Source organism: Convolutriloba macropyga, chromosome 9 (assembly GCF_964194025.1).
Source record: "Convolutriloba macropyga chromosome 9, txConMacr16.3, whole genome shotgun sequence".
Lineage (NCBI taxonomy): Eukaryota > Metazoa > Xenacoelomorpha > Acoela > Convolutidae > Convolutriloba > Convolutriloba macropyga.
Window position 1 is genome coordinate 66921929 of NC_134476.1, and position 72089 is coordinate 66994017.

General features: G+C 35.1%; 2 protein-coding genes across 2 annotated transcripts; one reads left to right on the plus strand and one right to left on the minus strand.

Moving 5' to 3' along the window:
• The first annotated feature begins 6876 nt into the window (after positions 1–6876).
• On the plus strand, positions 6877–9896 carry LOC142346292 (uncharacterized). Its single transcript, XM_075398807.1, has 2 exons — positions 6877–6997; positions 9565–9896. The coding sequence occupies exons 1-2, from the start codon at positions 6877–6879 to the stop codon at positions 9795–9797; spliced, it is 354 nt and encodes a 117-aa protein (XP_075254922.1). The 3' UTR covers positions 9798–9896.
• A 957-nt stretch (positions 9897–10853) lies between these two features.
• On the minus strand, positions 10854–41877 carry LOC142345551 (uncharacterized). The gene is made up of 3 exons (XM_075397639.1): positions 41659–41877; positions 12372–12673; positions 10854–11426 (listed from the first exon to the last, which is right to left on the minus strand). The coding sequence occupies exons 1-3, from the start codon at positions 41741–41743 to the stop codon at positions 11019–11021; spliced, it is 795 nt and encodes a 264-aa protein (XP_075253754.1). The 5' UTR covers positions 41744–41877; the 3' UTR covers positions 10854–11018.
• Positions 41878–72089: the final 30212 nt, after the last annotated feature.

Here is a 72089-nt window from a genome sequence, read left to right on the forward strand (position 1 = left end):
TAAACGTTACTCCATGTAAACGTCCTTCAAAAACGAGTATAACTTTAAAATAAGTACATCGTATAAGAATTCTACTGCACTAAATTAAATTGAGTTCACTATGTACAACATTTCCTATTTTTTGACGAACTAATTGCACTATTCAAACTTTTTAATAACAATATTGATAGCATATTATTACTTATTGGCATTTATTTGAAATTTTTATTGTGAGTCTTCCTCATCAGTTAAAAAATTTCCGTCGGGGCTGTGATCCGCAAGTCGGATGCGAGGACCTGTTGGTCACATTTCTCCAATGACTGGCGAGGGGTACAGGTTAAAATTGGTTCAACCTGAGCGAGCTGCATTGTCGGCATTGGATTGAATAAAGATAGCTTTACCGATTCATTTTCACCCACTCTTTGTTTTCTTCTAGCTTGCATCAAGTTTGGGGGGCATGCATTCGTAGATTCACCAGATGAATCATTGTTGTCGAACCCGAAACATTTTGGGCTTTTTCTCGTTAGTTTTGCTGTCTTCGGTAAAATTTGCTGAAGGGCCTCTAACGGGGCTGAAATTGATAGAAGTTGCAATTCTTGAATTGTGTTGGTGGGTAGCGCTGCGTTTAGTGGTTCGGCGACTGTGTTTTGTGTAGTAAGATTGGTCGAAGCGTGAGTGTCTTTAATTTGCGGAGCGAAACTGGCTGTAATTTGCGCTCTTGGTACTGGTGGATCAAGATTTGTCGGAACTTTCGGCATGCCTGCTCGCATTGCGAGAGCAATGTTTGATATTGTTGAGGAAACTCCTCTTGCTGTATCCCGTTTGCGGTGTTTCATATTGCGGTCTCTCTTTTGTATACGAGTAAATTCCTTCGTGTGGCTTGAAATTTTTGCCTTAGTGCACTTTTCAAGTATGCGAGGTCCTTGTCTTTTTATGTATTCGTGTAGTTCTGTACTGCGTTTGTCCCCAGTGCCAAATTTCGTAATAACGCAATTGCGAACTGTCACATCTAATTTTCCGGACTCTCGGACAACAGAAGTGTATGGATATATTTTTAGAACAACAGATCCAGGGGACAAAACCTCGTAGAGGCCATCTAAATTCTTTTTCGGCCGTTTGTTGGGGTGGAGTTTTCGGGCAAAATTGATTCGGACTGCGGTCGCTTAGAAAGAAATTGCTCGATGCGAAATTGAGAATAGGAGGAAGCGAGGCTCGACATCATTGGCGTTGCTTTCGCTTGTCTGTGCCTCTTGTGTCGCCATGAACATATTATGCTCCACCTCCTCGTCACTGCATAAAGTTTCCCAGTATTCTTCAGGGAGAAGTTCATTAGGGGTTACTGTTTCTTCGCCTAAATAGTGATTTACGATTTTATTATAGCTTAAATTAGAATATTTAGATATTGTAGTAATATTGCTAAGCGGAGTGTTAGCACGAAGACCAATGTGGAATTCGAAAAGCGAAACCGAAGTAGTTTTTTGTTTACATATGCCTAGCCGATACAGTATTGTTTTAAGTAGTGCTTTATGCTTTAATGATGAACGAAATTGTTTGTTTTTGTGCTTCTTTTATACATGCAAGGCGCTGTTTAATAGTACTAAAAAGTCTTTCCACTAAACCAACTGCCCGGTGGTCATTCGCTGGGGCTGAAAATAAATTATTATCAATTATTTTATACAAAACGTTTTTACTTGACGAACTCTGGGACAGCGAGCGTGGGCCGTTCTTAAAGAACGAGGGAATCCATGAAATTGTACATGATTGTCTATAGAGCGGACAATCAAGTCGCGATTCATGTATGGCAATCAACAGTGCTGGGCCATACAAACCATTCCCCAGCTGCCAGGATGGCTGGCATAGAGATCTCTAATTAGGGCTTCTTTTAGCGCGTTAGGGATGGCCACTTTCTGATTCATACACACACACACAGCTGCTGTGGACCTATGGGTTGAGTTGTTTCATTCTTTCTTCGTCCGATCTGATGATGCAGTCTCTTACTTCTTTGAGCACTGAATCTTTGCTCGTCAGGGAAGCTATGAGGTTCTTTTTGAACACCTGGCCGAACACGTTGTCAAATGACAAAACTTGAGGTCTGTCTTTTAAGGGAGTACTAATGTTTGAGTTGGAGGGTGTTTTGCAAGGCGTTTTTGGCATCGTGTCCGTTGTAAAAGATACGCGGGGCGAAGTGCGTGATCAGGTTTTGTGGGTGGATTTCCTTTTCATTGCTGAGGTTTGACTCATTTTTGATGAATTGGAAATTGAGTTTACGAAAAAACTGTCCGACTGATTCCTAGAGAGAGAATGGGCAAAAAGCATTTTTTTTATTGTTTGTCAATTGAGCACGTGAAATATTTGGGGTTTATTGTTAATTAGGAAAGGAATGGGTGACTTAAGTTTGATTTACAGATTAGATTGTTTTAATTTATGAGATTATTGTGGAGTTTGATAAGCAAGAGACGGTTGATTGGGGTTTCGCGACGCAAAGCTTGGTATTTGAGACTTATTTTGTAGTGTAGAAGATTTAACATTTTTAGTATGCGCTGCAAGTGGCGGATTGTTTGGTTGTAAATAAGTGTGAGGTGCATATGTGGCATTATTTGTATGGGTTTTTTATTGTAGAATTTGACCAAAATTTTGCTGTGCAAGTGTTAAATGATTTTGTGTAAAGCTTACTCGGGATGCATGATTGCTTTTAAAATTAGAGTGGTTAAATGAGATTCATTTCAAAGTTTTCAACGTAGTATTTCGATGGGCGAGCGGTAAAAGGGTTTGAGTAAAACGTACTTGCTGGGCAAGATCGGCCTGAGTATAAGAATAAAGATCTGTATAAATTCTGAGTAGTGATTTGCGGGTTAATTTAAATTTTGAGTTAAATGTACCGGTGATGCAGGATATATGATGAATAATCGGTTATCTTGATTAGGTTGTTTTGTTATGTATTTATATTGATTGACAGCAGAAGAGTTTTTTCAGCAAAAAATTTATATTATATGGCAGCATAAAAGAATTTATTTAGATTGACAGCAGAAATAGTTTTTTTGTTTTTGTAATGATTCAGCCTCGGATTGTATTCGTGACAAAGTAGCAACTAAAACAACTAAAAATTCTTCATCAAATTTTAAAATATATTTTGCTGGTTGATATGGGGAACGAGATATGTTATCTACTAAGCCCACTTTCGCTCCAGGTAAATGTTCTACTTTAAATTGATAGGATAAAAGACTATCTACTCATTTTGATAAACGACTATTGAAAGATTTGTTAGAACGATGTTCTTTTAAAATTGAAAGAAGAGCTCGATTGTCGGTTTTAACCAAAAATTCTTTTTCATAAAGGTAATTTTTGAAATATTCTATTGATCAGACTACTCCAACTAATTATAGATGACTAATACTGTAGCGTTCTTTGTTACTATTTAAAAATCTATTTGAAAACGATACTAGCATCCAAACATCGACTGTCAATTGTTCTAATGCTGCTCCGAGACTGGAACGAGAATCATCACATTTGATGGGTGTTTTGAGACGGGTTGAAGTGAGTGTTTTCTGTGTGATTTGCGATGCGTGTTTTTATAGCGCTGTAATGAACAGTATGTTTGTCACTCCAAGTATATTTAAATGATTTACGAAGTAAGGGTCTTAAAGGGCGGTACAGTTGAGCTAAATTAGGAACAAATTTACTAATATAAACACGAGAGCCGAAAAAAGAACGCAGTTTTTTAACTGCATTAAGTGGTTGAAGTGTAAGTCTGGCAGAAGTTTTAGATCCAAGAGGAGATATTCCAGATTGAGTAATAATAATCCTAAAACTGAATTTTCTTGCTTGGCAAAATGTCGTTTTTGTAAACTTATGCAAAGATTATCAGACTAATTTAAAAAGATCCTCTTTAGAACCTTAGCTTACAATTAATATGTTGTCCAGAAAACAGAAAGTATTTTTGAGGCCTATGAGCGTATAATCCATGGCTTTTTGAAACTCGGCAGGCATATCTTTGAGTCCATAAAAACCAGTTTTGAATCGATACGTACCAGTCTTATCACCACTTACAATATTCCAATTGCAGTGTTTGGCGGTGTTGAGTTGAAAATTTAACCTACTACAGGCTTATTTGAGATCCATAGCAGAGAAAAAAATTTGATCCGATGGTTTTGTTTTAAAATCTTTAATTATTTGAGTTATATAATCGATCAGTGTTTCAATATTTGGCCTCAGATACTTGTTTTTGTGGATAGATTTATTAAGTACTTTTGAATCAAGGGCGAGTTTTATAGTTTGGCATCTTTTGACTAATAACAACGGTGGAAGTAAATTATTGGTCCAAACAGTTTTTAAGTTTTTCTATATGTCCTTCTTTAAGTAATTTTTTAAATTCGGTGTTAACTCTGTCTTATAGTTTATTAGGTACTCTTCTACCTTTTTTGATGTTTTGGTTGATAATGTCTGTGGAACTTTAATTTTACATTATGTACTTTAGATCTTCCAATGCATGAAATAAGTTGAGGGAATTGATATGCTATTCTGGTTTTTGATGGACACCGAATTGTGATATTTTTAATCATATTACTTTCAACTGAATTTGGAGTTTGGGTAACTGATATGCCAGGCGCATCAAACAGATCTCTATCGATGAGTGGTTTTAGGCCGTCAATAACTACAACAAATTCAGCATCTTCGATTCGCCAACCATTACTTTCTACTGGCATCTGCATCATGCCGATCATAGGTATGGGCTCATTCACAAAAGTTTTGAGATCTTTAGAAGGTGCAGTTGTGAACCATCGTGTGAGGCAGGAGTTGTTGATAAATTCCGTAGCAAGTGGTTTCTTTAAAATATTGCAGACACTTCTAGAATTGATGAGAAGACCCACCTTTGTATTTCCAATTTTTAGAGTCGTGTTTTTTGGTTCAATCTGCAAGGTATCACTCACAATGCTCGCCACCATGTTTTCAGCAGATTCTCTGGGTTATAGTTTGTGTTTAGAACAGCATTAAGAGAACCATCAGTTGTATTTTCATCAATGGAGTTCACATTGGGTCGGGTAGTTTTTGTTGGGGTAGATTTTGCCTTACGACACACACAAGATAAGTGGTTTTGGAGAACACAATTGTTACAGGTTTTGCATTTAGCAATACATTTGTCCCTATGATTTGCTGACCAAGGGAATTTTGGCCGCAATCTTGACACAGTTGAATCGCCTGTCGAGTTTGTGCTTGAAAATTTGGACGTTGATTTGATTTACGAAATTGACGTTGTGGTTTTATAGCATTCATCATTAGCTTGGAGTGACTGTTAGTGTTTTTTAAATGGTTTTGCTCACCAAGTGCCATTTTAACTGCCAAACGTAATGCTTGGGCGGGTTGCACAGTTTCTTTCAATGACTACCTCTGAATTCGGAATCTTGCATGTTGGCAAAAAAGAGGTCTCTGATTAAAGTGTCTCATTGGTTTCCAAAATGACATTTTTCTCTGAAAACTCCTTCAATTTTCAAAAGAAATGTTTAATCGATTCTCATTTTGATTGCTTTCTTGTAAGAAGCATATAACTTTCAAAGGTGATGTTTCTTCGACGAACGAATGCTTCCTCCATGAATCGCCAGAGTTCAACAGTGGTCAATGCATCCATGTTGAGGTGATGGTTACGGCCGCATACAATCCTGTTTCCTTCTGTTCCGAGGCTGAGGTACAATATAGACTGCTTTTCGATCTGCTTGTTCCAAGGTTTGCCACCATACATGACCCCAATTTCTATTTGTTGTTGGCACCGAATTTCCAATTTTATTTTTAACTGCGCGTTCTTAGCCAGTCTTTCGCGTTCTGATTGAGCAGAAGATCCTTGAATTGTGTTTAAGTAGAGCAGTTCTAGTGGGAATTGTACATTCTCGGGTTTAGGATGAAGTAGAATGTCTAAAGTGATGTTTTCTTTGGCTAGGAGAGCCAACTTCGCTTGTATCTACCACTTCTCGATTTTGAGGGGGGGGGGGGGGGGTTCCGCGCTGGGCTTTCCCCAAGATGGCTCTAATGGCGTCCGTTTTTGAGCTGCTTGCTGCGCCATATCGTACACAACCTTTATTGTGTACTTAACTTGCGGTCCAAATCACTAACTGTTTTTCTGCTGTGTTGTTTCGCACGGCGTGATCACATAACACAAATTCTAACTAGAATTCGCTTAGCGATTTATCTATTTTTCACTTATCTACTTTGCTTGATAGGCAAATACAGTTGTTTATAAATTAAATAAAATGAGCAACTGAAAGCGAGATGCAAAATGAAGCGAATCAAAACTAGATGATTCTTGATCAGTAAAAGTCACAACAAATCTGAACAAAAATTTTCCCGATGCGGGTTAGAGGGCATCAGACTGACACTTGAAAATGAATAACTTAGGGTCTTAAAATGAACTGAACACGACTCCTTATAAACGTCATAATCTTTGCATTTATGTTGTTTTCTTATCAGATTGAACTTTTATAAATAAAGAGAGCCCATTTTGAGTGATTTGTAACAAGTCCAGATATTTTAAAGTACTAAAAAAACTATGCCTAATATATAGTCATAGAATGTAATTGACATGCAACGGTAAATATATAGCAAATACAGTTATAGTTACAAAAGCAATTTAAAAAAAGTAACTTCCGGACAGATTTTAACCGCTGAAAAGACATAACGGTTTTAAAGCAAAGTTTTCTGTGTCATAAGTAGAGAGCTCTTAATAAATTTTGCTAGAAAATCTATTATCATTGCATAAGCGTACTTTTGCAAACCAAAAAAGATCAAATGGCAGCAAAGAAATGAATGCCCCCTTTAGATAGTAATGCTTTTTAATCAAACAATTAATTTGTAAATTCAGTTCCTATTAGATTTAGAATTTCTGTACAGTCCAGGTAGTTTGTTTAGAACATGGATGTATATGAAAAGCCATGTCACATTAAACTGCAAACTTGGACAGATCTGGAGGACTTCAAGGGAGAAGAGGATATGTTCATGTGTATGGATGCATACGATACATGTACATTGAAAGGTATACTTTTTCTCATCGCGCAAATCTACAAATTTTAGAAAAAAAGATTTGAGATAGTCTCCGTTTATTTGCTTTAAAAAGTTGAGAAAAAATCTACTGTAAATACAGACTTAAGGACCTCTGGTACCTATTGATGACCTGTCGAGTAGATTTCATATAATGCTGCAATATTTGTAACATGCAAGTTCTCCTTGAGAATATTTCATTATTTTTATTAAGAGATTGAGAAATGATTTCGATGTTGATGATCTAGGCTGAGGTGCGCCAGCTATGATAAAAATAGCGACTCACCTAAGTCACGCTTGGGGTTGCCAGAACACCCAGAAGTTGAACAAGGGTATTGAACAAGGGGTATTGAAGTCAATTATTTGGCGCGATGGCGCAGACTTTTTGGGTGGTACGAGCATCAGTATATGAGGGCGATTGAGAGATATAAACATAGCAGCTGCATTGGCAATTGTCATACTCTATTCCTTTCAGAAAATAAAATAATCTCTTTTCAATTGTAAAAAGTTCAATTCGCAACATACAAAAACATTGAACTCAAAAATCAAAATCACAAAACATTACTGTCGTAAGCGTGGTATTTTCTGCTAATCAATTACAACTCTACGAAAATCGTCCAAACTGAACAAAAAGTTATGCATTACACATTATCCGAGCGTAAACAAAAACGATCAGAAGCCTTCGTACGCGATGAAACGTGTACACAGAAAACCAACGTTTCTGAACTCAAATCTTGAGTGAGTGGAGAGGTGGTCAGCCGATGTGGGGTAGGGTTGGGTGGGGGTGTGACTCAGCAGGTCAAAATTTCCAGACTAAGAATCGCCCTTCACACCATGAAATTGTCGTCTCAAGAGTTTTAGTGAATCCCGTACTTAGACACTAGTGAGGCGTAAGGCTCTACGACAACTTAAAGCCCTTCTGGTGTTACCCGTTTATCCCGTTTCTGAGAAAAAAAGTCAAATGTGACAGACAAAAAACCGTTCACGCAAAAAATCTCATTAAAAATAACACAGGACTAATGTAATTGCTATAAACTTCGTTTGAGAGTAACAATTTGAATAACGGAAAAATGTTGTTTTCAGCGTTTATTGGGGAACAATTTTTCGCCGCAAGTTTTCGACTCACTTTTCTATCGATTGTTTTGTTGAAGAATACAAATGTTTTTGTGTTGATAGTCTTCCAATTCTGTAATTTTGAAAACAAAATGTAAGTTCAGAGTGTTTTCTTCAACACGGCTCCGTTCGAAGATGGTTAAATGGTCTTCTTGTGAGATAATGTAGAAAAATCCAGTGGTCGACTTTCTGATGATTCGAAGATTACAAGTTTTGCCGTTTACGGCTATTTCCATGAGTTGCAATTCTTTTTTGCAGAAGTAATCGTTCAACATCTCTGTCGCCATATGATAACTCTCTTCTCCTAGGTGTGGTGCTTGTTGCTTTATTATGTGAAGACTGAGTTATTGGTGCAATTTCCTTTCTAATAAAGTCTTTCAATTGCGAGTTTCTGCAAAGTGCTGTTCCGAGTGCGGGACCGGATAAACCTCAACTTTTCTGCAACAAGGTTTCATTCAAGTATACGAGCAACCAACTGAGCTGAGTGAGCAGAATCTACTAGGTAACTTTCAAAATAATAAATGTTTGCTATATATATTTACATGAGTCTTTTTCAATCAATCAAAACTTAGCATTGTAATATTTTGGTTCTATCGGTTCTGAGTTGGCTGAGTAAAGCGCTAAGATTCAATTGAGATTGCGCTTTTCTTGAAAAGATTTTTTAGATCCTAGTAGGCTCTGCTGTTGTCAGTCTACCCAGACCGTAGGTAACGTTCTGACAGGACCGTACAGATTCTGGGCTGTATACAAACCGTAGAGTAATTTCAGATCATTTCGCAACTTTTTGCCCTTGTGAGCAACCCAGGTCAGTGTAAACTGAGTCGGCTCGGGTGGCTCATCTCTCCCTGCATCACCAACGATCGTCTCCATCTTCAAATTGCAGCCGATCACGTTAACCTTGTTTTTGAGTTTAAATGACCGAAGAAAATTGCCTATACATGTGTAAATATACAGAAAAATTTGCAAATGCTTGTGTAAGTCCTCAATGTCTACTAACAGAAAAATTCGGGTGTTTTCCATTGCACCCCCCCCCAGCTTAGTGGTCAGATAACCTATAGCCCTCCAATCATGGTAATTATACCATAATAGGGGGCTATAATGGGAAAGACCCGAAAAATTCCAGAAGAATTCGTATATCCTCATTGTTTAGTATGTTCAGAGTTTTATCGAAAAAAAAATACAATCTTGAATTGCACAGCGATTGCTGATAAGTTCGTATTTTCCGAGGAAACCTTGTGTAAACCTTCTCGATCTGCTCTGCCCAAAAAATTGAGTCTTATTCAATTCCCAGGCACTTAAATTGAGTTTTTTTTAATTTGTACGAATCTGTTTGACCATATATACAAATAATTTACGTCTGACCACAATAACAGCAACAATGAGTTGTTTTTATTTCACTCTTCTTTGCTCTCGATCAAAAACAATCTTGGTGTGACTTTTTAATTTCAGGTGACGAAGGAAACCCAATTGTGTTGGTCAAAGACGAGACAGATGTGTGTCTGGCTGGTATCAATCTATTCACAAACGACAAGTGTTACGAATCGAAAGGGAGACATGTCGCAATTAAAGGTCAATACTTGGAGGGAATAATTGTGGACGTGAAGGACACGATGGGAAATAAAAAGACAGAAGAATATCAACTTGTAGAAAACAATCTTCGTAAAATGAAAAAAGAGGAGTGAAAAACTGGCAGTGTTAAAAAACTGATTCAACTCCTCAAAAAAAAATACTTGCTATTCGAAATTATGTCAAGAGCTTATGTATTATTGATTTAAAAGAGTGTTAACAAGTAAACCTGCGATACATCTTGCATACTCTGCAGCTTTTATCGACTGCCCAGATAGCTGAAACCATTTGGTTAGGACTCTACAGTAGTTTTGCTATACACAATTTTCGTTCAGTTGTACGCAGAAAATGCTTGTCTCCACCATCTATTACCCTATGAGTGAGTTTTAATGTTAAAATATCAGTTTTTCTATGCTAAGCACTGAATAACTTCTGTCAAAACTTTTGAACTAGAATTCGGAGGTCGATTAAGGAAGGGTAAACTCTAATTCAAAGGACAAATGACTAGCACTTCAACGCGCTTTTTCCACATTTCAGTTCTACTGCAGCAGACGAATATCTATTCCGTCAGTTACCACGGCCAATCAGAGTTTATAATTACCTATTTATTAATCTAACTAATACTATTAGTCAATATTAGTCTTTCAGTCTCTTGCTTATATTGGTTTACATGCTTCTGACTCCAGCATTCCACTATAGTGTCGTAATATAGTTGATGTTATACTCCATTGAGTATATTAGTAACAATACAAAGCTAGTAAGACAATCTCGCGCGCAGAATTAAGTACCCCCCTTATTTACCCTTAACGATGTAAAAGGAGCCCTCGTGTCTGCCTCACAACTCATAAAAAGCAATATGAGACAAAATCGTCATGCGAAACTACCATTTTGTGGAAAAAATGAGCGATTAGAAGTTCTAGTGTAATGAGTTGAAAAATTAGAACAGTAAAAGATAGAGCAAAAAGCAAATAGACACATCCAAATCAATATTAACAGTCAACTGTTGCAGGTCAAGCAATAGACACAAATAACAAATTACAAGTTGATCAAATTGATATATTCTAGCTTTGCTACTAAAAAAAAATCAAAGCTTGAAAATCAGTATATATGTCTTTAAGTTAAACTTGTTCGCATCTCACTCGTCTGCAAATCTTAAAGCTTCAAACCTGTGAGCTGAAAACATGACTGCTATGAAAATCAGTCACTGTATAATCGGGTCAATTCTTACACAAGATTTCGTTTTTCTTTTAAAAAATTTGGAGTGTTATAACAACTCAGAACATTGTAGCCAGACAATTAACGAGAAACAATTTTGACTAGCTTGACCAGCATTCACTTCAAGATATGAGCAATTCATAATTTGGCATAGTTTCTTCAAGAATCTTGTTCAACTTGTCAGTTTGTTCCAGAGTTAAATCAGGCAAAACTGGCTTATCAACAGTAGACATGAATTTTGTAGTTTTCAATGCCTGGCCATGGAAATCAAAATTCATGATTGAATTGTCTTTAATCATGTGCGCGGTTGGTGCTTTCCACCAATGGTCTGGCAAATGTTCCGACGTTTGCATATTTTCCAACATCATCTCTTTGTCAAATGGCAGTTGTCCAAATTCGCACAAATCTCGCATAAATTGTTCACAGCTTGAGTCGGTGCTGGAACCCAAATTGGTAGAATCGAACACTTTGTACTCGTAGCCCTTCGATCGGAGAAAGTCGCGCAACGTGACCATGTCTTGAAACAGTTCCTAAAACAAAGTTGAATTTTCAGAAAGTTAAAGGACGTGACGTCATTGTTTCAAAGGTCTGACTTTTCACATGTCGCGTGATTGAGTTTCAGGGGCTGTGAATGTATAATTTTCCGTAAAATTCACTGCTCTTTTGAGACTTCGTTAAGTGCAAAAATGGTTAAGTGCACATATACCAAAAATGGTCGGACAAATTTTGCTCTACTTGAAATCACGTTATCTTTTATTAATGTGATCAACCATGGCAACTTTGCGGCTATTGATAAATTATATTTGACGTTTTAAAACAGTCGGCAAATTGCCTGAAAACAGCCACCATTGCTCGCCAGACTTGCGTTATAAAAAAACTAATTAAGATGAGCAAAAACTGTTTAGAGATAGTGGACAAAGAGGCTAGGAAAGGAAGACAAAATCATGGTCTGGCGATTGTCAGTAATTTTCCAATTCAATCTCAATTCTATAAATGTTAGCACTTCGTTGACCACCAAGATCTAAAGTCTACTATTTAAAAAATTGCTTAAGAACCACAAACGCTACGTTTGCTTAACCAAAAAACGACTGCGTCTAATGTCAGATAGGTTGCTATCTAGCGGTAACTGGCATTAAAAGTAGCTATCTGAGGATTAAGGAAATTGGCTCTACTAAGTAGGGGAATAAAAGTATCAGGAGGGGGCAAAGGGCAATTGAAACACTCAAAATTGCCCCCTTTTCACCATAAATTAATTCATTAAAATGAACCCTATCAATGTGCCAGACCCCTAAAGAGATTCTAACGTGTGCGCCAACAGGTCCCATAGGTATGCACTGCTTTTTCTTATATCAAATCATTCTGAAAATTCCAATCAAGCTCAAAAATTGAACTAAGATGGCGGTTGCCGAAGGAGACACCGGATACCAATTACCGGCGCGACAGGAAAAGATCAAATAACTGTTCGAAAAAATTACCTTCATTTTAGGATGACCGGTTGTGATATCCAAGAAGTCTATGAATCGTGTGGGTTTCCCATTAATGCTAATCTGAGACATACAGACTTCCTTTGGATGACGAACAAGTAGAGCATGTCGATAACTGTTGTCTGGAAAAAACTTCTCAAAGTCCAAATTCTCAACACAACTCGGCACGTCTTTCCAGACTATATTGTCAGACGTGAACGGCTCACTCTTCATAGCTTCGATCAAGTCAGAAAAAACGAACTTGTTCTCGTAGAAATGGGCGAAGAACGCAAAGGCAAACGGTTCAAAGATTCCTAAATACAGAAAACGGTGTTTATATTTTCAACAGGTAAATATTATAGTTACATTTTTACTCTTTTCACTTAAACGTTTCAAGCAACAGTTCCTTTTTTTTAATTAAAAGCTTCCTCATCTTCAAAAAGCCAATAGTGTAAATTTATTCCAGAAACCGGGATATACCAATATGATGATGTTCCTCACATTTGGAGGATCTATTGTGCACCCTCCCATGACTTCAACACCTGCTGATGCAAACTCATAGAATGCTAACAGATTGCCAAAAAATAGCCCCAATAGCTTCGTAGATCTACAGTCTCAGAAAAACAGTAAAAAATACAGACCAAGAAAAATCGTCTTTTCATTAAAGGCTGATATGTTATATTTTGGTTAAAAATCTGTATAAGTTTTTGCTGCCTCTGTTAGCTGCTCTCTAATAACCTTCATTTAGAGTGACACACACCCATTTGACCTTATCTCTTTGAATTAAAGTAAATAAAAGTCAATTTCAAAGTGAGGAAGTCATTTTTGAGAGTGAGGTAAGTCAAGTGTGACCAAAAATTTAATCACGCGCATGAACAAAAAAACTCGCTCCACTAAGAGCGAAAAATGACGTCACACATGCAATTCAGTTGAAATTGCATGAACGAATGAACAAAAAGCAGATTTGAAGTGGTTGTGACGTCATACTTACCTTGATTCTATACGAGGTTTTATATGAATTGAACAATTTTTGGTATTTATATCAGAGTCATACAAAACATTAGGCTGAAAATTATCTTGTAAAAGTAACAAGTGGGAACGGAGACGGAACAAATAGTTGAAATGCGTCTCATGCAACTGTCATGTGTAAAAACTCAGGTTTAAATTTCATAGGAAATCGAGTATCGACAGTATGAAATCATAGTATTGTCATGGTATGAAATTAAAGAACATTCACCCCGTTTACTCAATAGTAACCTAATACAATTTAAACTTATGATAGGACTAGGTTATCCCTTCGGACTAAAATCTCATAATTAATCAACGTCATCAGAAGTCACAACTTAGAAATGTGAGGTACGATTACAAAACTGAAATCAATCCATTGCAACCTTCAATTCATTAAAAATGCAACCTGAAAGCAGAAAATCAATACGCTACCACAAAAAAGACAAATATTTGTAGCAAAGTTTTTAACAGATCAGAGGGCAATTATTTTCTCGTGGTTCACTAGAATAGAAGTCAATTTCGGCAACTGATTGGAATGAAACAAATAAATGCCAATCATCCGGGAAAAATTAAACTGGGAGAAAAACAAAACAGAGAACCGTTAGAATTTTAGTTGCTTATTTTTATACTGAGAATCAAAAGTAAGTTAACAATCCCCTAGGTTTACTTATAAATTAAATTTTCATATAAAATTACTCCAACTCGAAACTTTGAAAACAATGTTAGTAGTGAGAAATGGGGTGGTCTACCGCACAGAAAAAGGATCCCTCCACTTATTAGTCTCGAACCCAATCTTTTAGTGCTTTCATATGTTTCTCATAGTTTTTTAGCCTAAACCACCGTACTACAGGAGCATCATTTTGAAACGTTTTTGGCAATCATATACCGAACTTCATCAAGGTTAGTTCATACAAAGTTCATTTTATGGCCCATTAATTACTGCTTTATCTTTGTGTTTGACATATCGCAAATTGACTAATTTGCTTTTGGTCCTTTTTGCTTCTGTCTTGTGTGCTCAATTTACCAAACCGCTTCTGGGTAAATTTGATTTTGAATCAAAAACTGTTGTTTTAGATAAACGCTAAAACTCATTTATTGCTGCACGTTTTGGTATCTCTATCTTTGCCGCCTTTTATCTAGTGTAGACTCAAAGACTAAGAAATGCTACAATTTAAATGCGAAAATCTTAACCGTTCTCTTTCGCTCATACAATAGTACAGCTTTCAAACAAGATTTCTAATTAAGAAGTAATTTGTAGCAAGAAGACAGCTATGATTATTAAATACAAGGAACAATACAACAATGCTTTTAATAATCAAATTTGATGTTATTGTTTTGCGAATGATAATTTCAAAATTATTCTCTTGAGTCTCTAAAGTTTATCAGAGGCATATCATCCTCTGAGGCTAAATCAACAACCTCGGGGGGGGGGTTATTTTCGCTTTCAGTCTCCCGCATTCTTTTCATTGGTTTGACTTCGGCAATCGGAATCAAACGCTTATTGATTTTCTTTCGCTTAGCCCTCATAGTTTTTATGGTGAAGCATCAGGGCTGTAAATTCACGTAGATGAATGGCTGTGTATTGCAATGCCCACATATCACCTTTGAGGCTGAACTTCTTAAGGTAGAAGAACACACTCAGTATGATGTCCTGCGGGTCGAAGTATTTGACCGCAAATCTGTAGTACGTGTTTAAATAGAAACATTTATGTATCAGAACCCCTCTACCCATCCGCATACAGTTTTAATACGCACAGTTTTGATATTCTAGAATAAACCCTAATTAGTTGGAACATATATAAAATATTACCTTAAATAGAAACAAAATTATCTAGACTTTCATATCAGAACACCTCTACCAATCCGCACAGTTTTAATAAGCAGATTGCTATTCTACAATAAACCCTAATTAGTTGGAACATATATAAAATATTACCCTTTATGTCTCGTATCACTTCGCAGTTTTTGCTGTCCATTCTCATGCGTTCACAGACATTGAAATTAATCACGATTCGGCCTTCTGTGTTGAATTTACCCTTGGAGATTAGTCTCAGTATATCAGACTCGAGAGTACAAGAGTCCATTATTTCTGAGAAGTGGTGTTCAGGTATCACTACTGACTGGTTCAGATATTGTTCGTCGTTTGCGAACTTAAACAGCGTTATCTCAATATTGCTCCCGTTCTCCGATTCATCTCTCGCAACTCGAAGAAGGCGGGTTGATGTTTTATACTCAAAGAAGTATCCACCAGAGACACTTTCCATCATCGACTGGGACTGAAGTTCGGTTTGATTTCTTTGAAATTCGGTTTGATTAAAATTTGAGTTTGTCGAGATGAATCGGTACCTGCGTGAGCCCTTTTTATACTACTAATCTTTTATTGATAACGGTAATCGTCGCGTAAATCAGAAATATCTTGGCGTTTTTATAGCTTTTTGTCCAGGTCCGTGCATATGGAAAACCTGTGTTACCACCTAATTTGGTGCGACTTAAGCCTGCATAAGTCGAATTTATCTTTTCGGCGTGAACAAGTTTTCACTAGATACATTCAATACCAACAACCATCTTCTTCATCAACAAACATAGTATCAATTTATCAGCAGGTGATACCAATATCAAATATATGAGCCAAATAACGGAGACTTCTTTCATTCGGTCCTAATTCCTAAACTTGTGCCTCTGCTGAGCAGTCAAGAAAAATTTACTCCGTTCTCTAACTTTCTGTCGAATTTGAAATAATTCTGAAATACAATCAGAATCAAATTTATGATATTTTCCAAAATCGGTAGCACTAATAATCCAAAGTTGTGAGGTGAGAATCGTTCACGTTATTGTTAGAACTAATATCAAGAAAATGGGGTATGGGTTGGTCAATATAGTGAACTGATGAAATGGGACATGCGGGTATGAGGGAAAGAAAGAGGGTTTTAGGAACTTTATGCTGGGTGCTCTTGAAGAGCGAAGCTCTTTTTTACCGAAAGAGCTGAGCTCTTATTTTTGAGTTTAAAGTTTCCGATCGCTGAATATGAACTTCACTGGGTTGTTCATTTTTTCAGAAAAAATTTCGCATTGGTTTGTCAGCCCACACGCATCAACAATTTTTGGTGCCTTTTTTTCAGTGAAATTTTAACTCCTTTTCGATTCATACCTTGAATTGAAAATTTACTTTTGGTTAATCTGTCGGACTGGCTGACAAAATGAACTGTATGCTAAGCTAGTTAAATACGAGTTGTGCTCTTCCTGCTTTTTTTCTCAAAAAAGATTTGAGTTTAATTACCGATATCCGTCAAGTTACTGAAAATTTTATGCATATCGACCAAAAGTCTGAAACTTTGAGTCCCGTTTGATTTTAATTGCTAATCAAAAACAGATCGGCATGCTATTTTGAGATGTGCTCTCAAAATTAATAGTTCGTGGTCTTGATAGTACTGCTAAAAGCATTCAAAAATTACAACAGAAAAAACAAAAATTAGGTATCCGTTATTTTTGTGATGTGAGGGAGCTGCAAGTAACAAAGGAAACAGAGTTGAGGTTTTGAGCTTCAGAGTGATGTTCAAAATGTTCGACTTTGTTTTTTTTCTTATATGCAGCTTTCTTATACCTCGCTAAGATTACTGAAATCAGTATGCTTTTTGATGTGAGAAAGCTGCAAGTTACAAAGAGAACAGAGTTGATGTTTTGAGCGTCAGAGTGATGTTCAAAATTTTTGACTCTGTTCTTTTTGTTTCTTGTAGTTTTCTTATACATCACTAAGGATACTTAATTCTCCTTCTGGCTTCCGTCAGTCTTGGCTACCTCTCGTCGAAGGGACCAAGCAGAAGTCGGGTGGGGGATAGTTGGGAAATAGATTTCGAAAAACTTCGAAGTCTGTTTTCCGACTATCCTCCATTACAGGAATTAAACAAAAGAAGGATGCTTGGACTCCCGGTTTTGAAAAAACTGGACCCTTGCATCTTTTCTGGCTTGTTCAATTGAACAACGCCAGAGACTTCCTTGTAGCCACTTCCTACAAGGAATAAATAATAAAAATTGATTTAATTAGTTTGTTTAGGCGTTATGGTGAAATGCAATTTGTGCAATCAAGACTTTGCGAAACGACAAGATTTTCTATTGCATAGGCATCAAAAACATTCCGAGCTGCCTGATCAGAGTTTTCGATGTGGCCATTGCCAAACTGTTTTTACGCTTGCCAAAAACTTAGTCTGTCACCTAAAGAATGTGCACACAAGTTTGATCGTTCAGTAAGATGCAACACATGTCAGACCTTTTTCGGTCAACAGGACGCATGGCAGAAACACTGCACGGATGAGCATTCAGTGACTGCTCCTGCTGCCAGAACAAATCCTGCTCGTCTTTGTCAAAACAATAATTTTTTATTAGAGCGTGAAAGAAAAGCTATTCGGGAGCACTTCCAGTCCTTTCGGCTGAAATTATCAGGAGACTCCAGTTTTGACCCTTTTGAGTTTCCTGTTAATAAGGAAAGTGATATCATTGATTTCATCAACAGCAAACTGGAAGATCTAATATTGATAAAATTTGGAATGTGTATTGAAGTGAAATTTGTGAAGCCGTTGACCGATGATAGCACTGTTTGCTTTTTTCACAGTCCAATGGAAAGCCTCTCGACGACGTTAACAGCCGACGAATATTTTTCACACGTCGATAAACTGTTGACTAAAATCAACGTTTTCTGCACAGCTGGAAGTGGATGGATTATTGAAAAATTGCATTTAGTTGAGCTGAAGGTTACAAAGTTTGCGCCTCTCCGAGCCGGATCATATATAGCTACACCGCCGGAACTCGAAAATCAACGGAAATCGGTTCTGAACATCAAGAATCTAAAGGATAAGTTTTGTTTTCTCTACTCTGTGTTGGCTGCGCTTTTCCCTATAAAGCAAAATCAAGAAAGACCTCAAAGTTACCGTCAAAATTTTAGCGCACTTCACTACAATCCGAAAAAAATACCAGTTGCTCTAACTGACATACCGGCTTTTGAGAAAAATAATCACCTTAAAATCAACGTCTTCGCTTATGAACAGACAAAATTTTATCCTGTTTATTTGAGCAAGTACAGGGGCAAAACTAAAAGAATTAATTTGTTACTTTTATCAGAAGAAAACAATTGGCATTATTGCCTGATAAAAAATTTGGATCGTGTTATGAAAGTTTTGCTGCGTTCGCCTGCCACCGCCAACTCAAAGAACAATATACGAAAATTTTGCGAGCGTTGTCTACAGAGCATTGCGCGAGAAAAGTTTAAGCTGCATAAATCTCTCTGCGAGCATCATCAACCTCAAGTTATTCAGATGCCTGAAGAAGGGTCAACGGTGAAATTCAAAAATTGGCAAAAAACTTTCAAATGCCCTTTCGTGGTTTATGCGGATCTAGAGGCTCTCGACGTTCGAACTTGTCAGAAATGGCTTAAATGAAAGCTCCGCTTCGAGTTTTGTCGTTGAAAAACAGTACCCTTGTAGTTTCGGTGCTGTATTAGTTGACAGCAGGAATTCCAACGTGCAACTAAAGAAGTTTTATAGAGTAGAAGACTGCATTTCAGTTCTGATGAGTACTTTGCGAAGTTGGGTTAAATGGGCGGACTCCGAGCGACAACGTTATCGCTTTCTAAAAATGTCAAATTCTGCGAAACAAGACTTTGTTGAGAACTGGACAGCGCCGTGTTGCAATTGTGAAAAAAACTTTCTAATCACTGAGGAGAAAGTAGTCCATCACTGTCATTTAACTGGAACTGTGCTTGGAGTGGCGCACTCAGCTTGCAATTTAGCTGTTACAGTTGGATCGTTTTTACCGGTTCTTTCATAAATTGTCGCGATACGATGCTCATCACATAGTGAAGTACCTTGTGTTGGAGGAAAACGAAATTATCTCTGCAATATCAAGAACTGAGGAGACGTTTATTTCTTTTTTCGGTTCAAGTTCCAGTTAAGACATACATCAATAAATGTGGTGTTGAGAAAATTGTTCGAAACGAAATACGCTTTCTCGATAGTTTCAATTTTATGGCTTCAGGTCTTGATTCTTTGGCTCAGACGTTACAAGATGGTGATCTTAAGTTGCTTCGTAGCCATTTTGCTCAATACTCAGATGCTGATTTCAAAAGAATTAGAAGCAAAGGAATTTTTCCCTACTCCTATCTGGACTGTTTTAAAAAGTTTAAGCATGGTCTTCCCGTTTACGGTGAAGAGTGGAAAAACACATTAACAGGAAAGATAGATATCACAGAGGAAATGCATCAGAAAGCTGTTGAATTGTATCAGTTGTTCAAATGTGACAACTTTGGAGATTACCATGATGCTTATTTGGAAACTGATGTCTTCTTGCTGGCCGATGTATTTGAACTGTTCCGTTCAGTGTGCATTAATGTTTACCGTCTAGATCCAGCATACTTCTACAGTGCACCGAATCTCAGCTGGGACGCAAAGTTGATAACAACGGACGTTGAACTTGGATTGCTTTCGGATGTTGATATGCTCCTCTTTTGCGAAAAAGCAATCAGAGGTGGTCTCAACGGAGTAGGAGCCCTTCGCCACTTTCGAGCAAACAACAAGGATCTGAATGGTTACAACAAGGATCAAAAGTCAGTTTATGGGGCGTTTTTAGACGTAACATCGCTTTATGGTGGGATAATGATGAAAAAGCTGCCAAAAGACGAATACCAGTGGGCTGAGTTTGCTGATATTGATTCTCTCATTGAGACTTATAAAAACAAAGATAGTGTCGGTTACTTTGTCGAAGTTGATCTCAATTATCCCGCCTTAATTCACAACGATCATTCTGATTTTCCACTGGCTCCTGAGAAACTATTTATTAGCGACGACCGGTTGTCACCCTATAGTAAGCAGTTAGCTCAAAACCGGGCATCTGTTCCGAAGCTTGTGGAAACTTTATTTGATAAGAAGAATTATATCTGTCATATTGAAAATTTGTTGTTTTATCTGGAACAGGGACTGAAAGTGGTTGCTCTTCATCGCGTGCTCCAGTTTAATCAGTCAGACTGGTTGCGTCCTTATATTGAAAAGAACACTTCTATGCGTAAAATGGCATCAACTACCTTCGAAAAAAATTTCTACAAACTTATGTCCAACGCCTGTTTCGGGAAAACCATGGAGAATAAACGAAACAGAAAAAACATTCAGTTTGTTTCGGATCAGGTTAAAGCTTCGAAACTAACATCAAAACCGAATTTCAAATCGTTCCAAATTATCAGTGACAACTTATGTTCCGTTTACTTCTCCGTGCCAACTGTTAAATGGGATAAACCAACGACTGTGGGAGCGGCCATCCTTGATCTTTCTAAACTCGCACTATACAATTTTCATTACAACGAGATGAGACCAAGCTACGGTCCGCGAATTTGCGTCACGTATAAGGACACGGACTCATTTTTGTATCGCATAGAGACTGATGATCTGTATAAGGACATGGAGGAGTTCAAACATTTGCTAGATTTGAGCGACTATCCAACATCTCATCCACTTTTCGACCCGACAAACAAAAAAGTTCCTTTGACAATGACAGATGAACTAAATGGATCAGTTTTGGAGGAAAGTGTAATCCTACGATCGAAAATGTATAGTATCAAATTTGTCAGCGGTGTTAAACAGAGTGCAAAGGGCGTTCAGAAGGTACTTAAGAAAACGCTTTATCACGACAAATACCTTCAGTGTCTTCAAACAGGTGTTAGCAGCAGGGCGCCAATGACCAGAATACATTCCGCTAATCACCAGATACAAGTTACCACTACAGATAAAACAGCTCTGAGCTGTTTCGACGACAAGCGGTTTATTCTTGATAATGGCATTGACACCTTGCCGTACGGTCATTATAGTCTTGGCCAGGAGCCACCAAAATCTTGCACAACCAGTACTGACTTTTCAAGCGATACCGACGACGACGATCGAGCTTCACTGTCAGCTGACGAAGAGAAGAACTTAATTGAGTTCAAAGAGCTCACTCCACATGACGCAGATTCTGTCTCCACGGCATCAACTTCATCTTTCGGTTGTTAAATGTTTTTTTAATAATGCAATTAGAACAAATTTTATAGTGACTATGTTTTAGCTCCACCTGATCTCGGGTTCTTTCCACGAGAGTTTGATCAAAATGAACCTACTTTGAATTGGAGTGATCTGAGTGACAATGAGCAAGAGGATGATAGCGAGTAAGAGTGTGGGACTGGGAACCCTTTCATTTATGGTGAGGCGATAGAAGACGAATTGATTGGCGAGAGCGATGATGAAAGTTGTTCAATTGAAGTATTGCCTGCAAAGCGATCGAGGCTGATTGTTCCTTACTCTGACTCAGACTAGAGAAATTAGAAATGTCAAATACAAATTTTTATTACATAATTTTAAACGTATGTTTTGACTGCATTCGGCTATTAAAAAATCGTATGAAATTTACTTCATTAATCAAACCAATATTTTTAACTGCGCTCTCAACAAGGTGTCGAAATTGCTTCATCGCACTTATGCAGTCTTTTGAGTCATTGTAGTAGGCATGTCCAATTTTTTCAAAAATTTTCAATGCGGTGTAAAGACAGTACATGCCACACAAATTGCAAGATTCGGATTGTGGATGAGGTGATGAGGCAATTTCATGAATAGTATATTTGTCACAATTTAAATAAAAAATATGCACCCTTTCGTAGAAATCGACATAGAAACTTAGTGGAATTGGCAAGCTATTCCAAATTACTATATTAGTTATTGACTTCTTTGCTGGCTTAACATGACTCTCTCTACCACGCCGCCTCTTATTTGAGTTTGTAGTAGTTCCAGAAAAGGTTGAATGAATAGCAATAATCAGTATCCAATGTGTTCCCCTCAACGAGCACTGCGTTGTGCTATTTTTGGAAAATTGTTGGCCGACCATACGCCTCCAAAAGTAAACTTTAGGAGACAAAACTTTTTTGCTACTTTCTTAATAGACACGTTATCCATTGAAAATAGTTTGGTTTTTGGAGATGTTTCTTTTTGCGTCAATAAAGACCTGACTGAACCTTTCTCCAATCAAAAAAAGTTCAACTGCCTCTAGGAGAGCTTCAGAGAAAAATAATTTGAGGGTTATTGGTGCTCCTGTCAATTCGGGGAATAATGTGAGGTTTTTAGACACCTCCTGTGATGATGTCAGATCAAAGGTTACAATGAATTTGTTTGCAAAATCCTTCAGAGAAATTTTGTTTCAACCGTTTTTAAATCCCAGAGCCGTTAAACTGTTGTGATATATGCGGACATTGTTCTCTGTGTCGACGGGAGTGCCTGCTATTGGTTAGCCGTTACCGCGTATTATTTCGATTCGTTTCATGTCGTACTTGTGATACAAGAACGGGTTTGTGTCCTTCGAACCTCTAAACTTGTCGTTCGCGACCATGCACAACGTTAAGCGTCTGATCGGCTCAGTTCCAAATATGGACTCTTTAACAAAAGAGTTTTGTCCAGATTGCATGATGAAGCTTTTGCACAAGGATTCTATATAAGGATACCTTGCAGGAGCTTTTAGCAGTGCCCTTTCAATTGAAAGCCGAACGGACTCGGTCACAGTAATTTTGCGAACGAACAGCGAGGCTTTTTCAATAACTGCTGTAAACATTTTGTCTGAGTCGTCACCTAAGCTAATCAGACTGAACTCATTACTGGCGCGGTAGAGTTATATTTGAATGTCAACTTCCGGGAGCATTAGTATTTCGCAACTAAAAAATCCACATAAAGAGAGCCATAGAAATTGAACGTGTATTCGCCAGTCAATGTGTCCTTTAAGCGGTATTGCAGCCATTCTGATTCATTGGCATCTGATGAGGGTTCTGGATCGTAAGTGTATCCCTGACAAGCTGCCCAAGTCTCCTTACTATTACTGTTTTTTGTCAACTTGGTCTCCAAAAAAGCGCGATGATGGTACGTGTTGTTGCTGTCCGAAATAAGAATTCCATTAGCGTATACTTCAACTTGTGAAAACAGACTGTGTAGCGCGTTATTTGCAAAAACAACCTTGCTTGCGTCGCTTGTCTTGATACGATCTTTTCCATCGGGCGTGTAAATAGCCACTTGAAGTCCTAATTGTAAAAAAGTGAGGTCGATGCAATTGCGTTGATCTCCACAAATCAGAAAATCCAAGGTTGGACCTCGAGAACCAACTTGTGGGTGATTTCCTGGTCGAATCCGCTTTCATAATTAACAAGAACATTGGGTTTTTCGAAAAAATCTAGCACTGTATGTGTTACAGGGTTGGCAATATCTGCTGCTAAGGTCGTAAACTCGGTCATTTAGTACTTTATCTTTGACAAAATATCAGTTCGACTGCGTTTGGCTTTTGAATTTTTAAAAGTGCTGCCGTTGATCGTTTTTGCAGTCCGCTTGCGAGAGGTTGTCTTTCTTATCTCTCGTGTATTTGCTGATAAGGATTCCCTGGCGGCCTCCCGTACGGACGGCGCGGCGACGCGGGCCCGGGCACCCGATGCGTGCGTGGAGCGCGGTCCTTTCGGCGCCGCACGCGAGCGGGACGGCTTCACGGAGACCGAGATTGTTTTTGAAACTGATTTTTTGATCGAATCTTTCGCAACAGCTTTTAGCTTCTTTTTTCCGGCTATCATCTGACCAATTTCTGGAATTGCTGCACTGACAAGATTCCCTCCAACCTTCTTGGCAATCGGCAACGCGTATTTTTTCAAAAGAGGTAATGTGCAACGGCCAATATGCACAGCTAGAGCACCAAGACCAGCGGCACCTGAACCAAATTGTCTGGCAGGGCCTACATGGGTAACAAAATTGTCTTGATTTCTTGAAATTTGAGCGTCGTAATGTGCGTCCATGAGCGACTGCTTTTTGTGTTCGTAATGGGATAAATGATTTTTATTGCGGCAAAAGTTGGAATTTCAGAGTCAGCCAGCTGCGACCTATTGATAGAAAAGGCATAAGTTGGCATGTTTCATCGCGAATAGTTATGGTTATTGATTGAAATGATGACTTGACTACATCTTTCCACTGCAGGTTTGAGAAGGATTGGTGACAAATAGTTGCTACCTCGTCTAGTTTCCTATTTGATGTACTATTGATTGCAATTGATCTAAGAAGTGATGTGAAAGTGTTGCCCAGTATTTCATCCTGCATGAGGTCACAATAGACAAACATTGTATGGCGCCCACCTGAAATGTCAACTGGAAATTTTGGGTTGACGCCAACTTTAAGAATGTCTGTAACAAGAATATTTTGAAGGTCACTGGAAATGAGTTCTATACTGGATGGTGTTTGAAAGGGTTTTGTTCCGTTCCATGTCTGTTGGCCTTCATCTTCACTTGAGCTGGCGGCTGTCAGAAAACCGTCCTCCTCGTTTTCTGTAGACTGGAAATCATCTTTTTGGTGACCTCGTGGCAATATTTTTAGCTTTTGACTGTGACTTGATATACACCAATTGTAAGGCCAATCAGTTGCGTGTCTTGATCGAAAACTCTTAGCAAAAACTTTCCTCATCAAATGATCAACCGATGGGTAGTAGCCGGTGTCAATTGTGCATCTCGAGTTGGAAATTTTCGCAGGACTTTCCATCGCACCTGTAGGTCGACGCTGACGACGGCCTATGTCAACGTAGAGCTCGTCAGCACTTGTTGGCTCTATTATCTTATCGCCATCATCGTCATGATCATCGTTATCATCTTCAGAGGACTCTGATTCACCATAAGTTTCTAGTAATCCTTGTGTAACGTTTTGAAATTTAGCGGGCCATGAAATTTCGAGCAATGCCACTTGCCAGCGGCCAAATTTTTTGTTGCGATCAATTGTTTTTGGCATCAAGTTGGTAAAAGATGCCATTGTGTTGCCGGGGTAAGTGTTTGTGGACGAGTTTGAAATTAAATTTATTGTGAAACTTTAAGGCTGTCTAATGATGTCATATTAAATCTCTGAATATTTTGTTAGTTCAGCTTCGTAAAATCTGCCGTCTATCGCTTCACTTGTTTCATGGGTAACTACACGGTATGTTGGAGGGTTGAGTGTGAGGACCTTATCTATTCGAAATATCTCGTGACTGAATTGTATCTGATAACCACGATGAAAGGTGTTAATATTTCTCTTTACCCGAACCGTTTCACCAACTGAAAACTTTGGTTTTTGGATCTTCTCGTTCAATGTGAGGGATACCAAGAATCTTGTATGTTGCTTGGTCACTTTTTTTGGAGCGAGACCAGTCACTCTGTTTACACGCGAGTTGATTATATTGACAACGTTTTGTAGGTTATCTATGTAGCTGCTTGCATGGTTTTCATTCAAGTACTTGTAAATCAGAGACTTGATTGATCGGATGTTTCGTTCTGCAAAAAGCGCTTTTCTTTTCGTTTCTAGTTTGATAGAGAATTATATTTTTCTGTTCGCAAAACTGTTTGAAAGAGCCTAAAAATTCCTTCCCATCGTCAGTCCACAGTTTCTCTGGTCTGATTTTTGTTGTCATTGTTGCAAAAGCTCTCCTAGTTGTGGTGGCGTATTTGTTTTTCATTGGTTTAACACGCAGGAAACGACTTAATGTGTCCACAGCGACTAGTAAATATCTGGTGTTTCGGTTGTCGGCAGAGTGATTGCATATCTGAGAGATCAAGGGAACAAATTTCATTCAAGCGGTATGATTGCACCTTCAGTCGGGGAAAACGGTGCCTAGTTTGTTTGAACTTGGTGTATGTTTAGTTTGTTTTCAGATAGGTCTCTACAGTTTTCCGCTTTAGTCCGGTTTCTTTTATCAATCTATTGACACTGCCGTAGGCTGAGGGGTAGTTTGAAATGGTATAGAATTTTTGTGCAGTTTGTAGGCCACTGCTATGGGTGATTGCTGATGAGATTACCCTTTCATTTCTGCATTTTGTGCAAGTAAAAGTTTTGCTGTTGTAGTCATTTACATTTTGTAAGCCAGAGCACTGGATGTGCAGTAGAAAAGCGGTCGTTTTTTTTGTACTTTTCCCCAAAAGTTTCTTGCATCTTCCACATTTGAGTTTCCTGGCTGGTCCCGGGTTTCTCTCCACTCCGGCAAGTATTAGGTGCAATTCAATAAGAAGGTGTAGTGTTGAGATGTTCAGTATCTGGGAGAAAACATGGAAAGCTATGTTGTGTTCGAATCTCTCGTAAGTTTAGGGCTGACTGCCTTGGCGTTTGTATTTGCAACTAAGTGTTGAGCAATTTTCAATGCTCTAATCAATTCAAGGTCTGCAGGTGAAAATTTTTTTGTGGGATGCTGAATGTTCATCAAAAGTTGAAATAAATTGCTGTCTGATGGAGTTGTTTTGTAATTTTCCTGTTTGCTTGTCAATTGCTATTGTTTCTGATTTCGGCAACAATTTGATTATTGTTTTTGATTTTTCAATTTTCCCACTTGACAGTCCAGTTGATAATAATTGTTCTACTATTTCGTTTGCTTCGTCCGAACTCAAATTATTTTGCTGATGTTCCCTAGCTATCATTTCATCTGTTTCTTGGTTTGCCCCACCAGGCTTAGGTACTTGATTGAGGGTGGCTGCAACACTCAATTGAGCTGCAACGTCTGTTTCGTTGTTTTTGTTGCTGTGAGAAAGTAAGTATTCTTTAGTGGTGGAGGTTGAGGTCTGGCTATCTTGTACTGTTTTGTTTCCGTTCAAGAGCTCGTTATAGGTTTGTAATGAAATAAGTAAAAACTTTTTTGCTTCTACTTTAGTTTGCTTGCTCATCTTTAAAATGATTTTGAACGGGCTCATAAATTATTTTAATTAGCTACAATCCCTGATTGGTTGCGAGAAGTTTTTGTTTCTGACTGAACTTCACTTTCTTATTACAAACAAATGTTAAAATGTTTTTAATTTTTTTTAATTTGCTCTCATTTAAAGTAGTTTGAGCTAATGAGACATTCCCATGAACAATGTTATAAATACAGTCCAGTAGAAACTTTATAAACTCATTATGAAGATGGAGAATTGCGAAACGCTTCAATACAGGTTTGAAGCCCATAAGCAGTTTGAAAGTAGTCAGATGATGTGAATGATTCATCGAATTGAATTTTATTATCTAAAGTTTGTGAACTGTAAAATATTGTAAAAATGTCCGTCAAGTTTGAACATAACCGTAGCTGCTCACAGCATCGAGGATCCAGGTCAATCAACAAATGTCCAAATGGTTCCTTGGTTGCAGTTTTATACGCTGAAAATAAAAGATTACGGCTGCCCAATTGACGGCCAAGAACGTGAATTTGTATAATATCTCTGGGGTTTTTCAGCAAAAGCATATGCGTAACATTAAGATCGATTGTTTTTGAGTTTTTACTTTTTTGATACAAATTATGCTTCAATAAAATTGCGTGTCTGTTTTGATGGCGACCAGAAATAACTAGGTTTAAAAATTCTTCTTGTTCGCTGGCTTCATTGTACACATCGTCGAAAACCACTAGTTGACGATTTTTCTCATGAGTGGAGTTGATTTTGCTCCAATCAAGTCCATGAATGAAACTTATTTTTGTGTCAAGAATATTGGCAAGCTCTGTATAAACTTTTTGCCAATGCTGATATACATATGTCACTTTGTCAAAGTTGGGAGAAAATAAACGTTCTTGTTTGATGAGGATATCTGCAACCAGGCGTGTTTTTCCTGATCCACTGGGTCCGACGACCACCATCATCAAATGAGGTTCCGTTACAATAACTTTATTCATTTGGGTGTGGGAAAACAGCCAATACTAAATGCTAAAAGCGACCAAATTTCTGGTCTTTCGGTTGAGAACTTATTGATGAACAGAAAGCAAAGGCTCGTTGCAATCGCTCCAATCAAAAGAAAGATGTGAATACTGTAAAATACCAAAGATCTTTCAATGTTTCCAAACAGTTTCCACGGTGGGCGCTCCTCATTGTTATCATCAAAAATAACCTTACTGGCAAAATCCAACTGACAATCCGGTGAGTCGGCCATGACTATAGTGTACTCCTCGGCGGTGGCTCAGGTGTTGGCGTCTTATTCGATTGCTGTGATATAGCGACAAAGTATTCCAACAGTTTAGCTGCCTCAATTAGCAGTTCGATTTCATCTCGAGTAAGATCAATTTCGGTTTGAACGGGAACACATCTCTGACCCACCTTTTTCCAACACAGTTTCCGCAAAATAATTTCTTCATTCCGATTTTTGTTTAAAATTGCAAAGCTGCGAAGTTTTGAAATATGCAGTGTAAAGTTATCTAAGTTATTGCTAGTCATCTAAAATGGCAACGCATCAAAATAGGACCGAAAAACTAGTTTGAATAGTGTCCAAAAAAGAACACCGGTAACGTGCCCGCACAGAAAATGGCTAGGAATGTTTTCTATTGCGGCAAAAGTCGATTTTTATTGCGGCAAAAGTTGGAATTTCAGAGTCAGCCAAATGCGACCTATTGATAAAAGGCATAAGTTGGCATGTTTCATCGCGAATAGTTATGGTTATTGATTGAAATGATGACTTGACTACATCTTTCCACTGCAGGTTTGAGAAGGATTGGTGACAAATAGTTGCTACCTCGTCTAGTTTCCTATTTGATGTACTATTGATCGCAATTGATCTAAGAAGTGATGTGAAAGTGTTGCCCAGTATTTCAACCTGCATGAGGTCACAATAGACAAACATTGTATGGCGCCCACCTGAAATGTCAACTGGAAATTTTGGGTTGACGCCAACTTTATGAATGTCTGTACCGAGAATATTTTGAAGGTCACTGGAAATGAGTTCTATACTGGATGGTGTTTGAAAGGGTTTTGTTCCGTTCCATGTCTGTTGGCCTTCATCTTCACTTGAGCTGGCGGCTGTCAGAAAACCGTCCTCCTCGTTTTCTGTAGACTGGAAATCATCTTTTTGGTGACCTCGTGGCAATATTTTAAGCTTTTGACTGTGACTTGATATACACCAATTGTAAGGCCAATCAGTTGCGTGTCTTGATCGAAAACTCTTAGCAAAAATTTTCCTCATCAAATGATCAATCGATGGGTAGTAGCCGGTGTCAATTGTGCATCAAGAGTTGGAAATTTTCGCAGGACTTTCCATCGCACCTGTAGGTCGACGCTGACGACGGTTTTATGTCAACGTAGAGCTCGTCAGCACTTGTTGGCTCTATTACCTTATCGCCATCATCGTTATCATCTTCAGAGGACTCTGATTCCCCATAAGTTTCTAGTAATCCTTGTGTAAAGTTTTAAAATTTAGCGGGCCATGAAATTTCGAGCAATGCCACTTGCCAGCGGCCAAATTTTTTGTTGAGATCAATTGTTTTTGGCATCAAGTTGGTAAAAGATGCCATTGTGTTGCCGGGGTAAGTGTTTGTGGACGAGTTTGAAATTAAATTTATTGTGAAACTTCTAAGGCTGTCTAATGATGTCATATTAAATTTCTGAATATTTTGTTAGTTCAGCTTCGTAAAATCTGCCGTCTATCGCTTCACTTGTTTCATGGTAACTACACGGTATGTTGAAGGGTTGAGTGTGAGGACCTTATCTATTTGAAATATCTCGTGACTGAATTGTATCTGATAACCACGATGAAAGGTTTTAATATTTCTCTTTATCCGAACCGTTTCACCAACTGAAAATTTTGGTTTTTGGATCTTCTCGTTCAATGTGAGGGATACCAAGAAGCTTGTATGTTGCTTGGTCACTTTTTTTTGGAGCGAGACCAGTCACTCTGTTTACACGCCAGTTGATTACATTGACAACGTTTTGTAGGTTATCTATGTAGCTGCTTGCATGGTTTTCATTCAAGTACTTGTAAATCAGAGACTTGATTGATCGGATGTTTCGTTCTGCAAAAGCGCTTTTCTTTTCGTTTCTAGTTTGATAGAGAATTATATTTTTCTGTTCGCAAAACTGTTTGAAAGAGCCTAAAAATTCCTTCCCATCGTCAGTCCACAGTTTCTCTGGTCTGATTTTTGTTGTCATTGTTGCAAAAGCTCTCCTAGTTGTGGTGGCGTATTTGTTTTTCATTGGTTTAACACGCAGGAAACGACTTAATGTGTCCACAGTGACTAGTAAATATCTGGTGTTTCGGTTGTCGGCAGATAGTGATTGCATATCTGCGAGATCAAGGGACCAAATTTCATTCAAGCGGTATGATTGCACCTTCAGTCGGGGAAAACGGTGCCTAGTTTGTTTGAACTTGGTGTATGTTTAGTTTGTTTTCAGATAGGTCTCTACAGTTTTCCGCTTTAGTCCGGTTTCTTTTATCAATCTATTGACACTGCCGTAGGCTGAGGGGTAGTTTGAGTTGGTATAGAATTTTTGTGCAGTTTGTAGGCCACTGCTATGGGTGATTGCTGATGAGATTACCCTTTCATGTCTGCATTTTGTGCAAGTAAAAGTTTTGCTGTTGTAGTCATTTACATTTTGTAAGCCAGAGCACTGGTAATGCACCCAACCGCATATTGTGCAGTAGAGAAGCGGTCGTTTTTTTTGTACTTTTCCCCAAAAGTTTCTTGCAGCTTCCACATTTGAGTTTCCTAGCTGGTCCCGGGTTTCTCTCCACTCCGGCAAGTATTAGGAGCAATTCAATAAGAAGGTGTAGTGTTGAGATGTTCAGTATCTGGGAGAAAACATGGAAAGCCATGTGGTGTTCGAATCTCTCGTAAGTTTAGGGCTGACTGCCTTGGCGTTTGTATTTGCAACTAAGTGTTGAGCAATTTTCAATGCTCTAATCAATTCAAGGTCTGCAGGTGAAAATTTTTTTGTGGGATGCTGAATGTTCATCAAAAGTTGAAATAAATTGCTGTCTGATGGAGGTCCTCAAATTTGTTTTGTAATTTTCCTGTTTGCTTGTCAATTGCTATTGTTTCTGATTTCTGCAACAATTTGATTATTGCTTTTGATTTTTCAATTTTCCCACTTGACAGTCCAGTTGATAATAATTGTTCTACTATTTCGTTTGCTTCGTCCGAACTCAAAATATTTTGCTGATGTTCCCTAGCTATCATTTCATCTGTTTCTTAGTTTGCCCCACCAGGCTTAGGTACTTGATTGAGGGTGGCTGCAACACTCAATTGAGCTGCAACGTCTGTTTCGTTGTTTTTGTTGCTGTGAGAAAGTAAGTATTCTTTAGTGGTGGAGGTTGAGGTCTGGCTATCTTGTACTGTTTTGTTTCCGTTCAACAGCTCGTTATAGGTTTGTAATGAAATAAGTAAAAACTTTTTTGTTTCTACTTTAGTTTGCTTGCTCATCTTTAAAATGATTTTGAACGGGCTCATAAATTATTTTAATTAGCTGCAATCCCTGATTGGTTGCGAGAAGTTTTTGTTTCTGACTGAACTTCACTTTCTTATTACAAACAAATGTTAAAATGTTTTTAAATTTTTTTAATTTGCTCTCATTTAAAGTAGTTTGAGCTAATGAGACATTCCCATGAACAATGTTATAAATACAGTCCAGTAGAAAATTTATAAACTCATTATGAAGATGGAGAATTGCGAAACGCTTCAATACAGGTTTGAAGCCCATAAGCAGTTTGAAAGTAGTCAGATGATGTGAATGATTCATCGAGTTGAATTTTATTATCTAAGGTTTGTGAACTGTAAAATATTGTAAAAATGTCCGTCAAGTTTGAACATAACCGTAGCTGCTCACAGCATCGAGGATCCAGGTCAATCAACAAATGTCCAAATGGTTCCTTGGTTGCAGTTTTATACGCTGACAATACAAGATTACGGCTGCCCAATTGACGGCCACGAACGTCAATTTGTATAATATCTCTGGGGTTTTTCAGCAGAAGCATATGCGTAACATTAAGATCGATTGTTTTTGAGTTTTTACTTTTTTGATACAAATTAGGCTTCAATAAAATTGCGTGTCTGTTTTGATGGCGACCAGAAATAACTAGGTTTAAAAATTCTTCTTGTTCGCTGGCTTCATTGTACACATCGTCGAAAACCACTAGTTGACGATTTTTCTCATGAGTGGAGTTGATTTTGCTCCAATCAAGTCCATGAATGAAACTTATTTTTGTGTCAAGAATATTGGCAAGCTCTGTATAAACTTTTTGCCAATGCTGATATACATATGTCACTTTGTCAAAGTTGGGAGAAAATAAACGTTCTTGTTTGATGAGGATATCTGCAACCAGGCGTGTTTTTCCTGATCCACTGGGTCCGACGACCACCATCATCAAATGAGGTTCCGTTACAATAACTTTATTCATTTGGGTGTGGGAAAACAGCCAATACTAAATGCTAAAAGCGACCAAATTTCTGGTCTTTCGGTTGAGAACTTATTGATGAACAGAAAGCAAAGGCTCGTTGCAATCGCTCCAATCAAAAGAAAGATGTGAATACTGTAAAATACCAAAGATCTTTCAATGCTTCCAAACAGTTTCCACGGTGGGCGCTCCTCATTGTTATCATCAAAAATAACCTTACTGGCAAAATCCAACTGACAATCCGGTGAGTCGGCCATGACTATAGTGTACTCCTCGGCGGTGGCTCAGGTGTTGGCGTCTTATTCGATTGCTGTGATATAGCGACAAAGTATTCCAACAGTTTAGCTGCCTCAATTAGCAGTTCAATTTCATCTCGAGTAAGATCAATTTCGGTTTGAACGGGAACACATCTCTGACCCACCTTTTTCCAACACAGTTTCCGCAAAATAATTTCTTCATTCCGATTTTTGTTTAAAAATTGCAAAGCTGCGAGTTTTGAAATATGCAGTGTAAAGTTATCTAAGTTATTGCTAGTCATCTAAAATGGCAACGCATCAAAATAGGACCGAAAAACTAGTTTGAATATTGTCCAAAAAAGAACACCGGTAACGTGCCCGCACAGAAAATGGCTAGGAATGTTTGAAACAATGTATACATAGCCGGGCCCTGTTGCGTATTGTTCTTTATGAACCCAAAGGCATCATGAAATGCAGCATGCGTTCTCAAAATTTTCAAATGCTTGAGATATTTATGAAGTCTGCTATCACCAGGTCCTATCAATTCACCATGTGGGGCCAGTTTGTTGATGACCTGGAGATCAGAATTTGGTTCAATGAACATACAAACTGCCAAAAAGGCATTCTTTGTTGTTTTGTTCCTAGGAAAATGCTTGGAAACAATTTCAAAGTTGTTCAATACTTTATTAATATCAGGAATGTTTATCATTCAAATGCCCCAACCTACTGATTTACAGAGTGTATATAAAGAAAATGGTGTTTAGAGTTACAGTTTCTTTTATCAGTTTTTCTTTTTTTGTTTAGATGATTCATCGGAATTTTCCACCTCTTCTTTGCGCGCCTTGTTCTCCCAGTCCTCCTCTAAAGGAGCGTCCCAACATTCCCAGCAAGTACGCTGCGCATTATTCATTCCACATTGAACTTCCAAGTAGACCGAGTGATCCGATCTGTAAATTGATCCCCAGCCAGTCGCCAATATATCAATGTAGTCTTCTAAAGTGTTCTTGAACGGAGAATCGGTACTCTCAAGGCTTTCAATTTTCGTCAGAATTCTTCTCTGATACTCCGTCATGCCTGCTGGCTCTAATCGCCGATTTGGGCAAGATCGTTCAATTTACCACACTGTCTCCATTGCGCTACATCTTTTGGGTGAAATGTCCCTTACGTTATCAGCGTTTCTTGTGAATTGCTCGAAGATGTCTCCCCGTCTTGTAATGTCTGATATGTTGAGACGCAAGAATTGCTGATTGAACGTCTGAAACGCGCTTGATGGTGCAAAAATTCTTGCCTTGATCTCAAAGAGGATTTTGCTTTCATGGCGAATATAGGATTTAATAATCTTCTCCATATGTTTTGGATTATCGATTGTATAGACCAGAATGTGTTGGTGCTCAAATGAGATGTCGTCGCACCATCTGAAATGCTGTTGAGTCTTTTCTGGCTCATGGTTAACAACAGCAAATTGCCATTCTGTGAACTGATCAATCCAGTGTGCAAGGCCTTTTGGCTGAACTTGGGTTGTCTGACTGGCCTCGCGTTGGTCGGTCTTGTGTCTATTGCTGTTTGAATCGAACGGAAACTGAGAGGGAATGAGGACTTGAGCACTGTAGACTATGAACCGAAAATTATCTGAAATTTCTGGACAGCTATTCATGGTAACTGCTGAAATTGAATGATTGTAAGTTTTGGTGCTTAGTATTTATAGGGTGGCTTATTTATTCGAACTCAGATAAAATTCCAAAATTGTGATAGCATTGTTTGTTCAATCATGATAAAAAGTAATTCTGGTTACAAGAAGGCAACTTAGCCCAGTTGGCCATAATGACGTACCATCTGGGCCAAGTTGCCTTAGAATTTGCGGTATTTTGAATTGTTTTAAAGCTAATTTGATGTTGTGTAGCTAAACGCGTTTAAAATTTCTGAATTTGTGCATTAATCCAACAATCGCAAGTTGTGTTACCATGTATTAAACATAACAAAATCCAATAACCGTAAATAGTGATAAAATGTTAGCAGTATTTGGGTTTTGTAGCTCAAGGGAGTAGGCAGCTTTCTAGGTGTTAGATAGAGTGATTTTGGCGTAGGTTCGAGACTGGGTAGGGAGGGATCCTATATCTGTGCGGTAGACCACCCCATTTTGCACTACTAATGTTAACAGCAATGTTCCCGGACACAAGTGGTCTTTATGCAACTCAGATAATACGCAGCGGTAACTAACCAGTAGAATAACCAATAAAACATCAGATACCCCATTTAAATACCAGACAAATAATATAAATACCAGATACCCAATGTGAGGTTGACGAACTCCATCAAAGTATTTTTTCAAACATGCAAATTAATAATATAACCGAAAGTTTATTTAATGAAATAATCAAAAACATACCCGGCAGATTGCCGGAAAATAGCAACCGTTGATTCCAATAAGCACGATTGGGATTGAACGAATATAATATATTGAAAAAAAAAAGATTTTTGTACAAAAATGTTTTTTAAGTCCGATTTATTTTGATGGCATTTCGTAGTTGAACATACTTCTGTTTCTTAGAGAGAGGCTACAGGGGCTACTATCAACACCAATAAGCATTAGAGGTGGTAACTAAGACCTATAGGAACGATGTTCAAATAGCGGGCATCTAAAATTGGGCTTTATCCCGTTTCTACTTCTGACCTCAATTTTTTATACTGACTCAAAGAAGTCAAAAAGATTTCACGCAAAATGTCGAAAAAGCGGCAAAATGGTAAAGCGAAAAAAAGTTTGACGAAGTGAAAAAAAATACGAGCGCAATAATAGCCGGCTGAGAAGATGAGGGCGGCTATTAATTATACATTAATCTTCTGGTTATTAATTGATGTTGTTCGTTAAGCTGTTCGTTTCACTATAAATAAAAATAAGACACGAATGATCCTAACTGTCTATCTATCAGTGAAAAGAAAGTTTCCACAAGATCACAAATTATTCACATCTTTCCCCTCCCTATTGTTTAACAAAAAGCAAAAATACCATAGTTGAACAAACCTCGAAGCGTATTAAATCTTGAGAACTTTCTTTTTATTGCGAAACTTGAATGACCCATTGAAAACCCATTGTAAAGTTCATCAACTTTACAATAGGTTTTCTGGTAAGTGAACGTAGCGTTTTTTTTGTGAATTTCATACGCAAGAGGACTAGTTTAGCGAATCAATGATATAAACACAGTTTCAGATATTTCACCACAAATTAGTCCAATGATGCCTCACAACTTAAAATTGTTACTTCGTAAACGGCTGCTAACCAACTTTTGATGTTCAGCATATCAACAATGACAAGAATACTTACAAAAGAAATCCTATACGTCATATATTCTCAGTAGATTGATATAGTTGAGAAAATGTTGTTCAAAGAGTTTGTCATGTAATTTTGCGATTTAAACGTTTTCTACGATTTAGTTAACGAGTGTATAAAATGGTATGCAAACCAAAATGTATGGTATGCAAATGGAAAAAAATTGTAAAAATTGGTTCAAAGTAAACTAAAGCTATTTACCCGCATATAACGATGTTCGGAACAAGTTAATAAACAAAAAGCGCATACTAAGCCAATACAAACTAATCAGTTTATGGACGAAATTAAAACTAAAATTTGCGACACCTAGAGCAACCAGACAGATCAAAACATCAGAAAACAAGATATATTAGAAAACAGAGATAGACCCCTCTCTGCTATATAACGACACTGTACACCCCGAGTACAATTTCGCATACCACCAAAGAACCACATTCCACAACCTTCACTAGAACCAACACCTTTTCAAGCCATTCTATAATTAGAAAAGCGGGTATAGTAGTAGAAGTTTAGACTTTTGAGCATCAGGCTCGTGGGTTTACACCAATTATTTGCCAGCTGAGCTGATTTTCTGTACAGGATTGTAACTTCCACAATTGCAAAAAGACTACAAACAATAGTTGACGTATGAGTAGCAATTTTCGAAAAATTTCAGTACAGTTTAGTTAGATAAATTTTGTCAACATTCAATTTGTATCTTGGGAGTTTTCCTGATTAGACTTATTAGCTGACTAGATATTTCGCAAAAGTTCTCATCCGCCTTTTTGGTGCAAGTTTTCAAATTGCAATTAGCTCATTTTGCCTTGTTGTTTTTCTTTGATTCTTCAGTGCATTGCAATTTATTGGCAAGTTGATGTTTTTGATGATGTTCATAAGGAATAATAGCAGCAGTAGTATATCGTGCAACTCAAAATACATTGATAAAAGAAGCAGTTGTAGTTTGTTTAACCTTCTCTTGTAGCTAGTATCCCAATTCCATAAAATCCAAGTGGCCGTTTTTCTCTGGATTCGCTCTATCTCCTTTGTTTCGAGTTTATTTGTGAACCATGCCTGCGACGCATGGCTGATGATAGGCACCACGTACCCGACATGCATTGACTTTTGTTTACGTGTTCGCTACCATTGACGTATTTCGTTTGAGGAGATAGAATGACTTCCAGGCTTTCTGGCACCTTTTGTGGACATTAATTTAACAAGATCTATTTGTTCCTGCTTTGTCTCAAGTGTTCGCTCATTAAGTTGTATTAACGGATCGTGACGCAGTTTTTAACTGGCAGGAAGTAGCTTTCTTCCCATAAGATTCATTTTATTTATTTTGCACCAATCATCAATTCTGATTAGGTCTTGATGAAATTTGCCAAGACCAGAAAAAGACCAGAAAAAAAACAATGAAAATCGTTGACGTAGCAAAAACATCACATTGAAATATTTTTTCAGGCAGTTCATCGACATAAAGGGTAAATAGTAAAAGCAAGGATCACTGCGGTACCACGCTTGTTACGTTTTGTAAATGCAAGGTGCTATCGCTCAATTTTACGTATTGCCTTTTGTTCGCGCGAGATAGCTTATTAAGGTCCTCAAGGCTTTTCCACCGACTCCAAATTTATTGACTTTCTCGATAAGGAGTTTATGGGGTACATTGTAGAAAGCTTTTTTCTATATTAAGGTACAGGACAAACAATTGATTTTCACAGGACTGACAGTCTTTTTAATATAGATTTATTTAAGGCGGTTTGCTCTTAAGACGCACAGGACAATCCAATGGATGAGTAGTGATCCCCTAATATGAGACATCACTGCATCGTATATAAATTTAAAGACAAGGCACTATAACTCTCTAAGAGCTGCGTCATGAGAATTGAATTTCTATATAAGCTAAATTGTTATGAATCTAGTCTCCTCTTCCGCACTGTGGCACTGCATGAACTATCAGTGCCAGTTGGCCGTTTGGAACCACGGAGGCATATGACAGCGCTGCGCCGGAGAGCAACACTTATTCTCGTATGTATGTTATTGCATGCGAGTATGATTCGTCTTTCATTTTGGCAATTTTGCTAGCTAGTTGTTTTATAGTGCGCGTTTCGGACGGTTTTCCGCCCCCATGAAGGAAAACACGAGAGGAACGAAATTACTCTTCTCGAAGTCAAGTATTCGTTGTTCATACTTGAGGCACTTCAACGACTCATGATAATTGTACGCTTCCACGGAGTTTTCGTGCATGGCTTGGCGAGTGGGTTAAAGATCTTCACGTTGAAAAAATAACGGCTGAACCTGGACCCCATAGGCCAATCGTTTGAATGTTTAATCGCGAGTTTTCATCAGTGCTAGTAGTTTTGTGTATAAAAGAATCACCTTGAAGCAACTGACGAGTCGGCTCAACCTCGACATAACAAACGTCATGCATGATCTTAGAAAGGGTCTCGGATCTCGTTGTGTCTCTTGTGTGTACACTCACCCTTCGCACATTGGAGAGCATGTGATAGGGTGAGCTTTTCACCACATGGACAACTAATGGGCGTATTTTTGGCCTCGATATTATCTAATGAAAAGCCGGTCTCCAAATTCTGTCTTCGTTAGCGTGAAACCTTTCTGTTTAAAAGGTAGAGCTGTGAGCCAGTTCGACGCTCCTTTTACCGAAGCCATTACATGGGGTTGCTCGGTCTGAAGGCTTTCCATATGATCCTTCTTAAGCGATCGAATTTCATTCAGTCGTGCGGTTCGTTTTTTCGTGCGTTATGCGTTCTTGTGTGAGATAAGCAATTGCACTCATCTTCAAGAGGAGCGCATGCGGTCAGCAAAGCGGCGTACTCAGTTTCGTAATCTATTGGCTCTTTGATGTTAAGTCCGCCCACCAGGTTGTTAGCGAATACAATCGCCGTGCGGATTGAGACACCAGAGAGTCAAGAACGACGGTAGGGCGTGCGTTCGGATGTTGGCTTCCGCGTCTGTGAATATATTCCGTGAGTTTGAAGTTGTCCTTGACACGAAATTTAATTTTTGTTGCAGGCCTCTTGTGAGGCATGCGTAAGCGTTTTGATGCGAAGTTTTTGCTACTTGCCCTAATTTTTCAACAAATTGGCATACTTTCCAGCTGTTGTTACCTTAATGGTCTCATAGGCTTTCTCATTGCCTATTACAGATCCTAGAACACGGCAGCCGTAACAATTTCAACTGCCGTCCTCTCAAACACCCTGAGAGCTATGATTAATAGCTCTCAGGTTGATTTGCTATTAATTGACACTTCGGGGCGTTCACGGTGTAGCCGAAACAGCTACCATGTTCAGTGTGTTGTTTGAAAGAAAATTAAGTCCTCCAAAGAGTTCGTCCTACTGTGGGTATTCTGGACAAACCTGAGCAAGGGAAGCCATACATAGCCATAGCAATGGGGTCCACTTGAGTTGTGCCCTCTAGGCACTGCAGTGTTTAATCTGCGATGTATGAATCGGACGGGGCTGAATATGAGTTTTGAACAACAAACCTCAAGGCGGGACAAATTCTCTAGATATTTTGAACTGCCAAGTTACGGTTGAGGCAATTGAAGGCGTTTTTTGCGTCTATTAGAACAGCTTCATTTTCAGGTTTTTCATATTGCGATAGCAAAGAGTGAATTGAGTCTTCTATCCCGCACTTTTGGCCTAGGCAAAGTTGTGTGTTGCCGCCCAAAAAAAGTAGGTCATTTTCTGAACGATCGATGATGCATTTGCCTATGATGCGACTATCATGCGTTGTACGCTTCAAGAGATTTGATTTTCAGATAATTTTTAGTTGCCAGACGAATAGCAATTTTGGCTACCGTTTTCGCTATGTTTGCTGAAACTTCTTCGAAACAAGTGAAAATTCGTTTCTACTCGATTGCGTCTAAACGTGAAGGTCAGTCGCGGCCATGTGTTTTCAAGGCTGCCTTTTTAACTGCCGATGCGCCTATGTTTTCGGAGATTGCGGGGTGGTACGGGATCGATTCAAACGTGTTTTGGTCAACAATGTAATTGAGTAATTGAGGTTTACTTGGGAAGGAGTCGCGTGTTTCTCCTTGAGAAACTCCGGTTTCCATGAAGTTGTTGAACTGTTTCACTTCACCAATTTTTCCATTTTTAGGGGTCTTACGCAGTTTATACTGCAGATCTCTCGCTTCCAGAAGCTCGTGAGGCGGCCTTGGCACCATAACTGTAGACGTCGGGAGAGGGTCTTGAAAACTGACCATTCGTTGGCCGATTTCACGCAAGGGAGAAACAGGTGGGGGAAGATACTTTGCTTGAAGGTTGCGGCAACCTTCAATGAAAGTTCTTCACGTGGCGGTAAAGGGGTTGTATGGTCTTGGCAGATGTATGGATGTCTTGAGTCGTGGCAGTTGTATGGATGATTCGAGAACAGAAGCATCTGAGTTATCACAGATCCACCCAAAGGACAAAACAGTGAGCCCCCACTGTGAAACATATTTAAATTTACCGCAAAACACACTGTACTTTAAAATTATATCAATATGCTAGGCTCTAGGATCCGCTCTAAGAGCAGTCTAGGAGCTCAGAGCTCTAGACGCGTCCGAAGGTTGAAATGGAGCAATCAATTAATTGATAATAGGAAACAGCAATCGATCAATTGGCACAATTCCAACTAATTGTGCAGTTATTGCTGACTCCGGTTTCCATGAAGCTGTTGAACTGTTTCACTTCACCAATTTTTCCGTTTTTAGGGGTCTTACGCAGTTTATACTGCAGAGCTCTCGCTTCCAGAAGAAGCTCGTCGAGGCGGCCTTGGCAACATAACTGTAGGCCTCGGGAGAGGGTCTTGAAAACCGACCAGCGGTAAAGGGGTTGTATGGTCTTGGCAGATGTATGGATGTCTTGAGTCGTGGCAGTTGTATGGATGATTCGAGAACAGAAGCATCTGAGTTATCACAGATACACTCAAAGGACAAAACAGTGAGCCCCCTATGAAACATATTTAAATTTACCAAAAAACACATTGTACTTCAAAATTATATCAATATGCTAGGCTCTAGGAGCCACTCTAAGAGCAGTCTAGGACCCGCTCTGAGAGCAGCTCTAGGAGCTCAGAGCTCTAGACGCGTCCGAAGGTTGAAATGGAGCAATCAATTAATTGATTATAGGAAACAGAGCGATCGATCAATTGGCACAATTCCAACTAATTGTGCAGTTATTGATGACAGTATAAACCTTATTTGTTAGTTCATAAAAGGCATACTATAACCAAGTCTCGTGTACTCTTTCTTCTGATCCTATGATTTAGAAGGAGAAGTAAAACGAAACGTTATATGTATTCAATGTTGAGATTGATTACATATAACGTTCATTTTCAATTTCGGGGGGGGGGGGGCATTTTCAATTTTGGGGGTTGTCTTGGTTTGTTACTATTTCACGGTATAACTTAGGAATGTTGACTGCAAAAATAATTGTAATTAATTAACTATTTACCAACCAATAAATTGTTTTGAAAAGTCTCCGCGCAATCAATTATTCTAATTCCCCCTGCTTCAACGTGTCAATCAATATTTTCGGATCACAACTTTTAAGTATAATCAACCTCAGCTGCAGTTTCCACAGAGAAAAATCAATAACTGTTACCTTTGATTTGCGGATTTGACGAGAGAGATTTCAACACAATAGTTGATTTCGATCTCGGGATAACCCAGAGCATCAACCGGCCCATGATAATCCTCCTTTATGGAATAGTCGTATAAGTTCAATGAAAAGGCAGCTCAGCTGCTATTAATTATTAAAGAACTTAGTTACACATACATGAACAAGTGATGAGGTGACCTTTGATATGCTTGTAGATACATTTAACCTGAAAATTAAGAAAAATGGAACAACATCAATAAAATTGACCACAAAGTTAAACCAACTTAATGAGCATACACACATGTCACCATTTCAAAATAAAAAAGAACACTTTATTAACCATAACAGTCATAACAAATAACAGAGGGTCTAACAATTGTTATAATACTGCCTGGAGTGTGGTTATTTATTAAATTATATTAAATTTAATTAATTCTTAGCTCGACCAGTTAGTGTTGATTCTTGAGTCATGGTTTAGTAAACTTTTTTAAATCTGATAGATTTCCAACTAACCGACCCATAAGTTGTATATTGTTTATTATCAAAAAAAGATTTAATATAAAACTTTTTCAATTCTTTTGGGAAAGTTTTTTTCTTTTCCAAACCCCTTAATTCTTTAGGAAGTGAATTCCGATCCTTTGATGCAGTTTTTATAATTGAACGTTCTAATTTTTGAGTGTGACATATAGAGTCAAAAAATATGTCACAGCTTCTAAGGTTTTGTCTGATGCACCAAGTGGGCAAGGTTGTGACATCTAAAGGATTAAACGCGGGTAAAAGACAGTTTCTCAGTTTCCACATATAGTTCTTTTCAATTTGATTAAATATTCAACAGGGAGAATAGTATGATTTATCTTGAGATCTTTTGTTGAGTCCATTCTATTTCTAGAGTAACAAGCACGAATGGCCCAATTTAGTTGCTTTTCAAGCGATATAAGCAAATTTTTGTCTATTGATTGAATTAACAGTAATGAATAGTGTAGATGGCTGATAACAAATGCGTTCAGAACCGTTTTCATTAGAAACGTTGGTATCCGATTACGGAGTGTATTAATTGTTTTAATTCCACCCGCCATTTTCTTTAAAAGATGCTTCACTTCATCTTGGAAATTGAGATTTTTGTCAATATGTACCCCAAGATACTTGACGCTTTTGGACTCTGTAATAATTTCGTTCCCGATTTTTCTTGATTCAGATTCGCTGAAATTTCTGTTGCGGCTGAATGGTATGAATTCAGTTTTTGATGGATTCAATTGTAGTTTTAGACTTGTGAAATACTTGGTCAGCAAAATTACATTTTTTTCTGTAATTGTTTTGCACTCTCGTTGCATAGGAGCGGAAGCAAGGAGTAATGTATCATCTGCATACTGTACCACCACGCAGCTTTTATCAATTTGATCTCGCAGATCGTTAATATAAATATTAAACAATAGAGGACCAAGCACTGTCCCCTGAGGCACACCACGTTCTAGAGTAATCTCATCTGAATTTACGTTATTAATCAGAACTCTTTGTTTTCTCTCCGAGATGAAACTTGCTATTAGTTTATGGTTTTAGAGTCAACACCTAATCTTCCTAGCTTTTTTAAAAGGATAACAGGGTTTATTGAGTCAAATGCTTTTGGAAAGGTCTAGAAAAGCAGCAGCTACAATTTTGTTTTGATCTGTTTTATGTCTTATAAATTCAGTAGTGTAAACGAGAGCGTCAGTGGTAGATTGTTTCTTCCTAAATCCGTATTGAGAACGACTTAGTAGTTTGTTTTTTTTTGTAAGTACTCTGTCAGTTGCTCTTTGATTAAGATTTCAATAACTTTTGAAATGCAGGGTGTTATTGATATAGGTCTGTAATTGTCTGGTTCCTCGGGGTCGTTCTTTTTAAAAATTGGTGTTAGATCAGCGGTTTTTAGAATCTCAGGGAAGATAGAGTTGTTTATGCATTCATTTAATAATTGCGGAAAATAGTTAAATATATCGGCATAGCTATGACATGCAGAACTTAATTACAACGGAATGTAGGATCTTTTTCGTTTGTGCCCCCTCCCCAGTGCCATTACAGAGTAAATCGTAAGACCCGGACGAGTTCTTAAGATTTGGAGGGTCTTTCCTATTACAACAAGCTGTAAATAGCCTCCCATATATAAGCAAGAAGCCGTTTTTAAAGAGAGTGCCATCTGTTCCCGGATTCTCACTCAACACAAAACATTATATATTTAACTTAAAATTTATTTTCAAAACATTTGACAAAGTAAATAATGTAAAAGAAACCAATTTGTCAAATTAAAGTTACTTTCTATATTTAAAACAAACGTTTTCGAACTTTACGCTCATCGTCAGTTTAGAACTGTTTCACAAAATGTTAAAGAATAAAATCAATATGTAATTGCATTTGTCTGAGACCACAATTAAAACAACTCTAGGAACTATTCTAAAAAATTCAATCAAAAATTTTTTCCTATATACAATATTTAGCCTGTTTACAACTCATATTTGCATATGTTATTAATTTCTTTAAAAATAATCCTATTCCGGTTTTTTCGATATTGGCCATGTTCTTGTATTTTTAGGGATATTCCGAATTTGCCCTAACCCTAAGTGTTCCTCTTGTGGAGGTTTTGCAATTTTCGTTTTGTCATGCACAAATGTTTTTTGCCCTATGTATCCTTATCTAGTCAAAATTTTTATTTGAACTGGTCTTTTCCCAGTACTTAATTTACCGATCTGGTCTCTAATTACAGTTGGTCTTTACCGCCACTTATTATCTTTTCTAAAGTCTGGCTCACTGTTTTTGAAGACCATTCCTCTGGATACTGACTTTTGATCAAGCAGGTTTTGTGCTTTTCAAGAGCTTGATCGAAGGCCAACCAATTAGAGGTTGCATTAAACAACCTGTGAACGGCTCCTTGAATCACATTTTTTTATACTGAAGCGGCGCACAGCTGCGCATATTCAGTATTATTCCAGTGTGTTGGTTTTTGATAACAATGACAGGTAATATTGCTTTTGCTGCTCACATTTATGTTAATGTCAAATAAAACCAAATCCCCTTCCATGTTTGGCTATGTTTTTGTATTCTTAGTTGTATTCCGAATTTGCCATAACCCTGGTTATCCCTCTTGTGGATGTTATGCAATTTTCATTTTGTCATGCAAAAAATGTTTTTTGCCCTATGTAACCTTATCTAGTCAAAAACATTATTTGAACTAATATTTTAGCGTGATTGGTTGGCCTCCAATCAGGCTCTTGAAATGAACAAACTTGCTGGACCAAAATTCAGTATCCAGAGGATTGGTCTTCAAAAATAGTGAACCAGGTTTAGAAAAGATAATAAGTGGCGGTGAAGACCAATTGAGAACAACACCAAAAGTGCATTAAAAATACAAAGCTAGATCTCATGATAAGCCAACAATCTTTCTACAATACTGAGGCAACCTTACTCAAAACTTTGCAACCAAATTGAAGAAACTATGCGAATTGCAAATGGTTTTAATACCGCGGAAATTAAGATCATGCCTCCCCACCCTGAAATCATCTTACGATAGAGACCTGAAATCCCACGTGGTATATGAGATAAAATGTATTGGATGCCGATCGATTTATGCTGGGCAAACGAGCCAGCATGTTACCACAAGGATAATAGAACATCAAAAGAAGGATTCACAGGTGGATCAATATCTGGTTGAAGGTTGTGGCGCAACGAATGTCATTGAATGGAAAATTCTGGACGCCTGTCGGAGAGTAGAAAAGCTAATGACTATCGAAGCTATTTACATCAGCAAGCTGAAGCCGGCTCTAAAGACACACAATTAATATAGGGGCGGAAACTCACGCTAAAAAAATAGTTCAAATAATAATTTTGACTAGATAAGGATACATAGGGCAAAAAACATTTTTGCATGGCGAAACAAAAATTGCAAAACCTCCACAAGAGGAATAGTTAAGGTTAGGGCAAATTCGGAATAGCCCTAAAAAACAAAAACCTGGCCAGAATCGAAAAAACCGGAATAGGAATGTTTTTAAAGAAATTGATAACAGATGTAAATATGAGTTGTAAACAGACTAAATATTGTATTTAAAAATTTTTGATTGAATTTTTTAAAATAGTTCCTAGAATTGTTTTAATTGTGATCTCAGACAAATGTAAATACATATCCATTTTATCCTTTAACAATTTATGAAACATCTTTAACCTGACGATGAACTTAAAGTTCAAAAACATTTGTTTTAAATATCTGAAGTAATTTTAGTTTGACAAATTGATTTCTTTTACATTAAATTTATTAAATAATTTCAACACAAAGTTTATTAAACTTATCCATTTCAATTCAAACAATCAATACACGAAGCTTGCTTGTTTTGAAAAGAAGCACAAAATTTACAAACAGTCTAAGAACTAATAAATTTGACTTAATCTGTATTACTGAAACATGGTTAAGCGCAGACATTCAATCATTAGCACTCTTTTTCGAAAATATCAAAGTTATTGAAATGACTGACCAAGTGACGACGTAAAGTAAAGACACGGGGGGGGGACCTTATCGCTGTTAAAAACAACGTTTTTGAGCACAGCATGAGCATATCCAATTAAAAGTTGATCATTTCGACTACATAGTACGGAAACTGTCCTCTAAGAATGCCCAGCAACTATTGATTTGCAATATTTGCAATGCCCCAAACCCCAGTCTATATCAATGGGATTCAATGACATTAAACAGCCTCTTACAACACCTGAACGCTTGTGCCAAAGAAAATGAATGCAAACAGGTTATCATAACAGGTGGTATCAACTTTCTCGCAAACAACAAAAGAGCAACTGGATGTAGTTCTTTGTATCGACCGAGACATTATATTGAGCTGTGAATGGAACGAACGGCTGCAAAAATTCTATTGTTCGATAAAATGTCACTCTCCGACCATAAACAAATTGAAACCAGAATCGAATTTGACTCAATTAGAGCTGCGCATGAAATGCCCACTGTAAAATCTGTCCTTAAAAAGAAGATCATGAAAAATTCAAACAAAAATATTGAAAAGGAGCCTTTTGTGGCGTTTTGTAGCAAAAATTTAGATGAATTAGAACGACAGTACTTTTAATGGTTTTGGGAAAAATCGACAAAATCATTCCCTGGGTCACCAAACGCAGATCAAAATTACCATCATGGATATCGATCTCCGCTCCCTTTATTATAAAACGACTCAAAACCCTAAAAAAGGCAAGTAAGTGGTCTTTTATTAAACTGATCGAATTGAAAAAAGCTAGAAATAGCAAGCCAATAAATCAATCAAAGACTATTTACGGATTTCGAAAAAAAACCGTGCTTGAAGGGTGTGTGTTTAGTAAAACACAAAAGTAAATAGTTGGAACAATTCTGGGCTTCATAAAATCTTGCTCATCCGACAGTAAAAAACGTTCAAAAAACTAAGATATCTTCTTTCCAGATTGTAACCAGTGGAGTTGCACAGTCGTCAACTCTGGGCCCACTCCTTTTCCTGTTGTTTATAATCGATCTGCCCGAATTAATGCTAAACACCAAAAACTCCGGCCATGCCAATGAGTTAAAAATAATTATCCTTGATGAGGACCAAATGAACAAAGTGACTGAAGGCATTGAAAAATAGCACGAGAAAAACAAAACGATGCCAAATACAAAAAAAATCCATGCTTCGAATATAAAAAAGAATTTGAAAGCTTTATTCATGCATAAAGCCATTTACATCCCAGAAGAATTAAGGTTTTTGTTCAGGACAATCTAAATTGGCGTGAAAATTGCCATAGACATTCAAATAAAGCAATGGGTTATCTCCTCCAATTTAAACGGAACATAACAAACTTGAGAGAGTGGAAAACCAAACTAATTGCCTACACTGGTTATGCAGTACCAATTGCGGTTTTTGTTTCTCAATTGCGGCTACCCAACAAAAGTAACTTGCGTGAACTTGAAGACGTCCAACATGATGCAAGTAATGGATACTGATTTCAAAGTTAACTATCGGAAGAGGCTGGAACTCATAAAATACTACCACTGAGCCTCTATGTTGAAATGCATGACCTTCTGTTTCTACTATCACCAAAAAACTGAAAAACTGACGTTGAATCTTCTGAAACACATGTAATAATAAAGAACCTAATCGACAAAACAAAAGGAGAGAGTACGGCATAATTATTTTTTATTAATATTATTATTATTATTATTGATATTATTCTTATTATTATAAATATTATTATTATTATTAAAATTATTATTATTATTATTATTAATATCATTATTATTAGTAATATTATCATTATTATTTTATTTTTACTTTTATTATAGTATGCTTTGAAATGAAGCCTGCCGTGCATTTCTTCAAAAGTACTTGTGAAACGAATTTGGGTCTTTCCCATTGTATCCCCCAGCATAGTGGTCAGATAACCTGTAGCCCCTATTCATGATTTTAATTTCATGGTGCGCCATAATGGGAAGGGTCATTAATCTTTGATAAAATTTTTCCAACCTTGTCAGGTTGCATTGCCATTTAAGTCAAAATATAACACCAGCTCTCTGTGTTTTTTTGAGTTTGATTGTTTCGATTGTTTTGGCAACCCTTCGACAGGTTTCACTTTCAGAAAACCAAAAGAAATTCGTTTTTACAGTAGTGGAAAAAGTCACCTCATTTTACGCTCCACTGCCATCAAAGTCTGTAACTGTTAGATAAATCAAGATTTACATAATTTGCAACCACACTTTAATAACAAACAACTACCAAATTGAGTCAAAAACAGTTGACTACAGCAAACTTTGAGCACTGAAATATCAAAAAATCAAAAAATCTGGGCAATCAAAAAATGCACCGGCTTCAATGATAACAAGGCTGCAATTTCATTTTTTTTTGGATGCGAAAGATGAATGCGAATAACAAAATCATTCTCAATAAAAAGATGTAACAATGGAACGAGTTTTTGAAGCTGGGAGCGAAGTTGATGTTATCTCTGATATCAAGCATAGATTAAGGTGGTCACAACTGAGGTTCAGAATAGTAACCTAGAATGCCAGCTATGTGAACTAAATGAAGCAATTAGTGCACAAAAAATTTTGCCGTTCCAGAGCTCAAAATAGTACCAAGATCAATGCAAAACAAAATAAATATTTGGGGTTAGACAAAAGATGTTCGACGAGGTGGTGTCTCAGAGCTAAAACCTAACAATAATTAAGACCGGCACAAGCATGATCTGATGGAAGTAAAAGCAATAGCGTAGTAATTGAAATTTTTTTATACTGTCAGAGAACTAAAGAGGATTGGAGAAATCAAGGAAAGAAAAATCGCACATTAGTAGTCAAAGGGAAGGCGACTATTCAAGGCGGTGGCTTTAGCTATTCCTTTGTAGGCTGAAATGCTACAAAAAAGCTGTCTACATGATCAAAGAACTAAACCCTGAAGAAAAAGTAGTTGAAATTGATTGCCTTCAAATGGTCGAAATGTTCTCAAAAGCAGAATAGATTCAAAGCACCTAATAATAAAATCTCATTAAAAAATCTCACTCATTTACAAAGAATTGATAAAACATTGTTAGACCTCAGGTTGACTATCTATTCCAGTAAAAACGCTATGATTTTCAATGTAAGAAGCTAGATTTAACAGGCTGTAAATAGTCTCTCAAATTCAAGAGTCTCCCATTTTGTTAGGGAGAGTGATATCTATTCCCGGATGCTCGTTCAACTCAAAACGTTTTAATTAAGCAGTATATAGGCAGAGATAGAGCTCTCTCGGCAAGTGTTCCAAAGTACTTCAGAAACTAATTAATTTATAACTTATAGCCCGCAATCATGATTTTAATTTCATGGGGGCTATATTAGAAAGGGTCATTACTTTTTGACGAAATTTATATGTTCCTTGAAACAAAAGTTTTCAATGCCTGAAATGGATCTCGTCCAAACATGCTAGTTTTTTTAAAGAAAGTTTTCATGTACCTCAACCAGCCTACAACAAAGAAGCTACAGGCAATCTAATTTGAATTCGAGAAATCTTTTAATCAAGTGCAGCACAAAAACCTAAAAATCAAGCTTCTGGACCATATCAATGAATCTTCTGAAACACACGTAATTATAGAGAACCTACTAGACAAAATGAAAGGAGAGAGTACGGAATTCCCAAAATCGGATAAAAAAATGACAGGTGTTTTCGAAGAAAGGAATTTTTCTTCAAACATGTTTCAAGATTCTTCTACAATTAAGGGAACGGATTGTATAAAACTAATCTGCCAAAAAATCTATTGAAACCTTTTCAAAAAGCTACTCGGAAGAAAAACAAAAGCAGTTGGAGAATGATCTGCAGATGTGGAAAATGAAATTTGAGTGAGAAATTTAAAATCTGAACTGTAAAAAACTGAAAAACCCAAGAGTAGTGGATAAAACAGGGATACCAACCACCAGTAAAATTTGACCCTTTCTCCTAACGCTAATCGCGGATGTCGAATGGGGCTAAATTTTACTGCTTGTTGCTATCCTTGTTTTATCCACTACATATTTACTCTAAGTCTAGCATTAAATTATGAAAAGGCTTAATTCTAGAAAATAGTAATAAGCTCGTTTGCAAATTCACTTATGTACATCACAAAATATTTTTCCTGTCTATACAACAGTTTTATATTAAACCTTTCAGCATATTCCTTGAATCGTTCTTTGTTATGTGTGTATCTATATCTCTTAAGGTAGATGCACAATCTGCATCTTCCATTTCTAAACCTAAAGAAAGAAATTTGCTTATAAACTTTACAAATGTTACATTCTAGATATTGATTTGGACTGGCATAATGGTCACCCAAATGTTTATTACAAACTTTTACTTTAACTATATTTTTGCATATATAACAACAGTAATCTAATTGTTTACAATCAGTACAAAACTCCCTCCAAGGCTTATTTTTACACTTATCACACTTCAATTTTCACTTTCGAAAAATTATTTTTTTTCCAAAATTTTCCCTAATAATATAGACCATGTCTCCGTCAACAAACAGTAATGTCACAAGTGTGTACTTCTTTGACGTCTGTAATTTATCCTGAGAAACAATGAAGGGTTTGTACAGACATCAATCATACGATCCCGAACATAAAGAACTATTGGAGAAAATGTTTGATCTGCGAAGCAGTTTCACTGATTCTGGTTTGGATGAGGCCATAACTGAAGCCTCAATTAAAACTAAAGCCTTAACTAAAGCTATAGGGAGAATTTATGAATCGGATGGAGACTTTATCTATGTCAAACCTTCTACTAAAATTGAAACTAAAGATATTATTAAAACTAAAACTAAACCCGACGACAATATCTACACCAGAATTAAGTTTGAATGTGAAGAATGTCATGAAGAATTTAGAAGTAAAGAAGCTCCAACTACTCATTCATATAGTCACAATCGCATTTATCCAGAAAACACAGAAGACTTTGAAAAATCAAGTCAGAACATGAGAGTATTTTATAATACGGATAAAGGTGGGAATTACATTGAAGATTTAGACGAAGCAACTAATTACTCATTAGAGGAAATCAAAAACTGTTATCAGTTTAGAAAAGTTAAGAGTTTTAAATATAAGGTCAGGGCCGAGTGTGAGTACAAGAAGAGAACCAAAGAAAAAGTTAAAATTACAAAAATATTCTTTAACACCGACTGTATTATTAATAAGGCTATATATGATTAGGGTGAATTCAAACAATGGCTAGATTTCGGAGAAGAAATATATGAAGGTTATGGCTACGACTTCGAATTTCTTGGAATGAGAAGTATTCGGTTAAACATTGAACCAACTAAGGCATCTATTGGTAGTTATATAGATTAACCCCCTGATCTCAAAAACTCTAAATCGGTATTAAATATACTTAGTTCTAAAAACAACTGCTTGCAACTAACTATCACTGCTTCGCTACATCGTGCTGTGGACCACGCAACACGCGAAAGTAAATATGTAAATAATCTTATTGAAACAACAAGATGAAGATGATTTTGCCAGAAGAATACAGAAGTTGTACAATATTGATATTTGGGTATACACACCTCGTGGTGGGGGCAAAGTAGAATTGTTTAAACCAGTGGATGATTATGATAAAGATAGAAAAGATGTCAGAATAGGAGATGGTACTACAGAACACTGCGCTCTAATTAAAAACATAGAAACCTTGATAGATCGACGAAATAGAATGAATCACAAATTCTTTTACTGTGTTAGATGTACATATTGGTTTATTTCACAAATTAAATACGACTAACATGAATGTAACAACTCTTTCAAACCCAAGGTTGTTTGTCCTAAGGAAAAGAAAATTATTTTTATAAATGAAAATAAGCGTCAGAATTCAAAAAATGTTATAAGTGCTGATATAGAATGTTGCATTGTTGAGGTCGCAACTAATGACTGTAAATATGTTATAGTTGAACACATACCAACAAGTGTGGGTTACATCTGGCAGGGTGATTTCAAATACTACTTCGATCTTGATTGTATCAAAAGATTTGCTAATGATCTATTAGAAATAGAAACTGACAATAACTTCAAGCGCAACAAACAAATGATATTTAATGAAAAAGATTAATTATATCATGAATCTAAAAACACTTGTCATATCTGCATTAAAACATGTATTAATAAAGTAAGAGGTCAATGTCATGAAACTGGTAAATATAGAGGACCAGCATGTAGAATATGTAATCTGAGGTACAAAGAACAAAAGTTCAATCCTGTAATATTCCACAATGGCTCTGGCTATAACTTCAACCTACAATACAGTGAACTCTCTAAACAGAATAATGATTAAAAGAAAAGTAGATAACATACCACTAGCTGCTGGTAAGTCTAAGATGTTTAGCATCGGTTGTCTCAAATTCTTAGATAGTTATAACTTCTTAGCTATGCCTCTAGATCAAATGGCCAAGATATATGGATGTAAAACTAAAACATTATATCCATATGAATACTTTGGTTTGAACTCGTATGATGAAGTTATAGGTAATCAAAAAATAGAAGACTTCAAACCCTCTCTCTCGAATAAATTACCAACACAAGAAGAAGTGGATATCTTTAAAAAAGACAACAGTCATAAAACTGGCAAAGATCTAACTATAGAGTATTTACCATTTGATGTGGAAATATTAGACTACTGCATGAATGAATATGTTCAACTAAGTATGAAAGAATTCAAGCTCAATCCCCTACACTATGTAAGTCTCCCAGGCTATAGTTTTGATTGTTGGTTAATGTCAAGCGGTATAACATTAGATACATTAAAAGATAAACAGTTGCTAGATGATTTTGTTGAAGCAAAGAGAAGGGGCATATGTGGAATAATGGGAGATAGGATATACAGTTTACTACCACTTCTACTACTACTCTTGATACTATATTAAATACTCCAGATGATAGTGATCATGGTTATTATATAGTTTGCGATATTTATTATACTGATACGAGTAAAGATAGAACAGAGCAACTAGCAATATTGCCCGATAAAAGAAAGATAAATGATAATGAATTGGGATACCGGGAAAGTGAGAAAGGCAAAACAAAACACCAAAATAATCTTAGACCAAAACAACAACACAGAATACATGGTTCAATATAGGATGTTAAAGTTCCATGTTAAGATCGGTGTAAAAGTAAAAGTGTCTAAACCTGAAGAATATTATAATGCACTAATGTATAGCACAGAGAGAACTGTAGATGAATGCAGAATACAAGAAAATGGTGATAACATGACAACAACAAAAACAAGTAACATTAGTCTACACAAATTTGATGATAAAAGATTTTATATAAATAACATTAAAAGCTATCCTCATGATAAGAATATATATCTATTCAAAAGAGATCTTGTAAATAAAATTAATAATACTGTTTTAGAGCTATTAATAAAATTAGGGTTACATGTAAGTAAAGAATCATGAGAATCATTAATAAATAATATTTTAGAACTAACTTTTAATGATGATAGAATATTAAACTATATACTGATCTGTGAATATAAGAATTAATTAGTAGTTAGTATAATGATAGATCTAATTCATACATAGTACAATATTGTTTTTAAAAGATAGATCTAATTCATACATAGTATAATAATATTTTTCAACATATAAAATGGCTAAGCTAGATAAACTTATAGAATTAAACAGTCTAGAAAAATAAAACAGAAGAAATAGATTAGAAGATAAATTAAAACAACAAGAATATTATGGTGAAATAAAAGAACTATTTGATCCAGTAACTAAAACTTTAAATGTAAACAATGAAGCAATGCAAGCTCTTCAAAACCAAACATTAGCAGCACTCGAGGACAAAACTAATACTTTAAAGAGTGTGGAGCACCAAAGACAATGACAAAGTAGCTTTCTTGATCAACAAGCCTCTCTCTTATCACCCTCACCTATTTCACCCGTAAAATTAAAAGATGATAGAGGCAAAACATTTGATGTAGACACTGATATGATTGAGATTTTATTACTAATGAGTGAGCAAACAAATAAACAATTCCAATTAAAATCAGTTGATCCAAATTCAAACAAGTTTAAAATAAATGTTGTAGATGTATCCCTGGTCCCTGATGGTATGAAAATGAAAGGTAAAGTCTATGATTTTGCTAGGGGCTTTGCGTCATTTATTACTAATAAAGATATAACCGAAAGAGATATATGGGTGATGAAAACAAAATAAAACAATTTCTAAGGGATATTGGTTATAAACAAAGAGGAGATACTAAAAGTAATAGATCAAAACTTATAAGAAGACTGTTTGCTAGTATCGGTGAAACCACTTCTCATGTTATATCAATAACAACCTCCAGTGAAGATGAAATATATCGTCGTGACACTAGTGATTATGAACAAGGGATAGTAGTAGTAGTAGAAGAAGAAGAAGAAGAAGAAGAAGAAGAAGAAGAAAAAAACTGATTATGAGAACAAAAATGAAACCGACCCAAATAACTTATTAGAAAGATTAGAATTATTATTTCTGGATACAAAAGCTGTTCATGAAGGATTACATGATGAAATGCTAGATATATCTAAGCAACTCTTATTTATGGATTTTATTAATCAAGAGCAACTAAATAATTTTGTTTTTAACTATGGTAAATAAATAATGATGGAAAAACAAAAACAACAACAACTATTAGCTAAAGAAGTATTCAGTCCTCAAATAACAAAGTTTAGAAGAGAAAGATTAATTCCATTATATAAAGATGAAACATGATCAGCTGATTTAATTGATAAGTCATCTCTAAGTAAATACAATAATAATTATAACTTTATGTTAACAGTTATAGATATATTCATAAAACATGCATGGGCTATTCCATTAAAGAATAAATCTGGTTTATCTATAACTAATGGTTTTAAAAAGTATTAGGTGAACATCCACAGGGTGGCTCTGAAAGTCCACAAGGTGGCTTCGAAGTTCAAAAACCAGAAAAGTTATGGGTAGATAGAGGTAGTGAGTTTTACAATAAAACATTTAAATCTTTACTTAAAAAATATGAAACAAAACTATACTCTTCTTATAGTGATTTAAAGGCTGTGTTTACAAAGAGATTCAATAGAATATTATTGCACATAAATAATAAACCAATGTCCATCAATGGTGATGGTAATTGGGTAAATATACTGAATGGTGCAGTCAAACATATAACAATAACTCTCATTCAACAATTAATATGACACCAGTTGATGCTTCTAATAATTCTGATAAAGTTAGATACTATGTTAAATCTACCAAAGCAACACCAAAATTTAAAGTTGGTGATTATTTTAGAAATGCAGATAAACGTAATATCTTCTCTAAGGGATACACTTCTAATTGGAATAGAGAACTATTTAAAGATAATGAAAATTTGAACACACAACCACCAACATATAAGATGGAAGATATGAAAGGAGAGATAATAGAAGGTAAATATTACGAACAGGAATTATTAAAATCCGCGTTTGATTTTGAATCTAATAATAAAGTTTTAGAGTGATTAAATATCAGGGAACCTGCTTCGCAGATAGACCTACGTTCCTACGCCAGCAACGTTGGATAGACCTACAGTCAGCTACTTGGTAGATTCATGTCTTACTGTCAACTAACACAAAGATGACGAGAAATAGATTTAACCAAGCGAAACATCAATCGGGGAAGCCACTTCTTAGCTCATCGGGGAACAACTTAACAATAAGTAAGGCTCGTGGTTTATTCCTAGAAGATAATGATAATATTGACATGAAGGATACCTTTGAAAATACAAATGTGCACCCTCCCATAGATGAAAAAGATGTTGTTAATAAAGAGTATTGTGACGATAACTTATTATCGTCTAATAATAAAACGGATATTTTAAGTAGAAATATAACCGAATTAAGAAAAGGGCATAATCAATTAAAACAAGAGGTTGATAATAATAAATTTAGTCAGAATATCACTAAAATACAACTAGATGAAATGTTTACTACTGGGCTAGAAGAATTTAAAGAAGTTAATAAAAAGACTAATTCTTTTATAGATGAAGCCCTTTTAAGGGAAAAAAAAGAGAAAAGTACAATATATAAATGCTATATTTTAAAAACTACATTAGTAGACATCAAAGAAAGATCAAGACTAGAGATGCATTATGATTTTTTATCACGAAGATATAAGGAAAGAAATAGAAAGAAATTTTTCTAATTAAAATAACCAAAACTATGACTAACCCGACCGCACCGAGTGAGAGATAAATATATCCAGATCTGTCTTCAGTATCAGAACGATTTATAAATGAAAATTTTCAAGCCAATATTAAATGATATTAGAAATTATTATGAAACTGAAACGAATAACTATAATAAGAAGTTAAGTAGATATAAAAATTATATTAACGTAGCTGAGATAACAGAAATACTATTATCATCAATAGCAACAACGGCAACAACAACATCAGTGGCATCAACAGGTATAGGTTTACCTTATTCTATACCAACAGCTTTTGCTACAGCAACTGTTTGTGGTTCATTATCAAAAACAATTAATACTAAAATAAGAAATAAAGTTATAAAGTATTCACAAATGTAAGTGAATAAGAAACAAGAAACAAGAAAAATAAGTTAAGTGTTTTCTTAGATTAAAGCTATTAGTGCTTAGTAATAACAATGTTTTTAGTAATAATAATATTAGTATTCATATTTATCCAGGAACTGGCTTCGCAGATAGATAGTTATAGAGTTTTAACTGAAACCATAGTCTTAGTCTTAGCCATACTTAAATTATCTTTTCTTTGTACATAAGTATAACTCTCTTCCTTTTTGTACTACCTTTATACCTTCACCAGTAGTTGCAAATTTAATTAAATCAGGTGTGGCTGATAAAGCAGATCTGGGGTTTCTACTTGCAGCTGCACTTCCTATTTTACTTGCTATTTCGAATGCTCTTACTGGATTATTAGCAACTTTCTTTCAAAAGTTAACCGTAGCTTTGCCAACACATAATCCCTCAGCTTCTATTGTCTTAGCCATACCTAAATTATCTTTTCTTTGTACCTAAGTATAACTCTCTTCCTTTTACTGCTTTGCTACATCGTGCTGTGGACCACGCAACACGCGAAAGTAAATATGTAAATAATCCTATTGAAACAACAAGATGAAGATGATTTTGCTTATATAATAAGAATACAGAACTTGGGTAACTGATATTTGGGTATACACAGCTCGTGGTGGGGGCAAAGTAGAATTGTTTAAACCAGTGGATGATTATGATAAAGATAGAAAAGATGTCAGAATATTGGTTTGGGGAGATGGTACTACAGAACACTGCGCTCTAATTAAAAACATAGAAAACCTGATAGATCGACCAAATAGAACGAATCAGAAATTCTTTTACTGTGTTAGATGTACATATTGGTTTATTTCACAAATTAAATACGACAAACATGAATGTAACAACTCTTTCAAAGCCAAGGTTGTTTGTCCTAAGGAGATGAAAATTATTTTTATAAATGAAAATAAGCGACAGAATTCAAAAAATGTTATAAGTGCTGATATAGAATGTTGCATTGTTGAAGTCGCAACTAATGACTGTAAATATGTTATAGCTGAACACATACCAATAATTGTGGGTTACATCTGGCAGGGTAATTTCAAATACTACTTCGATCTTGATTGTATCAAAAGATTTGCTAAAGATCTATTAGAAATAGAAACTGACAATAACTTCAAGCGCAACAAACAAACGATATTTAATGAAGAAGATTAATTATATCATGAAACTAATAACACTTGTCATATCTGCAATAAAACATGTATTAATAAAGTAAGAGATCAATGTCCTGAAACTGGTAAATATAGAGGACCAGCATGTAGAATATGCAATCTGAGGTACAAAGAACAAAACTTCAATCCTGTAATATTCCACAATGGCTCTGGCTATGACTTCAACCTACAATACAGTGAACTCTCTAAACAGAATAAAGATAAAATAAAAGTAGATAACATACCACTAGCTGCTGGTAAGTCTAAGATGTTTAGCATCGGTTGTCTCAAATTCTTAGATAGTTATAACTTCTTAGCTATGCTTCTAGATCAAATGGCAAAGATATACGGATGTAAAACTAAAACATTATATCCATATGAATACTTTGGTTTGAACTCGTATGATGAAGTTATAGGTAATCAAAAAACAGAAGACTTCAAATCCTCTCTCTTGACTAAATTACCAACACAAGAAGAAGTGGATATCTTTAATAAAAACAACAGTCATAAAACTGGCAAAGATCTAACTAAAGAGCATTTACCAATTGATGTGGAAATATTAGACTACTGCATGAATGAATATGTTCAACTAAGTATGAAAGAATTCAAGCTCAATCCCCTACACTATGTAAGTCTCCCAAGCTATAGTTTTGATTGTTGGTTAATGTCAAGCGGTATAACATTAGATGCATTACAAGATAAACAAATGCTAGATGATTTTGTTGAAGCAAAGAGAGGGAGCATATGTGGAATAATGGGAGATAGGATAGTCAACAATGGTGAAACAAGGAAGAAGTCCCATAACAGAAATATCTGATACATTGATGCATACAACCTATACGGCTATGTAATGATGCAAAAGCTACCTTATAAAGACTTCCAGTTTACTACCTCTACTACTACTACTACTCTTGATACTATATTAAATACTCCAGATGATAGTGATCATGGTTATTATATAGTTTGCGATATTATTTTACTGATACAAGTAAAGATAGACTGAGCAACTAGCATTATTGCCCGATAAGAGAAAGATAAATGATAATGAATTGGGATACCGAGAAAGAGAGAAAGGCAAAACAAAACACCAAAAAATTCTTAGACCAAAACAACAAAACAGAATACATGGTTCATTATAGGATGTTAAAGTTCTATGTTAAGATGGGTGTAAAAGTAAAAGTGTCTAAACATGAAGAATATTATAATGCACTAATGTATAACACAGAGCGAACTGTAGATGAATGCAGAAAACAAAAAAATGGTGATAACATGACAACAACAAAAACAAGTAATATTAGTCTACACACATTTGATGATAAAAGATTTTATGTAAATAACATTAAAAGCTATCCTCATGATAAGAATCTATATCTATTCAAAGGAGATTTAGTAAATAAAATTAATAATACTATTTTAGAAATATTAATAAAATTAGGGTTAGATATAAGTAAGGAATCTTGAGAATCATTAAAAAATAATATTTTAGGACTAACTAATAATGATGATAGAATGTTAATTGAAGCTGCTGTTAGACTATATACGGATCTGTGAATATAAGAATTAATTAGTAATTAGTACAATTATAGATCTAATTCATACATAGTACAATATTGTTTTTATATTATAGATCTTATTCATAGATAGTATAATAATATTTTTCAACATATAAAATGGCTAAGCTAGATAAACTTATAGAATTAAACAGTCTAGAAAAACAAAACGAAGAAATAGATTAGAAGATAAATTAAAACAACAAGAATATTATGGTGAAATAAAAGAGCTATTTGATCCAGTAACTAAAACTTTAAATGTAAACAATGAAGCAATGCAAGCTCGTCAAAACCAAACATTAGCAGCACTCGAGGACAAAACTAATACTTTAAAGAGTGTGAAGCACCAAAGACAAAGACAAAGTAGCTTTCTTGATCAACAAGCCTCTCTCTTATCACCCTCACCTATTTCACCCGTAAAATTATAAGATGATAGAGGCTAAAAATTTGATGTAGACACTGATTTGATTGAGATTTTTTTACTAATGAGTAAGCAAACAAATAAACAATTCCAATTAAAATCAATTGATCCAAATTCAAACAAGTTTAAAATAAATGTTGTAGATGTATCCCTGGTCCCTGATGGTATGAAAATGAAAGGTAAAGTCTATGATTTTGCTAAGGGCTTTGCGTCATTTATTACTAATAAAGATATAACCGAAAGAGATATATGGGTGATGAAAACAAAATAAAACAATTTCTAAGGGATATTGGTTATAAACAAAGAGGAGATACTAAAAGTAATAGATCAAAACTTATAAGAAGACTGTTTGCTAGTATCGGTGAAACCACTTCTCATGTTATATCAATAACAACCTCCAGTGAAGATGAAATATATCGTCGTGACACTAGTGATTATGAACAAGGGATAGTAGTAGTAGTAGAAGAAGAAGAAGAAGAAGAAGAAGAAAAAAACTGATTATGAGAACAAAAATGAAACCGACCCAAATAACTTATTAGAAAGATTAGAATTATTATTACTGGATACAAAAGCTGGTCATGAAGGATTATATGATGATATGCTAGATATATCTAAGCAACTATTATCTATGAATGTTATTAATCAAGAGCAACTAGATAATTTTGTTTCTAACTATGGTAAATAAATAATGATGGAAAAACAAAAACAACAACAACAACTATTAGCTAAAGAAGTATTCAGTCCTCAAATAACAAAGTTTAGAAGAGAAAGGATAATTCCATTATGAAAAGTTGAAACATGGTCAGCTGATTTAATTGATAAGTCATCTCTAAGTAAATACAATAATAATTATAACTTTATATTAACAGTTATAGATATATTCATAAAACATGCATGGTCTATTCCATTAAAGAATAAATCTGGTTTATCTATAACTAATGGTTTTAAAATAGTTTTAGCTGAACATCCACAGGGTGGCTCTGAAAGTCCACAAGGTGGCTTCGAAGTTCAAAAAACAGAAAAGTTATGGGTAGATAGAGGTAGTGAGTTTTACAATAAAACAATTAAATCTTTACTTAAAGAATATGAAACAAAACTATACTCTACTTATAGTGATTTAAAGGCTGTGTTTATAGAGAGATTCAATAGAATATTATTACACATAAATAATAAACCAATGTCCATCAATGGTGATGGTAATTGGGTAAATATACTGAATGGTGCAGTCAAACATATAACAATAACTCTCATTCAACAATTAATATGACACCAAATGATGCTTCTAATAATCCTGATAAAGTTAGATACTATGTTAAATCTACCAAAGCGACACCTAAAGTTAAAGTTGGTGATTATGTTAGAAATGCAGATAAACGTAATATCTTCTCTAAAGGATACACTTCTAATTGGAATAGAGAACTATTTAAAGTTAATGAAAATTTGAACACACAACCACCAACGTATAAGATGGAAGATATGAAAGGAGAGATAATAGAAGGTAAATATTACGAACAGGAATTATTAAAATCCGAGTTTGATTTTGAATCTAATAATAAAGTTTTAGAGTCATTAAATATCAGGAAACCTGCTTCGCAGATAGACCTACGGTCCTATGCCAGCAACGTTGGATAGACCTACAGCCAGCTACTTGGTAGATTCATGTCTTACTGTCAACGAATACAAAGATGACGAGAAATAGATTTAACCAAGCGAAACATCAATCGGGGAAGCCACTTCTTAGCTCATCGGGGAACAACTTAACAATAAGTAAGGCTCGTGGTTTATTCCTAGAAGATAATGATAATATTGACATGAAGGTTACCTATAAAAATACAAATGTGCACCCTCCCATAGATGAAAAAGATGTTGTTAATAAGGAGTATTGTGACAATAACTTATTATCGTCTAATAATAAAACGGGTATTTTAAGTAGAAATATAACCGAACTAAGAAAAGGGCATAATCAATTAAAACTAGAGGTTGATAATAATAAATTTAGTCAGAATATCACTAAAATACAACTAGATGAAATGTTTACTACTGGGCTAGAAGAATTTAAAGAAGTTAATAAAAAGACTAATTCTTTTATAGATGAAGCCCTTTTAAGGAAAAAAAAAGAGAAAAGTACAATATATAAATGCTATATTTTAAAAACTACATTAGTAGACATCAAAGAAAGATCAAGACTAGAGATGCATTATGATTTTTATCAAGAAGATATAATGACAGAAATAGAACGAATTTTTACTAATTAAAATAACCAAAACTATAACTAACCCAACCGCACCGAGTGAGAGATTAATATATCCAGATCTGTCTTCAGTATCAGAACGATTTATAAATAAAAATTTTCAAGCCAATATTAAATGATATTAGAAATTATTATGAAACTGAAACGAATAACTATAATAAGAAGTTAAGTAGATATAAAAATTATATTAACGTAGCTGAGATAACAGAAATACTATTATCATCAATAGCAACAACGGCAACAACAACATCAGTGGCATCAACAGGTATAGGATTACCTTATTCTATACCAACAGCTTTTGCTACAGCAACTGTTTGTGGTTCATTATCAAAAACAATTAATACTAAAATAAGAAATAAAGTTATAAAGTATTCACAAATGTAAGTAAACAAGAAACAAGAAACAAGAAAAATAAGTTAAGTGTTTTTTTTAGATTAAAGCTATTAGTGCTTAGTAATGACAATGTTTTTAGTAATAATAATATTAGTATTAATATTTATCCAGGAACTGGCTTCGCAGATATATAGTTATAGAGTTTTAACTGAAAATATAGTCTTAGTCTTAGCCATACTTAAATTATCTTTTCTTTGTACCTAAGTATAACTCTCTTGTTTTTTGTACTACCTTTATACCTTCACCAGTAGTTGCAAATTTAATTAAATCAGGTGTGGCTGATAAAGCAGATCTGGGGTTTCTACTTGCAGCTGCACTTCCTATTTTACTTGCTATTTCTAATGCTCTTACCGGATTATTAGCAACTTTCTTTCAAAAGTTAACCGTAGCTTTGCCAACGCTTAATCCCTCAGCTTCTATTGTCGCACGAGATACTGTCATTGACTTATTCCTTCTACACTTAACACAATTACCCCTTAACATCTTAGTTCCTTTAGCTGAGACAACCCCTCTTATATTAAAAGTACCACTATAATGTCTACCCCCAACACAATATGAATTAGATTTGAACTTATTTAAAAGACTCATTTATATATATATATAAATGGAAGTTTAAAAGTATAATCCGTTTGTTGTTATTAAGCCTAAGCCTAAGGTTAGGCCCAAGGCTAAAATTAAGCTTGAAGCTTGAGGCTTATATCTAGAGAATAAAAAGAAACTAGATATTTTTTATGCTAGGGGTTTTGTTAAGAAAAGTTAAAAAATAGTTATAATTAAAATTACCAGGAACTGCTTCGCAGATGATTATAGCTAGAGATATATTTAAAATAATGACTAGGGCCATAGTTATAATTGTAATTTTGATACTATTTCAACCATCTTTTTTCATCACTATTCATACTAATAACTTTTCTAGTCAATACTAATGCATGACATATAACATCGGCAACTGCAGCATTACATTTAAAATTAAGTTGTATTGGTTGTGGACCTATATGATCACTTTGATATCTAGTATCGAATACATATATTCTATAACTACTTTGGAATGATCTGTGATTTATATATGGTTTTATATTATGTGATAGCCCATTATAATCTTTATTAAAGCTAACAATCTCTTTAAAAGCCTCATTATGATTATTAGTACCGTAATTAATATTCATTCTATCCTCGGGATAAAACTCACTACCAATCTTACAATAACACTCAATAACATTCAACATATCAAATGTACTTGCATCATGAGTTTGTTCATTAACATTTATTATTTTCAAAACCATCTTTTATATATTATGGTCTTTCCATACCACTTTCCATACCTAGATCAAACAAGAAGTTAGTAGCATTGGGTACATTCTTATAAAATTTCTTTCTTTCATAATAACTAAAGTCTACTTTATTCTTTTTACTTAAACCCTTTTGCACAATAATTCTATTGTCATTACTAGGATCAATACTGGGCACACACCATGATATATCTCTAATATCTACATTACCATCATTATCAAATGCATCAGCACCAGAATTAACTCTATATAGAGCTCTATCATTATTATTTCTTTTTAATATTAGTTTAAATCCTAAACCACATATAATTTTTCTAAATCATTTACAAAACCAAATAGATCACTTATCTTAATCATCATATACATATGACCTCGTTCTGCAGCAATATAGTCAATTTCAAGTTGACTATCTCTATTGCCTTGATCTCTAACAAAACCACTCTCATATTCATCATCAGTACTAGTTAATAACTTATGCCTCAATAAATTAGGATGACAATGATCTATATATTCAATAGTCATACCACCACTAGTTTCAAGCTTAACTGAACTAAACAATGCCATCATAACATAATTAATTAATCTGATATTAGCATTATTAGCAAATACACCACCAGCATCATCTGATACAACAAACTCTATCTCTAGATATGAATCACGCAAATTTAAATGATTCTCTTCTCTTTTGAGAATGATATCGATATTAGTATTAACCGTATTCATGGTTGCTAGAATATTAGTTTTATATTTTATAATCTTACTTTTGTGTATATCATTATTATAACCATAAGTTGTATCCAAATTATAGTTCATTTTTATTAGATAAAAAATTAACTTTTAATTATAACTAAGACTATAACTATAATTATGACTAAAACCAAAGCTATAATCATAACTATCGGTGTAACCGCTCCGCGGATAACCAAAGCTATAATTATAACCATAAAAATTATCTAATATTTAAATATAACCAAAGCTATAATTATAACAATGGGGCTTCTCCCATATTTCACCATAAAAATAATCAAATATTTGAATATAATAAAATGACTGACAGTTTAATCACGGGAAATACAACTTCGTTAATCTTATATGAACTACGAAAGATAAATGAAACTCTAAGTAAAACTAAAGAAGAGCTTACACTTAACTTTAGAATGATAAAGCCAACAGAAAAGTTTAACTTTAGTGAAAGTATACTTAACTCATCAAAATTAGGTTTAATTGGATTTTCGTTTTATAATTCGGTGTTTAATGTGAATAGAAGGAACAATCAATTCATATATGATATCAAAGCTGAAACATGGTCAGATACCCGTATTTTAGCTATTTTAACAGGAGCATATGAATTATTTGAAATAGCAGAATTAATAAAAGAAGAAACTAATGGTAATGTTATAATAGGACCTCATAAGAATACAATGAAAAGTTTAATTGAAGTAAAACAATGTGCAATTAACTTTGACATAGAAATTTCAATAGCCTCATTACTGGGCTTTAGAAAAATAGTATATGAACAAGGTAAATATACATCTCAGATATTTGTTGATATTATGGGTTTTAGTACTATTAACAATCATTGTAATGTGATATCTGGTGTTAAAGGTAATGGGAAAAACACAGACATACTATATAAATTTACTCTAACAGAAACACCAGGTTACTTGATAAATTTTATACCAACTAATATCCTGTATCAAAATGTAACTAAAGATAGAAAAAAATATATTGAATTTCATATTAAAGATGAGTATGGAACACCTATAGTATCTAATGGCGATGTATTAAGTTTTACTTTACATTTGATTTAGAATATTTTTATAGTTAATGATATGGTTATATTTCAATCTCTAGCTATACTAATAGCTATGGACATAGCAATAATTTAACTACAAAACTCTCCGATCCCAATTAAGTCTTAGTTTACCATTAAAATTTTTATTTTTAGCTTTATCAATGACAATGTAATTATAAGGCTCTTTCCATACCTTATTACATATATTTGCAATATCATTATAACTAGGTTTAACATTATTAAAGAAATCTTGATATATAGATATGAGGATTTTACCTCTTTGTTCAAATAAAATAATAAGATTACAATTCTCTCAAACACTCACTGTCTATCTATTGTGAATAGATTTTGATTAAGATATATCATATTACAATTATTATGTCTACCCCTACAAAAGTATTCATTAATAACTGGTTCTTTGTATCTAACATCATCGAATGTCATTAGTTTCATTAGGTCTTTTGTTAGTTGATCGGGAGAGGGTAAATCTTTTATATCTTTAACAAACTCAACATCTGCTTTGTCGTCAACAGAGTTGCGGCTTCGTCGATTATAAATCTCTACACCTTTATATCGATCACCAGTAGGACCAATGATGTATAGCGTATCTAAGTATATTCTAGCTAGAATTGCTTTTTTAAATAAGAATGTCTTACCGCATTCACTAGGACCAGATATTATACATCTAAAGTTCTCTGGGAGTGTAGCTTCTGTAATTATATTATCATCATTTAGCCATGATTGTAGATCTTCATTTATGTTTTTAGAGATATTGTTACTAGGATCAGTGTAACTGCTTGATTTACCACAGATGGAGGCTGTTCGGGGATATTCTTTGTTGTTAGGTTCACCCCTTTAATTTTTTCCATCAAATAGATATATAAAATTAACATTAACATTATCATTAACATTATCATTATCATTATCATTAACATTATCATTATTAGCAAAGCTACTTCGTAGATCACTAACATTATTATTATCATTGTTATTATTAGCAAAGCTACTTCGTAGATCATTAACCTTATCATTATCATTAACATTATCATTATCATTATCATTATCAATTTTATTAAAGCTACTTCGTAGATAATTATCTTTATCATTAACACTATCTTTAACACTATCATTATCTTTCTCATTATCATTATCATTATCTTTATCATTATCATTATCATCATCATTATCATTAACATTATCATTAACATTATCATTATTAGTAAAGCAACTTCGTAGATATTTACTACAATTTCAAATGGTGTTAGACTTATATCTTTTCCTATATCTTTTTTGCTGATATCACTCATAGCATTATTATCAATATAAAATTTATTATTGAATTCTTGAAAAGTTAGGATAAGCATTTTTAATAGGTATAAAAATGGAGACGGGTAACGCTGTTATAATTTTTATTTTCTTAATTGAAATTTGTTATATAATATATGATTCAATACCAAGTAAATATATAAAACTAGAAGAAAATTTGATGGATTTATGAATAGGAGTCTAGTTAGATTTGAATATGAAAAGTCACCATTACATACTATTGTTTATGGTGGAAATGGTACAGGCAAAACATATTTTATCAGACAATAAATAAAGTTATACTTGGGTCCACAAAGTGGTTACGATCCGCAAACAGACTCCGTCTGTGGTAAACCAAGCGGTTAAACCGACAAAAACCAAGACCATAACCAAGACCAAAACCAATAGCAAGCTAAAAATATAATCATTATGTGTACAGATGATAGAGATTGGATAGATCCTGAGACTGGTGAGTTTTATATTGGATTAAATACATGCGATATAAAAAAGATCACATCAAAAAATAAGTCTAAATTCAAAGATAGAGTAATTGTTCTTGATGATATGGGTGATAAGTTAAATAAGGATATAGCTTATTATTTCACAGAAGGAAGACATTATAATATTCAAATGATTGTAATGTGTCATGAACCAGCCCAAATATTTAATACAGCAAGAATGAGTTGTGATACTTTTTATTTAACAACTTATAATGGAGCTGATCTATTTAAAAATTTTGATGAAATATATAAAGCAGATGGTTTCAGGTTAGCATCAACTATTTTAGGCATTATAGGTACATGTTTCATGATATATTATTATATGAGTCCTGATACAACTGTAAAACTGCTGGAAATGTGGCAACGAGTGGAAGTAATATATTAATTAGAGCAAGTACATTGGTTAACTTTGGATATGGGGAAGAAAAGCAGCTACAAGGAGAACATATAAATAAAGAGACTGGAATTTTAAATAAAGAGGGACGAAGTTATTTATACAGACTATATGGAAATACTGAAGAATTTAGAGAAGAATATATAAATTTTGTTAGACATAAAACGGAATTAGACCTTGAAGTGATTTTAGATAGAAGATATAAAACTAATACACTCAATACGACGGGGGAGAAATATTTAACAGAGTGTGTCGCGTCTAAAGATAATACTAAAGATGTAATTGAAATCTTGGTTAAAAATGTTGGGTGTAATTGAAATTTGGCCAGTTATAAATGGTTATAAAATGTTTAGAGTGTAGTCATGAATATGGACTCCCTCTTATTTTAGCTTTTCATTATTCAATATATCATGAAGATAAAATTAGTAAATGTTCATGTGGTGATAAAACATTAAGTGGTATTTGTATGAAAACTGTTTGTTCTTTTAAAGATGAATCTGGATATATCTCTAACTCTAGTTCTAACTCTAACTCTAGTTCTCTAGGGAAAGTTGTTCGTGTAAATATTATAATTTGGTATCATTTCTTATTAATAATGGAATAAATATAGAAAACGTAAAAGAGAATTTAAATTTATTGCAGAGTATAGATAATTTAAAATAAAAAATATAGAAAAGTAAAAAAAAATAAAAATTTATTAAAAAATTTAGATAATTTTAAAAGTTATTTAAAAAAGAGGGATATCACTCTTTAAGCGCGATAAATGTTGATTTTGTACTGGGGCATCACTCCGATAGGGGGAATTTTGCTCTTGAAGAGTGATTCGCTCTTAAAAGAGGGATTTCACTCTTATTTTGAAATTTTATAAATTTTTTGTTTTTTGGAAAGAAATTATTTTTTAAAATGAAAAAATATGTAAAATTGGCTGTCTTTCATATTTGGCAACCACTAATAGTACAAGAATTCAGACTATGACTCAAATGTGAATTAGTTAGACTATAACTCAAATGTGTTGCAAATTATGCACAAAATATTAGCTGAAACAAAATTGTGAGAAATGCTTAAAATAGCATTAGTTTTTCTCCACGAATCTGGTGAATATTTAAAGGGGGATATTCGAGTTTACCATTTCGGCATTTACGTCATTGACCGTCACACTGGAGTCGTAGAACATATATTTGAAGATTTATTTGGAAGAGAAGATAACATTCATTACTAAATTTTGTTGCAATCTGAAATTTAAATCTCATTAAGTTGAAAAGTATCCGTCCGATTTAGTTCCGTCTTCTTACGTGTCTTATAATATAGGCCTGTGGTAGTCACTGCCAAGTTTGCTCAATTTTGAACCAACAGTTTTGGAGCTATTTACATTTGAAAAATTCCCCCACGTAATAAGATCGGTCAGAGAATTAAAAGAGGTAGCCCCACTCCACCTCCTTGGCGTACAGACCTAATTTTCATACAGAGTGTGCACCCAACAAATAGTTATCCATTCATAAAGTTTGAGTGTTTGAGTTTGATATCTTTCTTAGTTTTCGAGTTAATGCTAAAAATCCATATGTTTTATGTCCAAGTTTTGCTATTTAGTTCGTATGCCTTAATTATGCTTGTTCACTAAATGTTATTGTTCAAAAGATAGCTCTTTTTTGTAGCCAAGCGAAAGCCATGGTGTAATGACAAAAGGTGTCGTGGAGAAAAAAGGTCTCCACATGGAGAAATATTCTAGAACATTCTTTATGAAGTAACCTGTTACGCGTTACTGACCAGCCAATCAGAATGAAGATTAGTTACTGGATTTACAAGCTACTGGTTGTTTCAATGCTTTATTTTTGTTACGAGCTACTGGTTGTTACGAGCTACTGATTGTTACCGTGCTACTGGTTGTTACAAGGTACTGATTGTTATGAGCTACTGGTTTTTACCATGCTAGTGGTTGTTACAAGCTACTGGTTGTTACAAGCTACTGGTTGTTACAAGCATAATTTACTCGATACTAAGTGAGACAGGAAATGATAGATTTTGGATGAGTGTGTATTTGTGAATTTGCAAACGAGCTTATTATTATTTTCTAGAGTTAAGCCATTTCATACTTCAATGCTAGACTTAGAGTGACTATGTAGTAGTGGATAAAAAAGGGATAGCAACAAGCAGTAAAATTTGGCCTGATTCTTGTTAGGAGAAAGGGTCAAATTTTACTGGTGGTTGGTATCCCTGTTTTATCCACTACTCCCAAATGATAAAGCTCTGAATCCTAAGTTATTTTTAATAATATTATCATGATTATTATTATTATTAATATTATTATTATTATTATTATTATTATTATTTTTATTATTATTATTATTATTATTATTATTACTATTATTATTATTATTATTATTATTATTATTATTATTATTATTATTATTATCATTATTATTATTATTATTATTATTATTATTATTATTATTATTATTATTGTTATTATTATTATTATTATTATTATTATTATTATTATTATTATTATTATTATTATTATTTTTATTATTATTATTATTATTATTATTATTATTTTTGTTATTATTACTATTATTGTTATTATTATTATTATTATTATTATTTTTATCATTATTATTATTATTATTATTATTATTATTATTATTACTATTATTATTACTATTATTATTATTATTATTATTATTATTATTATTATTATTATTATTATTATTATTATTATTATTATTATTATTATTATTATTATTATTATTATTGTTAATTTTGTTGTTTTTACGATTATTATTATTATTATTATTATTATTATTATTTTTATTAAAATCATTATTATAATTATTATTAATATTATTATTATTATTATTATTGTTATTGTTAATATTTTTACTAATTTTTTTTTTTTATTATTATTATTAATATTTTTTTTATTATTATTATTAAAATTACTATTAATATTAATATTATTATTAATATGGATATTATTGTAACGGCTGCTCTCCTTGTGTTTCACAAAGAAAGTTTTACACCACCCAGTTTGTTCTGATTGGTTACAAAATCTGTCCGGATACTTCGTTTATGCAGTTCGCTTTGTAACTGTATATCCGCTCTGTTGTACTTACCGTTGCATTAACTATTTTAGTTGGTAACTATTCGCTAATCTTAGTTTTTTCAACTATCATTTTGAACTGGTTTGCTACAGATCACACAATACGGTATCTTTTTATGTATACCAGTTCAATCCGATAGAAAAAACAAATCGAAGACAAAGATATATGTCTAAGACCTGTTTGTGCAAAAATATTTAAATTTAAACCTAAGTTGGCTTTTGCTGTTTGTACTCACAAGTTGAGAATACCAGAAGTTGGGGTTGTAACAGTTGAATTTCAGCTCCAATAATTCGTTGATGCAAGACACATCGACAGAATTTACTGCTCAAGAATAATATTTTGAATACAAGACGCAGTAACAATTTACTGCTCAGGAATATTTCTAGTTCAAGACACAGTAACACGTTATTTACTGCTCAAGACAATTTGTTTTCGCAATATTTTGCTGAGTTATACTTTCAGCCGTTTTCTGCGGCTACAACGTTGCGTTCTGTTTGTTGCTTTTTGTTACTTTCCCCTTTTCTCTTTTTTCTCACGTGACAAACTGTAACTAGAACTAGAACTATAACTATTAAATGACTAGGGCAACAAAGTGTTTTGTTTCTATTTTCCCGCCTACGCAAGCTTAGCGAGCTCAGCTCCAACATCGCCGGCCCTGTTTTCCTTCGTGAAAACATCTTCGTCCATTGATAGCACTGGAGCGAGCTTCACTATTGGTCTCTTGTAGTATCCATCTTTTGTTCAGATTGTCGCTGATCGAATCACTCCGTCGGACTTTCAAAGGTTTCGGTTATTCGACCCAGATTGTAATATCCTCGTTTATCACTGTCTTCGACCGACAAAACGAGATCACCTTTGTTCAGAATTCTGTTTGATTCACAATTCCATTTTTGTCGATTGTTCAATGTTGGCAGATACTCTTTTCTGAATCTGTCCCAGATGAGATCGGTGTACGCTTGTGTTTGTCGGAAGAGCTTTCTATTATTAACAAACTCTTCTGCGCATGTTAGGTATGGTAAACAAACATTTTTGTTGCCAAGCAGCAAGTGGTTTGGAGTAATAGATTCGAAATCATTTACATCCGAACTGACTGGTGTCAAGTGTCTTGCATTCAACGTCTGCTCGACAAGACACATTGTTGTTGAAAGAACATCTTCCGTAATTGATCGGTTCCCCAACACTGCGTACATTGCTTTCTGGCAACTTCTGACCAGTCTCTC

Bases quoted from the DNA above. Each gene is read 5' to 3' on its own strand.
- LOC142345551 (XM_075397639.1), bottom strand. From the start codon at position 41,743: ATGGGCCGGTTGATGCTCTGGGTTATCCCGAGATCGAAATCAACTATT. The intron at 12,674-41,658 runs GTAACAGTTATT...TTCTGTATTTAG, and splicing joins GTCAAATCCGCAAATCAAAG to GAATCTTTGAACCGTTTGCC. The intron at 11,427-12,371 runs GTAATTTTTTCG...ACTTTGTTTTAG, and splicing joins CCGGTCATCCTAAAATGAAG to GAACTGTTTCAAGACATGGT.
- LOC142346292 (XM_075398807.1), top strand. From the start codon at position 6,877: ATGGATGTATATGAAAAGCCATGTCACATTAAACTGCAAACTTGGACA. The intron at 6,998-9,564 runs GTATACTTTTTC...TTTTAATTTCAG, and splicing joins CGATACATGTACATTGAAAG to GTGACGAAGGAAACCCAATT.